Source organism: Bubalus bubalis, chromosome 12 (genome assembly GCF_019923935.1).
Source record: "Bubalus bubalis isolate 160015118507 breed Murrah chromosome 12, NDDB_SH_1, whole genome shotgun sequence".
NCBI classification, from domain to species: Eukaryota; Metazoa; Chordata; class Mammalia; order Artiodactyla; family Bovidae; genus Bubalus; species Bubalus bubalis.
Genome location: NC_059168.1, coordinates 105,401,356 through 105,464,573, shown reverse-complemented (window position 1 = coordinate 105,464,573; position 63,218 = coordinate 105,401,356). Strand labels below are relative to the sequence as shown.

The window sequence follows — 63,218 nt, the reverse complement described above, 5'->3', positions numbered from 1 at the left end:
CCGGGGGACAGAGAGGTTAAGGCCTCCCTTAAGGGTAAAGGCCAGTCACCAGCTGAACCCTGGAGACCCAGGACTGAAGGTTGCCCTGGAGCCCTGGAGTCCGTGGATTCCTGCAGCCCCTGCAGCCTCGTGCTGCTCTGACCTGGGCAGAGGATGGCCACCCACGTGCCCTGGTGGACCACCGACTCCCTCCAGACAGCAGCGCCTAGGCGGGGCGGAGGGAACACCCAGCTGCAGCCAAAGGGGCGTCTTGGGGCCAGAGGGCCAGAGCACACCTGTCTGCCCCCAGGGCTGGGTCAGCCCAGCCAAGTGGGGCCACGGGCTCGGAGCGCCCCCTAGTGGCGGAGCTTGGCTGTGGGCTCCTGCAGAAGGGGCGAGGGCAGCAGGGGGAGCCCGCGCCGCTTTTCTCCAGAAGAGTGGGAGGACAGGGCTTTGGGGAGCCCCTTGGGGAAGAGGGGTGCACAGAGGCTGGCAGTTGGCCAAGGGGGCCCCAGGTCAGGTGCAGCTTTGGGGGCAGCAGTCACAGTGGGCGGCTGCCTTCAGCCTCACTGCGGACCACCTGAGGCCACCAGCCCCTTCAGCCCTCCTGCCCTTCCCACCCGGCCGGGGGTCCTGGCCACATCCCATCCAGGGGGAGCTCCAGGGCCTGCTGAGCCCCCTCCAGGGCCCTGCGCACCACAGCCTGCCCCGGCTCAGCCCCTGGTGCCGCTGGAGCGGCAGAGGTGTGCGTGCAGGACGGGGTCTCCAGACCCGCCCACCGCCGGGCGGTCAGGGGCTTGGTTCGAGCAGTGATTGCAGTTTGGCTGCTCTGCTTGAGCTCGCCGGGGCCAGTGGCAGGAGTGGGCACTGGGCTCCGTGGGGCCAAGTGCCCACTGCGTGGGCTGAGGGGCCCGGTCCCAGCCCCTGGTCCCTCTTCCCTGACAAGCGGCCGGCCCTGGTTTCACTGAAGAGGCCTCTGGAAGGAGGAGCCTCTTCCCTTGGGCCCTGGGGACCAGGTAGGGACCCTCCAGGCAGGTCCCCCCAGTAGGCTGGCCCTGGAGCAGCGCCACACGTGGCTGGGCTGCGGGGGTGACTGCGTGTTCCAGGTCCAAGGTGCTCATGGGCAACTCAGCCAGCCGTGAGTGCCTGCCTGCACCCTGTTGACTCTGGGGCCTGGCACCGAGCTGGCAGGAGGCCCCACTTTCTCTTTGACTCAAGCTCGCCAGTCTCTTGCTTTTTCACTCTGAGAATCTCTCATTCTTACCCATTTTTGGGCCAAATCCTGAGCCCCATTTCCCAGCAAGCAGGTTCTCACGAATGGGGCCCTGGCTGCCCCCCGAGCAGGTAGGCGTGCAACGGGCCCCGGGGAGCATCCCAGGCGAGGGTGGGGCAGCTCCTGTGAGTCCACCCAGGAAGGGAGCGGGCTGCGGGTGTGGCTGGGGCCTCTGGCAGAGCCCCCGCCACCTGGCAGTGCAAACAGGAAGGGCAGAGGCCCTGGCAGCCAGGAGCCAGGTCGCCAGCGGTCTGTGGGGGGGTCGGCTCCTTCCTGCCCTCCCCCGCTGCCCTCGGGGCGCCTGCCACAGGCAGAGGGGGTGGGGTCCTCTGGGGTGCCAGCCACCCTCTGCTCTGGCCGGCCCGATGCCACATCCACCCTGCGGGCCTCCAGACGGTTTCCGACGGTTCCCACGGCCCTCCCCCCACACCCCCTGCCCCCCAGTGTTGCGCAAGAGCCTCGCCACCACCACTCAGAGCCTCTGCTGGGGGTGAGGAGCCTCAGAGGGACCGGAGCGCCCCCTTCTCCCAGACCGGCCTCTGTCTCCCCCATGGGTGTGCTGACGGCTCCTCAGTTCCCGTCCTGGACACAGTCTGGTCCTCACCAGGGGACGAGAGCGGGGACAGGCTGGCAGTCCCGGGAGCCCAAGAGTGGACAGGGTGATGGGCGGCCCCCAGGACATCACAGGTGGCTGGCCTGGTGAAGGTTCCAGGCTGGTGTTCCTTCCACGACACCCAACCTGCAGCCTCCAAGAACCGGACTGGCCTGAGGCCCTCAGGACGCTAGCGCCAGGGCTAGGCCTTGCTGGCCACATCCGGCTGAGGTGAAGGAAGCTGGTGACCGAGAGCAGAGCGGGCTGCAGCCAGGGCAAAAGGGGAAGGAACTGGACCTCCATGCCTGGGCCCCAGGACTGGCGGACAGCAGGGTGGGGAGAGGGCCTCTTGACTGCTGTCTTCCTTTTCCTGGAGCAGGTGCTCACGTCAGGGACACAGTGACTCCTTCCCTTTCCAGCCTGGAAAACCCCCTCTGTACTCCCCCGCCCTGGGCTGTGGGGCCTGGAGGAAGAGACCCGGAGCCCCCAAGGGCAGCGTCCCAGCGCAGGTTCTCACGTCTCTTCCTGGCCTGGCCAGACCCAAGGCCACCCAGGCTGGGGCTCCTGCAGACCGATGCCCTTGGTGGGGAAGGAAGGCGTGGCAGCCCCACAGCCCACTGGAGCCAGGCCCAGCCTGGCGCTGTCCACCAAGGGTGTGTGCTGGGGCCCTGTGTGGACCCTGCGACGGAGCACTTCCCAGGGAATCCAGTGTCCTCGAGGCTGCAGGGATGGACGGCATGGAGAGGCCTGGCGAGAAGCAACGCACAGGAGGAACCTCAGCCTCCTGGGTGGAGCTGAGCGCAGCGTGTCTGCAGCCAGAGGGTCTGGGGGCCCACCGCGGAGCCGAGATGGGGGAGCAGGGGAAGTGGGTGATGACGCGCCAGGGGAGGCGGCGGCCCGCGCCCGGCGGCCGCAGGGAAGCATGCCTGTTCTCCGTGGCACCCCTGGCAGGGCAGTGGGCGGCCACTGAGTCCTCGATGTCAGGGTCGCCCTTTCCGGGTGGGGGCCCCCTCCACTTGCAATGGCCTCCCTGAGGCCAGGCAGGCCCTCTCCTCCCGGACCAGCCGGCGGGTCATCTCCAGGCCCTTCCAGAGGCCAGCGGGGTGGGAGTCACGGTCCTGGACCCCGGCTGTGTACCCTTCCGGGAGCCGCCACCCCCCAGCAGCCAGGGGCCTCTCAGGGAGGCGAGGCGGTGTTTGGATGCTGGTGGTGTCAAAGGTCACTGGGGCGGGACGGGAGCGGGAAGATACTCCGGTGGCCTTCCTCCCGAGCAGACGAAAGGAGAGTGTTTCCAGGCGGTGCCCAGCGCGGGGAGCAGCTGTGGTTTCAGGGCGTTCCCGCGGAGTGGCGGCCGTGATTTGAGGAGCCGTGAATGCAGAATGCTGGTGAGTCTCTGGCCTTGAGGGAGGCCTGGGCTGGGAGCCTGGGGCCCGTGGAGAGCTGGAGGACACAGCCTCTCTTCCTGTGTCCCCTGCAGGGCTCAGCCCCACTCCGAGCCTCCGGGCTCTGGGGGGCCTGGCCGTGGCGGCCCTTATCTCCACTGTCTGGCTCTGGTGGCGGCTTGGGGCAGCCCCCGGGGGAGCCCCGGTCCCACAGCCCACGACCACCATCCTCGTCTGGCACTGGCCATTTGCCAGCCAGCCCCCAGAGCTGCCCGGGGACACCTGCACCAGGTACGGGGTGGCCCGCTGCCGCCTGACCGCCAACCGCAGCCTGCTGGCCGGCGCTGACGCCGTGGTCTTCCACCACCGAGAGCTGCAGACCCAGCAGGCCCGCCTGCCCCTGGCTGAGCGGCCGCGGGGCCAACCCTGGGTGTGGGCCTCCATGGAGTCGCCCAGCCACACCCGTGGCCTCGGCCGCCTCCGAGGGGTCTTCAACTGGGTGCTGAGCTACCGGCGTGACTCGGATATCTTCGTGCCCTACGGCCGCCTGGAGCCCCGTGAGGGGCCCGCGCCTCCGCTGCCGGCCAAGCGCGGGATGGCCGCCTGGGTGGTCAGCAACTTCCAGAAGCGGCAGCGGCGCGTGCAGCTGTACCGGCAGCTGGCACCGCACCTGCGGGTGGACGTGTTCGGCCGCGCGGCCGGGCAGCCCTTGTGCGCCGACTGCCTTCTGCGCGCCATGGCCGGCTACCGCTTCTACCTGTCCTTCGAGAACTCCGAGCACCGGGACTACATCACCGAGAAGTTCTGGCGCAACGCGCTGTTGGCCGGCGCCGTGCCCGTGGTGTTGGGCCCACCGAGGGCCGCCTACGAGGCTGTCGCCCCACCCGATGCCTTTGTGCACGTGGACGACTTCGGCTCGGCCCGCGAGCTGGCCGCCTTCCTCACCAGCATGAACGAGAGCTGCTATCTGCGCTACTTCGCGTGGCGAGACCGGTTCCGCGTGCGGTTGTTCAGCGACTGGCGAGAGCGCTTCTGTGCCATCTGTGCCCGGTTCCCCCAGCTGCCCCGTGGCCAGGTCTACCAGGACCTTGAGGGCTGGTTCCAAGCCTGAGCTCTGCCCGTGGAGGGAGGAAGGGGCGGGTGGCTGGGGAGCTGGACATGTGGGTAGAGGGGTGGGTGTTGAAATCAAACCACGCATCCGACCCTACGGCTGGGCGGATGCAGAGGCTGGGGTGGGGGGCTGGGAAGCAGGGCTCATCTGGGCAGCCTGCCTGGAGGAGGAGGCTGCTGGGCATTGGAGCCGCTCTTTGGAGGCAGAGGCGAGAGCAGGGAGGGAGGGATGGAGTACGGGGTGCTGAGGTCCGTCAGGCCCTCCGTCCCCACCACGATCATATCTCAGATGGGCGGGGGCTGAGAGAGGCTGTAGGCAGGGCCCTCGGGGCCACGGACACGCCCCCTGAGGTCTGTGGGGGCACAAGCCGGGCCCCCGGCCCATAGCTGGGGTCCCTTTGTCCCGGATGTGCAGTCTGGAGCCTGCAGACCCTGTGGCCTGCTGCCCCCTGGGGAGGGGACAGCAACCAATAAAGACACAAGCAGAGCGCGTGCGGACTCTGCCTTCCCTGCGCCCCCGCAACACGGGCCTCCTGTCCTGGCCGTATCCGCCCCCGCCCCCAGGCTCGTCCTCTGGGCCTCCATCTGCAGCACTGAAAGGCTCTGCAGCAGAGAGCCCGCCCTGACGCCCCCCACCCTGAAAGGCCCAGGGGTGTGGAGCAGAGGCCCAGCTCAGAAACGTGGCTGGGGGACATGTGCAAGGCGCCCTGGGACTTCATTCTCAGGCTGTGGGCATCCAGAGTGTGACGAGGCTCGGTTAGATGTGGGCTCTCTGTCACTGGTGGCAGCGTGGGCATGGGGGAGCACCAGGTTCCTGCTGCAGCAGGGGGTCCTGGTGTGCAGGGGAGGGGGGTGGGACTGGCACTGAGCCTCTGGGTGGCGCTGCCAGGGCCCCAGGTGGGTGGGCAGCAGGTGGTAGCAGGAAGCTGCTGCCCTCCCCCTTGGCAGTGGCTTCCTGTCCTGACCTAGCCCCACGTCCTGATAGAGGAGAAGGAAGTGTCCTCAGGCTTCAGGGGGAGGAGGGGGGGGAGGAGGAGGGGGGAGGGGGAAGGAGGGGGGAGGGTCCCCACCCCCTCCTGCCTGGCGCTCAGTTTAGAGCCTTCTCTGTGTAGCACGACACCACTCGGTTTGCCCCTCCCATTCACAAATTGGGAAACTGAGGTTGGGAGGAGCCCAGAGAAGCACAACGCATGATGCTTCTTGCAGCAGGGGCGGGCCTGCCCTCTGCTGGCCTCCCCAGGAATGGGCCTCCCCACGCGGCTCAGACCAGTCCAGGCACTGCCCCAAGCCTGCGGGTGCACTGGCCCCAGACACCCCTGCAGAGGCCACAATCACCCACACCCATAGGGAGAGAAAGCGGCCCCTCACAGAGGGCACAGCCTCAGCCTCCCCAAACACCGTCCTGCCTCGCCTGCACAGGGTGGTTCTCTGGGTCCCTTCTCCCCCTGGCTGAGCCCAGGGAGCTGCAGCCCCCACCGAGCCCAGCCAGGGCCGCCCTGCCACTTGGTCACCAAGTGGCTCATTCACAAGGAGCACAGGAAAGTCTTACAGGGGAAGAACAGCCCACCTGCTGCCCTTCTTGTCAGTATGTCCCCCCACCAAGGTGCAGGTGGGGTTGCCCCCAGTCTGGCAGGAAAGCCAACTCTTTGAGCCTTTAGAGACATGCCAGCTCTGCACAGGTAGGACCTGCATCCGAGGCTGCGCGCCCCCTCCCCAAGTTTGGGCGGCTGTCCCCCTCCAGCCCCCAGGTGCCCCGGGCACTGGGATCTGGCTCTCAGGTTCAGATGAAATTCCTGCCATCATCAGCTCTTCTGCGCGGAGGGCAGACAGAGGTGGGGACCTGGTGGGGAGCGAGCATCCCCCAGCATCCCCCCAGGGGCCACGGGCCGGGGCCAGGGTCGACCTCGGAGCGCCTCTAAGAGAGGACTATTTTAGGGGGCTGGGGTGCTGCGCCTCGGCTCGGCGCCCCTGGGAGACGAGCGCCCTGGGACTGAGTCGGGGATCTTGGTTTACGTCTGGGTTCTTGGGCGCATCACCTCAACGCCTAGAGGGAGGGGGGGCAAACAGAAAGCCTCCCGTGGCGGGTCAGAGCTCCGGGAACCGCCCAAACGCCGGTGGGCAGGCGACCCGGGTCGGGAGACGTGCGGAGGGCACCCGGCGGCCCCTTTAAGCGGGGGCGGCGCGGGCAGAGCGCGGGCGGGGGGCGGTGCGAGCCGCTGCCGCCGCGGCCGCCGAGGCGGAGCCAGCGCCGAGCCGGTCCCGGAGGCTCGAGACCCCGCCCCGCGCGGGCGATGCCGAGCGGCGCGGCTGGCGGCGGGCGGCGGGGCGCGCAGAGGAGCGGGCCGCAGCGCGGAGGCGGCCGGAGCGCGGCCCCGCCATGGGCTTCCTGCACCAGCTGCAGCTGCTGCTCTGGAAGAACGTGACGCTGAAGCGCCGGAGTCCGGTGAGCGACCCCCGGCGCCGCGGGTCGGCGGGAGCCGGAGGCTGCGGGTACCGGGGCCGGCGGCGCGCTCCCCGCGCGCACGTGCGGCGGCCCGGCCGGGCGCGCGTGAACCCCAGGCGGGCGGGGCGGCGGGTGGTCGGCCCTTCCTGCCCTCGCCCCTGCCCGCGCTCTGGCCTCCGGAGAGGGGGCTCGGCTGTACCCGGCCCGCCGCCCGCGTCCGCTGACATTCGTGAGGCTCGGCTGAGTCACGGGGCGGGCGCCCTCCGCAACGCGCTCTCCCGGGCCAGCCTCAGGGCTGGAAGGTGGCCCCGGGCCCCTGGGGGAGCGGGAGGCCCTGCTTCCCCCGGCAGAGGACCGGCTGGGAGTCTGGGTCCGACTCAGAGGCGCTGCGGTCTCTGGGCCCAGCCCTGGCGCCCCTGCAGGGACCCTGCCCCTCCTCCAGGCGCAGCCCTCTGTCCTTGCACAGGCGCCTCTCCTCGCACACATCCACCGGCCCTCGCTCACGGGCTTGCGCCGCGTCCTCGCTGTGCCTGCCTCGGCCCGCCCCGCCCCTGCTGCACCCTTTTGTCCTTCGGGGCCCTCCTCCCTGAAGCGGTCCACTCTCCACTCCCCCAACCCGGCCTCCCCCCGGGACTGGGTCCTCTGACCACCATGCTCCCCAGCTCTCTGCCCTGCGCTTGGGGGTGCAGGGCACAGCAGCTGTCAGGGGCTGAAGCGCCGGTGAGGAGTGGGGCTGGGGCGGTATGGGTGTCATCACACTGACCGCCACTGCTCCAGCCTTGGAAAGGGCAGGGGCATCTGCTGGCCTGCCCAGATGGCACCAGCCACATCGCAGCGAGGCCTGGGCAGCTCGGGTTCCTGACAGGACACTGGGGATTTTCCAGCATGGGGCTCAGGGCAGGTTGGGGTCTGGAGATGGAACCTGAGGTGGAGGCATCCTCCTGCCCCTCTGGAGTTTGGGGGCTCCTGTGCCACCTGGCCCTGGGGCCCCTTGAGCCGACCTGCTTCTGCCTGGGCCCCTCCCTGAGAGGGGTTTCAAAGTGCACAGCGGGAAACCCAGACCTGCAGATGGGCAGGGTAGCCGTCATCACCCTGGCCTGGCAGGATTCCCCTGGGCACCTGGCCCTGGCAGGGAGCCAGGCTTGTGTTCGCTCCCTGCCCACGGCGCCCGGGGCTGGCTGGCACTGGGCTTGTGGATCAGACCTGCAGCCTCTGGTGCTGCCTCCTCTGCTGCAGGTTTTGGGTCACCGGGGCCAGCAGGGCGGGGCCCTGGGGAGGGATTGAGACTGGACGTGGGCATGCGTCAGTGTGGCAGGGAGGATGGGAGCTAGGAGCAGAGGCTCCTGTGAGGGCCCCAGCATCTCCTGGGGACCCCAAAGCTCAGGGAAGTGGGCACCTGACAAGCAGGGGGGAGGTGCCCCCTGACCTACACCCAGGAGTAGCCCCCAAATGTCAGGTTGGGCCTCCCAGAGCCTTCCTTGCCCCGCCCCATGGCGCCCCCAGGGATGGCTGGGCTTGTGGAGGTCCTTGGCCTGTGGCCACAACACAGCAGGAATTCTTCCTCCAGGTGGCTGAGGCCTCGCTGGGCTCACACAGGGGGCTGGGGCAGGCTAGGTGGCGGGCGCCCTCCTCCACTTTTCTGGGAGGGTCTTGGGCGTCACAGTTGGCTCCCTGGACTTGGCTGGCAGAGGGTCTGCCTGCACGCTGTGTGCCTCACCGAGGGTGCATATGTGCCCTGGGGGAAGCCTGGTCGGGGTAGGAACCAAGGATCTCTGTGCCTGGCTTGCTCCACCTTCCCAAGCTCTGCGCCTCGGTTTCTCCATTTGTCGGTGTGGACCTCGGTCTGGATACCGGTCTGTTCTGGGGCTTCTGGCTGCTCCTGATGGGGGGACCAGGTCCCTGCAGTCGGGGGCAGCACCTCCATCCTCAGGCCTCACCTGTTCTCTTCTGGACGCAGCGGGAGGGGCCCGGAGGGGACACACAGGGCGCTGGCCCATCTCCAGGGCCAGGGGTCTGACCACCTTGCAGGCCGCTGGGTGGGGCGCCCAGGTGGGGCTGAACCTGCACTGCCTGCCGTAACTAGATGCCCCTCTGGCCACCCGCCCGCCAAGTAGGCCTCCCTCCTCGCAGCAGCTCATGTGCGGCCGTTGCTATAGCAATGAGGAGGCAGCAGGCCGGTTGCTGCAGTTACTCTGGAGGTGCCCGGAGGCAGGGCGGGGGTGGGTGGGGCCGGCTCAGCGGCCGTGACCCCAGCCACGCTCGGTGTGCAGGCGGCAGGCGCCTGTCCTGGTCCACGATGCCTCCTGGGCTGGCCCCGGGCTGGCTGCTGGCTCAGGGCGGGGGTGGAGGCTGGCACGGGCTGGGGCGGGCGTGGGGCGCAGACACACAGCAGGGTGTTCCACACCACAGAGCCCTATTGTCAACCCAGTAAACACAGCAGCATCTGGCCCCGCCCTGGGGGATCAGGGCTTGGGCCCTGGGCCAGAGAGAGCACCGCTGGGTCAGCGCTCTGAAGTCAGTTTGGGGTGGGGGTGAGGCTAAAGGAACCTTGGTGCCTCCGCAGAAGCCCAGTAGGTGTAGGGGTCAGGACGTGCCCTCGGGTGGGCCAGGGGCCCCCAAAGAGCAGCCAGCCCAAGGTCCGCCTCCCCCTTCCACCGTGCCCTCCCTGAGCCAGGAGGGGTACAGGCAGGAATGGAGGGAAGTCTGGACCCTGGGCACTTCTTTCCCGCTTCAGGCAGGTCCCAGCAGGGCTCACCTTGGTGCTCAGCCTGCAGCCGAGTCTCCCTGGGAACCCTGATCAGAGGCCCCAGGCAGGCAGACCCGCGCCCACTGGGGTCGTGGTGGGCCAGGGCAGGAGGCACCTGCATCTCAGGGTCGGGGGGTGGGGGGTGCTGTCAGACCCCTGACCAGGTCTTCCCGGAGGCTTAGGGCCCAGGGCTACAGCCAGGCCCTCCCCTCACCCAGGCCTCACCTTCCTAGGCCTTTGCCAGCGGGGGAGATTGATGGCACTATAGCTGCAGGGAGGAGGGCTGACCCGGGAGGGGGGCGGGGGTGGGAGTCACAGGCCAGTCCAGACACTCCTGGATCCTCTGAGATCTTGCCCAGGCGGCCCTGCAGGCGGGCAAGGAGCTGGGCGACACGTGGGTCAGCGTGGACCACAAGCCGCCTGATTTGTCCCTGCCGGGCTTCAGCGAGGCACATCTGGACTGGGTGTGGAGACCTGGTTCGCTTGAGCCAGAGAACACTGGCCCTCTCGCTCCTCAAAGAGGTTCTGGAAGGAAGGGGCTCTGATCTCTGTGGGCTTGGGGGACCTGGGTGGACCTGTGGCCCCTGGCGGGGCACGCAGGGTTCAGTGGGGCTGGGCTGGCCCTGGGAGGGGTGGCTGTCTGTCTGTGAGGGAGAGTAGGGTTTGGGTGTGTCCTGTCCGGCCCTGGGCAGGTGGCCTCACTCCGCCCGCCCTTTCCAGTGGGTCTTGGCCTTCGAGATCTTCATCCCGCTCGTCCTGTTTTTCATCCTGCTGGGGCTTCGGCAGAAGAAGCCCACCATCTCTGTGAAGGAAGGTGAGGGGCTTCTGGGGGCCCGGCCGGGAGGGGCGGGCAGGCGGCCCTCATGGCGTCTCGCACACCCCTCGGTGTGCACACGGCTCCTCCGGGCACAGGGGTGCCTGTCCCCCCCGCGGTCCCATGCCCCGCGCCTGGCCGGGCTGGGGTGACCGCGGTGCTGGGTCTCACTGTCTCCTCTGTTCTGTTCTGCCCCCCTCCCCGCCCTGCATGGTCTCTGTCCTCCTCCCGGGCCTGCATGCAGTCTGTAAGTGTGTGGTCACCTCCCGGCTGGCCCGGGCAACCTCAGGAGCCCTGCGGGGCCTCCTGGGGAAGCTTGTGCCCTCCCCTGCCCCTTGCTCGCACTAACGGCGTCTCCTGGCCAGCTGGGTCCTGCAGGGCCCCTGCCTGCTGTCAGGAACAGCTGGCTCGGTAGGGTGGGGGTGGGGGGGTGGGAGGTCAAGGCTGGAGTCCCCTGGACGTCGGTGGCTCCCCGGTCAGGCTCCCCGGTATCACCCAGGGTGGGGTTGCCTGGCCCTGCTGTGCAGGGCTGCAGCACCTAGCCGCTGTCCCCTCAGACCTAGTGGGCTCCTTCGTTCACTCTACTAACCAGCTGGCCAGAGAGGTCAGAGGTCACTGCCCAGTAGGGGCCCCCTGTGCTCCTGAGCCCTGGGGGCAGTGCCGCCTCGTGTTCTTGGGGAAGCAGTCAGAGCGCTGGCCTTGGCTGGTGGAGGGAAGAGGGACGCTCTAGCAGTTGGGGGAAGGGATGGTGAGATGCCCTTTGACCTCTGACCTGCTGGGGTCATCTGCACTAGAACACTCAGCCTTCTGTTTCCTGTCTGCTGCCTGCAGCTGCTTTTCTTCCTGACTTTCTCTAAATCTCTCTTCTCGGCCTCTGTCTCTTCCCACCCCCCGACCCCGCCCCTCCCCGGCCCTGGGCCCTCTCGCCTGCCCCCCAGCCTTCTACACGGCGGCGCCCCTCACCTCCGCCGGCATCCTGCCGGTCATGCAGTCGCTGTGCCCCGACGGCCAGCGGGACGAGTTCGGCTTCCTTCAGTATGCCAACTCCACGTGAGTGCCCCGGCCCCGGCTGCCCCGCCCCGGGCCTGGGCCCCGCCCCCGGCTGCCCCGCCCCGGGCCTGGGCCCCGCCCCCGGCTGCCCCGCCCCCGGCTGCCCCGCCCCGGGCCTGGGCCCCGCCCCCGGCTGCCCCGCCCCGGGCCTGGGCCCCGCCCCCGGCTGCCCCGCCCCGGGCCTGGGCCCCGCCCCCGGCTGCCCCGCCCCGGGCCTGGGCCCCGCCCCCGGCTGCCCCGGCCTGGGCCTGGCGGCCTGCGGGTGACGGCCAGTGGTGCTGCAGGGTCACGCAGCTGCTGGAGCGCCTCAACCGCGTGGTGGAGGAGGGCAACCTGTTTGATCCGGCGAGGCCCAGCCTGGGCTCGGAGCTGGAGGCCCTGCGCCAGCACCTGGAAGCCCTCAGCGCCAGCCCGGACCCCCTGGACGGCCGCGCAGCCCGACCTGCAGGTGCGCCCGGGGGCGGGCGGTGCCGGAGTCCTCTGTCAGCGGTCAGCGGGGTTTGAAGCCGGGCTCGGTGCCTCCTGCTGCGGGTCCCACGCCCACACCCCCGCCCGGTGCTCACCTGGTGGCCGCTGCCCCTCGTGGGAGTTGCTAGGAGCTCAGCTCTGAGGCCCTTTGGGGCTCTCTGGCCCCAGGCAGGGCCGGCCTTCAGCCCTGCCCTTCTGCCTGTCCAGGGTCCTCCTTCTCTCTGGACTCGGTGGCCAGGGACCCGCGGGAGCTGTGGCGCTTCCTGACGCAGAACCTGTCGCTGCCCGACAGCGCGGCCCGGGCTCTGCTGGCCGCCCAGGTGGACCTGCCTGAGGTGAGGGCCAGGAGCCTCAGTGGAGCGCCTGTGTCTGCTCCTGGGAGCTCCCCCGTCCTCGCCCTCCCCTGGCTTCCGTGAGGGTGCAGGGCTCCTGTGTCTGCTCCTGGGGGACCCCCCTGCCCTGGCCCTCCCCTGGCTTCCGTGGGGGTGCAGGGCTCTTGTGTCTGCTCCTGGGGGAGCCCCAGCCTTGGCCCCCCGCCCTGGCCCTCTGCTGGCTCCCGTAGGGGTGCAGGGCTGGAGCCCCAGCAGCTGAGCCACGACCCCCTCGCGCTCAGGTCTATCGCCTGCTTTTTGGCCCTTCGCCTGGCCTGGATGGGGGTTCAGGGCCCCCCAGGAATCAGCAGCCCCTGTTCCGGATGGAGGTGAGGGACACACGCTGCCTTCTTCTGGGTGGGTGAAGAGAGGGCTCCCCTTGAGGGTGAGGGGGTCCTCAGGAGTTGGTGGTTGTCCCCAGGAGGCAGGGTGGGAATGCGTCTCTCTCCCTCCCCCCACCCCCACCTGCTGTTGCAGGACCTGGGTGGTCTCGGACCCGGCCTGCTGGGTGGGGCAGGGTAAAGCCCTGGGCCGTGTGGGCCAGGCCTTTGGTATCCTCTTGGCTGGGGCTCCTTTCAGCCATTCCTCTGCACCCTGCCCCCAGGAGCTGCTGCTGGCCCCTGCCCTCCTGGAGCAGCTCACGTGCATGCCAGGCTCCAGGGAGCTGGGCCGGGTCCTCACTGTGCCCCGGGGTCAGCAGACAGCGCTGCAGGGATACCGGGACGCAGTCTGCAGAGGGCAGGCTGCAGCCCGTGCTCACCGCTTCTCGGGGCTGGCTGCTGAGCTCCGGAACCAACTGGATGCAGCCAAGATTGCCCAGCAGGTGAGGCCTGCCCGCCAGCCAGCCTGCAGATCTGTCACGTGGGCGAGGGGGTGTGCCAGGGCTCCTCGGGAGCGCCTGGGCACGGGGCTCTGCCTAGCTGTTCTTGGGTCCCCTGCCCCGGGCCTTCGATCCAGCCTGTCTTCCCGTCCCTGGTTGGCGCTCCTTGACCCCCAGGCTGCTCCCCTGCTCGCCTCCTGTGTCTCCTGCGGGTGTCCTCCCCATTCCATGCTGACCTCAGCCTCCCCTGCAGACAGCCCCCAGACCCTGTGCCCGCCCCTGGGCCTGAGTCTGCCCACTGCCCTGTTTCCCCTCAGCTGGGCCTGGATGCTCCCAATGGCTCTGCCACCCCACAGCAACCACCACCCCCACCACGGCTGCAGGCACTCTTGGAGGACCTGCTGGACGCCCAGAAGGTCCTGCGGGACGTGGATGTCCTCTCAGCCCTTGCCCTGCTGCTGCCTCAGGGCGCCTGCGCAGGCCGGGCTCCTGGGCCCGCAGCCAGTGGCCCTGGCGGGGCGGCCAACAGCACTGGGGCTGGGGCAGGCCCCGGCTCCAACAGCACGGCTGAGGAGGGGGCCCCGTCCGCTGCAGCCCCGGCCCCCTCGGACGCACTGCAGGGCCAGTGCTCCGCTTTCGTGCAGCTCTGGGCCGGCCTGCAGCCCATCCTGTGTGGCAACAACCGGTAGGTGGGTGGCAGGGGGCGGGGTGAGGAAGCCGGGGGTTGCTGGGCCTGCCCCCAGGCCTGGCTCTGATGCCCCCTCCCTGGTCCTGGTCCATGGTCCCCTACTCCATGCCAATTGTTTGACACCTGCACCCATTCGGAAGCCCCGCGCCCACCCCTCCCTGCCGATGCCCCATCCTACCTCAAGTCTCGCCTGCTTACCCCAGCACCATCGAGCCTGAGGCGCTGCGAAGGGGCAACATGAGCTCCCTGGGCTTCACGAGCAAGGAGCAGCGGAACCTGGGCCTCCTCGTGCACCTCATGACCAGCAACCCCAAGATCCTGTACGCGCCCGCGGGCTCCGAGGCAGACCGTGTCATCCTCAAGGTGTGCGCCTCGGGCTGCCCGTGTCCTCTGGGGCAGGAACTGAGGGAGCCGGGCAGAGGGCTCTGCAGGCTGGGGACGCCAGTGTCGGGGGGTGGCGGTTGGTAGAATTGGCACGAGAGGGGTGCAGCCCTGGCTCTTGAGAACTCCGGGGCTCGGCTCTCTGGGTGAGGGGACCTGTGAGCAAGTCCGAGGTGCAGGGGCACTTTGAAGGCTGCCTTGAGGATGCCCTGCCTGGCTGGTGTGGCGCAGGGTCCTGGCTGGCTGAGCATGGCCAGGGCTGGGCAGCACCGGTGAGGGTAGAGGAGGGGCCGCAGGCAGAGACCGTCCAGAGCGTCGTCTGCTGGGTGAGATTTGGGCAGGGCATCTGCGTGGTTTGGGACCAGCTGAGAGCACAGTGTCTGTGGCCCTCCCAGGTTGCAGTCTGGAAGAAGTAGAAACCGGGGCTGGAGATGGCCCCGGAAGGGGAGGGGCTGTGGAGGGGTTCCTGGGATGAGCATGGGGGGAGATGGGGCCAAGTGTCAGCCACTCGAGACATGCGTGGAGGGGTCCCACAAAGGGCCGGGGAGACGCTGCTGGTGGCAGGGGCTGGGGAGGCTGTGCTTTCCTGCGAGCCCGGCAGAGGGGGCTTCAGGGGAGGCGCCGAGCAAGGCCTGGGAGGGAAGGCCTTGGAGCTTCCAGGGGCCATCTGGCCAGACCTAGATCGGTGGTTGGTGGGGACTGGCCAGTGGGTGGCCTCCAGCCATGGAGGGAGGTAAGGAGTGAGAACCCCGTTGCTGGCCGGGTCCTTCCATGAGCCCCATGCTCTGCCCTCCCCCTCTGCAGGCCAATGAGACCTTCGCCCTTGTAGGCAACGTGACTCACTACGCCCAGGTGTGGCTCAACATCTCCGCGGAGATCCGCAGCTACCTGGAGCAGGGGAGGCTGCGGCAGCACCTGCGCTGGCTGCAGCAGGTGCTGCGTGCTGCGCTGGGGCGGGTGTGGCAGGGACCCGCCTTGGCCAGCCCAGGCCACCCTCTGAACCGGTCTGCCCCTTCCCCAGTATGTGGCCGAGCTGCGGCAGCACCCAGAGGCACTGAGCCTGTCGCCCGAGGAGCTGCCGCCTGCCCTACGCCAGGACAATTTCTCACTGCCCAATGGCTCAGTCCTCCTGCAGCAGCTGGACACCATTGACAATGCAGCCTGCGGCTGGATCCAGTTCATGTCCAAGGTGGGTGGGTGGGCCCCACGGGCCCTGCGGGTGCCCGGGTCGCCTCTCATGACTCTCCTCTCCTAGGTGAGCGTGGACATCTTCAAGGGTTTTCCAGATGAGGAGAGCATTGTCAACTACACCCTTAACCAGGCCTACCAGGATAATGTCACCGTGTTCGCTAGTGAGCCAGCCCCCTGGGCAGGTCCCCAGCCGGGGTCCCCCGCCTCTCCCCTGCCCTAGACCTTCCCATCCCGGTCCCCCTTTACGGTCAGTCACCGGCCCCGCCCCCACCCTCAGCCCCACCCCGCCCCGCCCAACCCTCGGCCCCGCCCCCACTCCTCGGCCCCGCCCTCCCTCTCCCTTCCTCGGCCCCGCCCATCTCCCCTCCCTCCGCCCCGCCCCTCCTCCTGTCCCAGGTGTGATCTTCCAGACCCGCAAGGACGGCTCCTTGCCGCCCCACGTGCACTACAAGATCCGCCAGAATTCAAGCTTCACGGAGAAAACCAACGAGATCCGCCGGGCCTACTGGCGGCCGGGGCCCAACACCGGCGGCCGCTTCTACTTTCTATATGGCTTCGTTTGGATCCAGGGTGAGGGCCGACCCTGGGGCCGCGGGGGGCGGGGCGCAGCCTCCGCTGACCACCATCCTCTTGCTCCTCCCACCCGCAGACATGATGGAGCGCGCCATCATCGACACCTTCGTGGGCCACGACGTGGTGGAGCCCGGCAACTACGTGCAGATGTTCCCCTACCCGTGCTACACGCGCGACGAGTGAGTGCAAACCGAGCGCTGCGCGAGCGCTGGGTGCCCGGTCCGCCGGCCTCCGCCTTACGCCCTCCCTCCCCCCAGCTTTCTGTTTGTCATCGAGCACATGATGCCGCTCTGCATGGTGATCTCCTGGGTCTACTCTGTGGCCATGACCATCCAGCACATTGTGGCTGAGAAGGAGCACCGGCTGAAGGAGGTGGGGGACATGGAGGAGGGGAGAAGAGGGAAGGGGTGGAGCGGAGGAGGGGGGCGATGGAGACAGGTGAGAGGTGGAGAGGCATACAGGTGGGGGGCAGCTGTGGGCAGCCCAGTGCCCTGCTGCCCCACAGGTGATGAAGACCATGGGCCTGAACAACGCGGTGCACTGGGTGGCCTGGTTCATCACGGGCTGCGTGCAGCTCTCCATCTCGGTGACGGCGCTGACCGCCATACTCAAGTACGGCCAGGTCCTCGCGCACAGCCACGTGCTCATCATCTGGCTCTTCCTGGCTGTCTACGCCGTGGCCACCATCATGTTCTGGTGAGTGCTGTGTGGCAGCGGCGGGCTGGAGGGTGGGCTTGCTTCGAGTAAGGACCCAGGACTCGGGTGTGGTTGACAGCCCGTGGCCCTGCCTGCCCCCAGCTTCTTGGTGTCCGTGCTGTACTCCAAGGCCAAGCTGGCCTCGGCCTGCGGCGGAATCATCTACTTCCTGAGCTACGTGCCCTACATGTACGTGGCTATCCGTGAGGAGGTGGCCCACGACAAGATCACCGCCTTCGAGAAGTGCATCGCGGTGAGGGTCCTGGGGGTGGCCCGGGCTCGGGGGTGTCCGGCCTCCTCCCCTGCGCTGACACTGCTGTCTCCTCAGTCCCTGATGTCCACGACCGCTTTTGGCCTGGGTTCCAAGTACTTTGCTCTGTACGAGGTGGCGGGCGTGGGCATCCAGTGGCACACGTTCAGCCAGTCTCCCGTGGAAGGGGATGACTTCAACCTGCTCTTGGCTGTCACCATGCTGATGGTAGATGCGGTCGTCTATGGGGTGCTCACGTGGTACATTGAGGCTGTGCACCCAGGTACCGAGCCCTTTGGAGGGGAGGGGAACAGGAGAAGGGGGCTATCTCTAGGGGGACACATGGCTTGGGGGGGACACTGACCCCAGGCCCTGGGTCAGCCTCCCCTCTCCCCATAGGCATGTACGGGCTGCCCCGGCCCTGGTACTTCCCACTGCAGAAGTCCTACTGGCTGGGCAGCGGGCGGACGGAGGCATGGGAGTGGAACTGGCCATGGGCTCGCACCCCCCGCCTCAGCGTCATGGAGGAGGATCAAGCCTGTGCCATGGAGAGCCGGCGCTTGGGTGAGTGGACACCAGGTGGGGACTGGGGCAGTTGCTGACTTTGACTTTGGGGGGCTGAGGACATCCTTGATGCTGACTCTGGCCCCCATGCAGAGGAGACACGGGGCATGGAAGAGGAACCCACCCACCTGCCGCTGGTAGTCTGCGTGGACAAGCTCACCAAGGTCTATAAGAACGACAAGAAGCTGGCTTTGAACAAGCTGAGCCTCAACCTCTATGAGAACCAGGTCGTGTCCTTCCTGGGCCACAACGGGGCTGGCAAGACCACCACCATGTGCGTGTCGGGGGGTGGGTGGCAGGGAGGGCTCCCTGCAGGAGGTGGGGCCGTGACCTCACCTGTCCGCCCAGGTCTATACTCACCGGCCTGTTCCCACCTACGTCGGGCTCGGCCACCATCTACGGGCATGACATCCGCACGGAGATGGACGAGATCCGCAAGAACCTGGGCATGTGTCCCCAGCACAATGTGCTCTTCGACCGGCTCACGGTGGAGGAGCACCTCTGGTTCTACTCGAGGCTCAAGAGCATGGCCCAGGAGGAGATCCGCAAGGAGATGGACAAGTGGGTGGGGCTCGGGTGGGCGCGAGGCTGCAGGCAGCACCCCAGCCCTGCAGCTTACCTCCCGCCTGCCCTCAGGATGATCGCGGACCTGGAGCTCTCCAACAAACGGCACTCGCTGGTGCAGACGCTGTCCGGCGGCATGAAGCGCAAGCTCTCGGTGGCCATCGCCTTCGTGGGCGGCTCCCGGGCCATCATCCTGGATGAGCCCACGGCCGGTGTGGACCCCTACGCGCGCCGCGCCATCTGGGACCTGATCCTGAAGTACAAGCCGGGTGAGCGGGCGCCGAGGGTGCAGAGAGCGGCCCCCTGCCCGGCCCCACCTGGCCGCCCCCCTGACCCCCATCTCCCCCAGGCCGCACGATCCTCCTGTCCACCCACCACATGGATGAGGCTGACCTGCTCGGGGATCGCATTGCCATCATCTCCCACGGGAAGCTCAAGTGCTGCGGCTCGCCGCTCTTCCTCAAGGGCGCCTACGGGGACGGCTACCGCCTCACGCTGGTCAAGCGGCCTGCAGAGCCTGGGGGTCCCCAAGGTCTGTGCGGAAGCCACCTGCCCCAGACTCTTCCTCAAGACCAGTGAGGTTGAGGGGCTTGGCTCTCACCGTGTTGCCCAGTGGGCCCAGGATGCTAGTTGGGCCTGGCCCACCCTCTCCCCCAGCCCCTGAGTGAAGCTCTTCCTACCCTCCCAGAGCCAGGGCTGACAGCCAGCCCCCCAGGTCCGGCCCAGCTGAGCAGCTGCTCCGAGTCCCAGGTTTCCCAGTTCATCCGCAAACATGTGGCCTCCTGCCTGCTGGTCTCCGACACCAGCACCGAGCTCTCCTACATCCTGCCCAGCGAGGCCGCCAAGAAGGGGGCCTTTGAGCGCCTATTTCAGGTGTGTGAGTCTGCGCTGGGGTGATGGAGGAGGTGGGGCAGAGGTCTGTAGGAAGTGGGGGAGGTGGAGGAGGTGTGTTCAGCAGAAGAGGCGGGCCGGGGCTCAGGGGCGGGGCCAGCAGGGGGCGGGCCTGGTGGAGGAGGCAGGACTGGGGTCGGGGGCGGGGCCAGTGGAGGGGGCGGGCCTGGTGGAGGAGGCAGGACTGGGGTTGGGGGTGGGGCCAGTGGAGGGGGCGGGCCTGGTGGAGGAGGCAGGACTGCGGTTGGGGGCGGGGCCAGTGAAGGGGGCGGGCCTGGTGGAGGAGGCAGGACTGGGGTCGGGGGCGGGGCCAGTGAAGGGGGCGGGCCTGGTGGAGGAAGCAGGACTGGGGTCGGGGGCGGGCCTGGTGGAGGAGGCAGGACTGGGGTCGGGGGCGGGGCCAGTGGAGGGGGCGGGCCTGGTGGAGGAGGCAGGACTGGGGTCGGGGGCGGGCCTGGTGGAGGAGGCAGGACTGGGGTCGGGGGCGGGGCCAGTGGAGGGGGCGGGCCTGGTGGAGGAGGCAGGACTGGTCTCTGGGACTGGGGCAGAACTGGGGCGGGGCCAGTAGAGGAGGCGGGGCTGCCCAAGAGGTGGGCACAACCTGCCCCGTGGCCACCCGCTTTGAGGTGGGCCTCACGCAGCTCTTTCACAGCACCTGGAGCACAGTCTGGATGCACTGCACCTGAGCAGCTTTGGGCTGATGGACACGACACTGGAGGAAGTGTTCCTTAAGGTGTCAGAGGAGGACCAGTCGCTGGAGAACAGTGAGGCAGGTGAGCCTCCAGAGCTGCTGACCCGCTCTGCCCCCATACCCTGGCTCCGCCAGCTCTGAGCGTCACTCTTACCCTGTCTCTGGGGCCAAGGGTTTTAGGTGGGAACAGGGAGCCAGGAGACCCCAGGGTCAGGCTGGGGCTGGTGCCTGGGGTGGGTGGGTGGGTGAGTGTGGAGGCCTGCAGGTGAAGGCCGCCCTGAGCCCCCACGCGTCTCCCCTGGCACCTCTGCAGATGTGAAAGAGTCTAGGAAAGACGTGTTACCGGGGGCTGCGGACCCGGTATCGGGGGAAGGCCCTGCCGGCAACCTGGCGCGGTGCGCGGAGCTGGCCCAGTCACAGGCGTCGCTGCAGTCTGCATCCTCGGTGGGCTCTGCCCGTGGTGACGAGGGGGCCGGCTACACCGATGTCTACGGCGACTACCGCCCTCTCTGTGACAACTTGCAGGACCCTGACAATGTCAGCTTGCAAGGTGGGGGCTGCTGGGCACTGCCGGGAGGGTCCCTGGAGGGTGGAGCGGGGCCCGTGCTCAGCTCCTGCCTCCTGTGCAGAGGCAGAGGCGGAGACCCTCGCGCGGGTTGGCCAGGGCAGCCGCAAGCTGGAGGGCTGGTGGCTGAAGGTGCGCCAGTTCCATGGGCTCCTGGTGAAGCGCTTCCACTGCGCCCGGCGCAACTCCAAGGCGCTGTCCTCTCAGATCCTGCTCCCTGCCTTCTTCGTCTGCGTGGCTATGACCGTGGCACTCTCCGTCCCAGAGATCGGTAAGGCTGCCTAGCCAGATATCCGGACATCCGCCTGCTTGGGAGCCACATGGGGGAGCCCTGGGCACAGTAGCTGAGGCTGGTGGGCACACTCTGGGGTTCCTTTGGGGTGCAGACTCCAAGCTTGGGTCCCCTGTGGGTACTAGGAAGAGGGACCTGGGCCCGTGAGGTGCTGGCAGGCTGTAGGAACTTGCTCAGGCTTCCCCATGTTTCCCACCAGGCGACCTGCCCCCGCTGGTCCTGTCCCCCTCCCAGTACCACAACTACACGCAGCCCCGTGGCAACTTTATCCCCTATGCCAATGAGGAGCGCCGGGAATACCGGTGAGCCGGCAACAGGGCCACCGTGGGGGGCGGGGGCTAGTGCGGGGGCTGGGGGGGCTGGCCTGACCCCCACCTGGGCTCGCTCTGTGCTTTCCCAGCTTGCGACTGTCCCCCGACGCTGGGCCCCAGCAGCTGGTGGGCACCTTCAGGCTGCCGTCGGGTGTAGGAGCCACCTGTGTGCTCAAGTCTCCGGCCAATGGCTCATTGGGGCCCACGCTGAACCTGAGCAGCGGTGAGTCGCGTCTGCTGGCTGCGCGGTTCTTCGACAGCATGTGCCTGGAGTCCTTCACGCAGGGGCTGCCGCTGTCCAACTTTGTGCCGCCCCCACCCTCGCCCGCCCCGTCTGACTCCCCTGTGACCCTGGATGAGGACCTGCTGCCCACCTCCGGGCCAGGTACTGGCTAGTGGGGCTGCCTGGGGCTCGGGAAAGCGGGGGCCGGGCTGACTGTGCGATCTGCCTGCAGAGAACTGGACATCGGCGCCCTCCCTTCCACACCTGGTGCGGGAGCCCGTCCGCTGTACCTGCTCTGGGCAGGGCACCGGCTTCTCCTGCCCAGGCGGTGTAGGCGGGCACCCGCCCCAGATGCGGGTGGTCACGGGTGACATTCTGACCGACATCACGGGCCACAATGTCTCCGAGTACCTGCTCTTCACCTCTGACCGCTTCCGGCTGCACCGGTGAGCAGAGGGGAGGAGCGTTCCGGCCTTGGATGGGGAGCAGACCCCCATTGCCCGCCTGGCCTCACAGGTGGTCGGCTTGCCACCCAGGTACGGGGCCATCACCTTTGGCAACGTCCAGAAGTCCATCCCAGCCTCATTTGGGGCCCGGGCCCCGGCCATGGTGCGGAGGATTGCAGTACGCAGGGCTGCCCAGGTGAGCCCCGCTCGGCCCCGGGCCCTGCCGCGTCCCGCCCTCGCCCAAAGTCTGCAGCGATGACAGGCTCTGGGGGGTCTTTCTGTGTGCCCCCGCAGGTTTTCTACAACAACAAGGGCTACCACAGCATGCCCACCTACCTCAACAGCCTCAACAACGCCATCTTGCGTGCCAACCTGCCCAAGAGCAAGGGCAGCCCTGCGGCCTACGGTGGGTGAGCGGGGCAGGCTGGGGCGGGCGTGCGGGCACAGAGCAGGTCCTGAGGCTGCCCTGTGCTGCAGGCATCAGCGTCACCAACCACCCGATGAACAAGACGAGTGCCAGCCTCTCTCTGGATTACCTGTAGGTGCGGGTGGGGCGGGGTGGGCGCCGCCGGGACCGCGTGCCGGGCAGGGCTGAGGGCCTCGTCGCCCCCAGGCTGCAGGGCACCGACGTGGTCATCGCCATCTTCATCATCGTGGCCATGTCCTTCGTGCCGGCCAGCTTCGTGGTCTTCCTGGTGGCCGAGAAGTCCACCAAGGCCAAGCACCTACAGTTCGTCAGTGGCTGCAACCCTGTCATCTACTGGCTGGCCAACTACGCGTGGGACATGGTACGCCCCCGACCCCCGGCCGTGCCTGCCCCCGCCCCCGCTGGGCCCCCCCGTCCTGCTCTGGGGACCCTCGCCCCTGTCCCCAGGCCTCTCCGGCTCTGGCCCCTCACCTGCCACCCCTGCTTCGGTAGCTCAACTACCTGGTCCCGGCCACCTGCTGCGTCCTCATCCTGTTCGTGTTCGACCTGCCGGCCTACACGTCCCCCACCAACTTCCCGGCCGTGCTCTCCCTGTTCCTGCTCTACGGGTAAGGGGGCGATGGCGGGGTTGGGGCAGGGCGCAGGGGGCTGACGGCCCAGTGACGCCGCCTGGCTGCCGCCCGCAGGTGGTCCATCACACCCATCATGTATCCGGCCTCCTTCTGGTTCGAGGTCCCCAGCTCGGCCTACGTGTTTCTCATCGTCATCAACCTCTTCATCGGCATCACCGCCACCGTGGCCACCTTCCTCCTGCAGCTCTTTGAACATGACAAGGTGGGCCGGGGTGGTGAGGTGGGGGGTGGCAGGGCTGACGCTGTGCCCTGACATGCCCCTCCCCCCCGCCGTGACCCTCCAGGACCTGAAGGTTGTCAACAGTTACCTGAAGAGCTGCTTCCTCATCTTCCCCAACTACAACCTGGGCCACGGGCTGATGGAGATGGCATACAACGAGTATATCAACGAGTACTACGCCAAGATCGGTGAGACCGCGGGGCTGACGGTGCTGCCCCTGGCTGGGGGGCCTAGGCGGGCTCCAGACCTGGGGGCGAGCGGGCGCTCCTGAGACCCCGGCCCTGAGCCAGCTGCCCCGCAGGCCAGGTTGACAAGATGAAGTCTCCCTTCGAGTGGGACATCGTCACCAGGGGCTTGGTGGCCATGACCGTTGAGGGCTTCGTGGGCTTCCTCCTGACCATCATGTGTCAGTACAACTTCCTGCGGCAGCCGCAGTGAGTGCGCGGGCCCTGCGGGTGGGGCGGGGCTGGGCGCTGCCCTCCGGCCTGGCCCAGGTGCACGGGCACCAGGTGGCATCAGCCACACGCTGCCCCCCCTCGCCCCCCAGGCGCATGCCCGTGTCCACGAAGCCCGTGGAGGACGACGTGGACGTGGCCAGCGAGCGGCAGCGAGTGCTCAGGGGAGATGCAGACAACGACATGGTCAAAATCGAGAACCTGACCAAGGTGGGCCCTGGGCGGCTGGGGGCGGGGCCCGGGGTACGCTGGGGGCGGCTGGGGGCGGGGCCCGGGGCAGGCGAGGGAGGGGGCGACGGGGCAGAGCCCGGGGTAGGCTGGGGGTGGCTGGGGGCGGGGCCCGGGGCGTGGGGGAGGGGGGGACGGGGCGGAGCCCGGGGTAGGCTGGGGGCGGCTGGGGGCGGGGCCCGGGGCAGGCGGAGGAGGGGCGACGGGGCAGAGCCCGGGGTAGGCTGGGGGTGGCTGGGGGCGGGGCCCGGGGCACGCGGGGGAGGGGGGGACGGGGCGGGGCCCGGGGCAGGCTAGGGCCCAGTGGGAGCTCGCGGGGCCTGCTGAGCAGCTGCCCTCTCACCTCCGCCAGGTGTACAAGTCGCGGAAGATCGGCCGCATCCTGGCCGTGGACCGCCTATGCCTGGGCGTGCGTCCTGGCGAGTGCTTCGGCCTCCTGGGAGTCAACGGCGCGGGCAAGACCAGCACCTTCAAGATGCTGACGGGGGACGAGAGCACGACGGGGGGCGAGGCCTTCGTCAACGGGCACAGGTGCGGGCAGGCGGGCTGGCGCCTGGGCGGGCGGGCCGGCGGCAGCCCTGGTGCTGACGGCGCTGTGTCCCCAGCGTGCTCAAGGAGCTGCTCCAGGTGCAGCAGAGCCTGGGCTACTGCCCGCAGTTCGACGCCCTGTTCGACGAGCTCACGGCCCGGGAGCATCTGCAGCTGTACACAAGGCTCCGAGGCATCCCCTGGAAGGACGAGGCGCGGGTGAGGGTTGCCCGGCGGGGCAGGCGGCCGGCGTGGGGGGTGTGGAGGGGGGCCCCTGACGTTCCCGTCACTCCCAGGTCGTGAAGTGGGCCCTGGAGAAGCTGGAGCTGACCAAGTATGCCGACAAGCCCGCCGGCACCTACAGCGGAGGGAACAAGCGGAAGCTGTCAACAGCCATCGCCCTCATCGGGTACCCAGCCTTCATCTTCCTGGTGAGCCCAGGGGTGGCACTGGGGGCAGGATGGGGGATGGGGTGGGTTGGGGGGGATGGGGGAGGATAGGGGATGGGGTGGGTTGGGGATCAGGTACCCCAACCTTCATCTTCCTGGTGACCGACCCTAAGGGTGGGATGAGAATCAGTACCCCATCTTTGTGTTCTTGGTGAGCCGGGTGGGAAGCAGCTGGTGGGGCCAGCCGGGGTAGACAGGGTACAGCGGCTGAGCCTGGCACTACCCCCAGGATGAGCCTACCACAGGCATGGACCCCAAGGCTCGGCGCTTCCTCTGGAACCTTATCTTGGACCTCATCAAGACAGGGCGCTCGGTGGTGCTGACTTCACACAGGTCCGCCCGTGCCCCGCCCCGCCCCCCCCCCCCACAGGGCCCTCCACTCCGTGCCAGCCTGTGGGTCTCACCCGCAGCATGGAGGAGTGTGAGGCGCTGTGCACGCGGCTGGCCATCATGGTGAACGGGCGCCTGCGCTGCCTGGGCAGCATCCAGCATCTGAAGAACCGGTGAGCCCCGGCGGCGGGGGGCCTGGGGGGGAGGGGCACGGAGGGCGAGGGAGGGGGCGGGGGGCCTGGGGGGGAGGGGCACAGGGGGCGAGGGAGGCAGCGGGGGGGCCTGGGGGAGGGGCACAGGGGGCGAGGGAGGGGGCGGGGCCTGGGGGGGAGGGGCACAGGGGGGCGAGGGGCCTGGGGGGGCACAGGGGGGCAAGGGAGGGGGTGGGGGGCCGGGGGGGAGGGGCACAGGGGGCGAGGGAGGCGGCGGGGGGCCTGGGGGAGGGGCACAGGGGGCGAGGGAGGGGGCGGGGCCTGGGGGGAGGGGCACAGGGGGGCGAGGGGCCTGGGGGGGCACAGGGGGGCAAGGGAGGGGGTGGGGGCCTGGGGGGGAGGGACATGGGCGAGGGATGGGGGCGGGGGCCTGGGGGGAAGGGGCACAGGGTGGCGAGGGAGGGGGGTTGGGGGCTGGGGGGAGGGGCACGGGGTGCAAGGGAGGGTGCGGGGGCCGGGGGGAGGGGCACAGGGGGGCGTGGTCCGGGGGGGCGGCCTAGGTCACAGGGGGCGGGGGGTCCACGGGGACAGGCCGAGACTGGGCCCCTCTCCTGGCTGGGGTGTGGCCACGAGCCTGTCCCGCAGGTTCGGGGATGGTTACATGATCACGGTGAGGACCAAGAGCAGCCAGAACGTGAAAGACGTGGTGCGGTTCTTCAACAGGAACTTCCCGGAGGCCATCCTCAAGGTGGGCAAGGCCTGGGGGGCGGGGGGAAGGGGGCACCGCCCGAGCGGCCTCTGACCTCTGTGCCCACCAGGAGCGGCACCACACGAAGGTGCAGTACCAGCTCAAGTCCGAGCACATCTCGCTGGCGCAGGTGTTCAGCAAAATGGAACAGGTGGTGGGTGTGCTGGGCGTCGAGGACTACTCGGTCAGCCAGACCACCCTGGACAACGTGAGTGCCCTGGGCTGGGGCCGCCCTCCCCGCTGGGCCGGCCCCCCGCCCACCCCCTGCCCCCTCCCCCGCCCACCAGGTGTTCGTGAACTTCGCCAAGAAGCAGAGCGACAACCTGGAGCAGCAGGAGACGGAGCCGCCCTCGGGCCTACAGTCCCCGCTGGGCCGCCTGCTCAGCCTGTTCCGGCCGCGGCCTCCCCCCACTGAGCTGCGGGCGCTGGTGGCCGACGAGCCCGAGGACCTGGACACGGAGGATGAGGGCCTTATAAGCTTCGAGGAGGAGCGGGTGAGCCAGGGGCTCGGGTCAGGGCCGCGGGCTGGCCGGGGGGCGGGCTCGGTTGGGAGTGGGGGTCGGGCTCCGCAGGGGGAGGGGCCAGGCTCAGGTTGGGACGGGGGCCGGGCTCGGGAGGGGGCGGGGCCGGGCTGGGGCGGGGCGAGGCGGGACCTTGGACCCCCGCTGTTCTGAGCTGGGGCGAGGGCAGAGGGACCCACGATACTCGTGGATCTGGGAGGCCCGGGCGCAGTCAGGGGAGACAGACCACGCCGACCTCCTAGCACCTTGGAAACGGAGGGCGTTTTGGAGCCAGGCAGAACCGAGGTGGGCGGAGCAGAGCCTGGGACCAGCAGCCACCGGCTTGGCAGGGGCAGACCACCGGGAAGCCCGGCACTGAGAGGGAGCTCGGGGCGGACAGAGGCGGGAGGGCCGGCGAAAGGGCCGGCCTGGGCCGGGAGCGGGCTCACACACCCCAGCCAGCCTGTCGCTGTCCACCAGGCCCAGCTCTCCTTCAACACGGACACTCTCTGCTGACCGCCGGAGTTGGGTCGAGGTTACGCGGTGGGAACAGAAGTCAGGCGGTGGCCGAGGTCCCACGTGTGCCCTCCCCCCCGCGCCCACCTGCCAGGCCCTGGAGTGGGCGGTCCAGGACCAAGGGCTTCAGCCCCCTCCAGCCCTGCCCCCTCGGCCGCCGCGCCGCCCTCCCCTCGTTGTGCCAAAGGCTGGCCCGGCCCCGGGCTGCGCACACCCTCACCCTGCTCTGCCTTAAAGCCTTGCGGTCTGGCCGGCCCCTGGCCTCTGCCCTTGCCCAGCTCTGCCCACCACTCCCAGGGCCGCGGGGTGCCCGGGCTGCCAGGACCGCTCGACCTCTCCTGGCGGGACCTGGCCTCCCCATGGGCTGAGCTCTTACACGCACTTTGGATGGTGGCTGCTGCCGGCCTTGGGCTGAGGGGAGGGGTGGGTTCGGCCCCACCCGAGGCGCCTATTTATTTTGCTTTAGGATAAGGCTCCCTCACCCTGGCTTCCCGCAGGGAGGCTGCCAGGGGCGGCGTGCCGGGGGCGGGGGGCAGGAATGGAGATGCTGGCCCCGCCGGCCAGGCGAGGGGCCTGACCCCCCTCCCCATCCCTCCTGCTGCCGTTGCCCTCCCCCCAGCTCGGCCCCCTGCCCTCCCACCTGGGAGCCAGACCTGTACATAGCGCACAGATGTTTGTTTTAAATAAAGTCCATGCAAGCCTGTGTGTGGCGGGTGGTGTGTGGGGTGAAGGGGACCCACTGGATACCAGGACACAGTGCCTGCCTGCAGGCACTGGGCTCTAGTTGGGGGACGGAGACGGGGTCAACCTGGAGGAGGGGCTGGGCTCCTCTCCCCTCACTGGCCCTTCTAACAGAGCTGTTAAGGTGCTGCTGGAAAGGGCCCGCAGGCAGGAGCTCAGGAGAGAAGAGTTTTCACCAGAGATGAGGCCCCGCGCGGGCCCTGAAGGGGCAGGGCGGGCAGCTCCACGGGCCCCTCCGGCAGCTGCTCTGCGGATGTGGCAGGGGCGGCGGGGAGGCTGTGGTCCTGTTAAGGCTGGCACACAACGTGGTAAGCGGTTCAGACGACGCAGGCGGAGAAAGCACGGGCAGCGCGTCTATGCTTCCCGTGTCCGAGGCCACTGCAGGCGCACGCGCATGCTCAGAGCCACAGGCGCGAGCGCGCGGTGCTTTCCGTTTGCTGGGTTTCTCTCTCCCACTTGGCCTGCTTTGCTAGGGCCACCCTAACAGAGAACCACGACCAGGCAGCTTACACACCAGACACCTACTCTCTCACCCTCGGGGGCCAGAAGTTCAAGGTCGAGGTGCTGGCAGGTTGGATCCTCCAGAGCTCCCTGCTCTCCCAGCTGCTGGGGGTCTTCTGGCCGTCTCCGGTGTCCTTGGCTTGTAGGAGCATCGCCTGGCTCTCTGCCTCCAGCTCCACACAGGGTCCTCCGTCTGAGTGTGTGAAGGTGTCCATATCTGCCCTTTTTATGGGGACACAGTCATGGGGCTAGCGCCCATTGCCATGACCTCAACTTTGATCACCCCCATTTCCAAATACAGTCACATTCTGAGGGTGGGGGTTGGGGGGAGGGCCGGAACATGTGAATTCAGAGGGGGCAGCCATAACACCAGGAAACCTCAGGCTAGTGGGACCCGCCCTCCATCCTCCGTGGATGCACCAGGCTCCCACCCCTGGGGGACTGCAGACTGTTGATTCATCCTTCGTGTACTTACTGGGACATCCCAGAGGCACTGCCGTTTATCAGGGGCATCCCCAGGAGTGCGTTTCCCCACATCCTTGCCAAGAACATGGTTGCCACATTTCTGTCCGTTGAGCCACAAACCATTATCTATCTTGTTCTGTTTTGCTCTTGAAATAAGTGTGCGATGAAACCTCGTGTGTGCTGTTGGGTGTTTTATTTCCTTTATTCTGAGCCACCTGTTCATTGCACCATTTTCCTAACGGACGTGTGAGGGTGTTTTTACACACAGGCCATCCGGTGAGCAGGTCCAGGTGTGGAGGGCCCGGGCCCTCCTCCAGGATGGGCTGTGTGACAGGAAGCAGGAAACCAGCTGGTGACCCCCTACCAGCGGTTGCAGAGCCGCCCATGGTGGTGTCAGATGGTCGGAGGCCCAGGCCCCGAGGCCACAGTACGTCCAGGTCAGCCCGGCTCGTGGCGGAGCCTGTGCCCAGGGCCCTGACCAGTGCTGGGTCTGGGGAGGGGTTGTCAGGCTGGGCCCGGGCGGGGCGGGGGCGGGGCCCTGGGCCTGGAGAAAGGCGCGTGCAGACCCCACGGTGGCCACCAGGCGGCGCGGCGCCTCCACAGCCCGCCCCCGAAGCCCCGCCCCGAGGCCCGGCCCCGAGGCGCCGGCCCGGGCAGGAGACGCTGCGAGCGGCCTGTACGGGGCAGGTGCGCGCGCACCTGGGAGGCTGCCAACCCCCAGCCTCTTCTGGCCCTTCCTTCCAGTCCGAGGGGAGGGCGGTTCCCATGGGTCAGAAACTTGTGGCTTCTAACACCAAGAGCTCTTCTTTTCAAAGGTTAAGAACCGGGAGAAACACACCTCGACCGCACAGGGGAGGGGCAGGGGCGTGGGGTGGGCGCGCCCCGGGGAAAGCTCACAGGTGGAAAAGGGGCGTCCCTTCCAAGTGGCTTCCCACTCTTGTGGCGCCCTGGTTGGCAGGTGGGGAAACTGAGGCTGTGGCCAGACTATTCCCACCTCCGCTGCTCCCTGGCCTTCGGGGCGTCCACTGGAGGGAGGGCGGCGGGGTTCCCGGTGGGGGCGACCCTGACCCAGAGCTGCCCCCGCCCAGTCCCTTGCCTCCTCCTCCATCACTCTGTCCCCTTCCTTCCCCGGGGACCCCTGGGGGCTTCGGTCCGGTCTGAGCTCCCTCTTGCCCGCCCCGCAAGAGCCTGGCAGCCTTCCCGGCCGAGGTGACTCCACAGGGCGGGCCGGGGCTGGAGAGGGCGGGGCGCTCGGAGAACCTTAAAGAACGCTCCCGGCCCGCCCAGGCCCTGCTGCCGCGGCTCCCACCATGGCTGAGGCCGGCAAGCTCCAGCTCTTCGTCAAGGTGCCAGGCTGCCTGGGCTGGGGGAGGTCCCGGGGACTGGTGCTCTGTGGGGCTCTACTTTCTGGGGCAGGCTGAGGGGGGGTCTGCGGCAGTGTCCCCTGAGGTGGTGGGCTCAGGCTGTTTCGTGGAGGCTGTGTAACTGGGGGCGGGGGCGGGGGTGCATTAGAAGGGAGAAAGCGCCATCCCCAAAAGGGCTGCGGTGGCCCCATTCTCCTGGAAAAAAAGCCCCTTCGGGGCTGTGCCAGGCAGGTAGCCCGAGGCCAGGGCTCAGGGGCTGTTCCAGGTAGCCCCCTCAGTGCCCAGATCTGTGATCCCTGTGAAGGGACTGCCAGGTCCTGGCCTCCTCCCACCCTTGGAGCCCGGGGCAGCAAGGTGCCCAGTTGGACAGGATGAATCACTCAGAAAACAGCTCCATAGGCCCGACCCACCCTTATGACCAGCCTGCAGGGCCTGGTGCTCAGGGTCCTGGCCTCTGTCCAGGCTCTGAAGATAAGGGTCAAGGGGCCAGGCCCCAGAGCCAGGGTCCCACCCCTGAACCCCTCATCCTGGCACCTTGCCCAGCCTCCAGGCCCTTGGCAGCTCCGCAGACCCCTCCTCCCAGGGACCAAGTCAAGGGCTTTCACGGGCCATTTGTCGAGGTTGTGCCTGAGAGAGTGGGAGCCCTGGCCTTGCTCTGGCCTCTGGGCAGCAAGAGCCCACAGGGGTCCTGGGTGTGCCCCCTGCCCTGGCAGTCCCATGTCCCCCACTCCAGGCCAGCGAGGATGGCGAGAGTGTGGGCCACTGTCCCTCCTGCCAGAGGCTCTTCATGATCCTGCTTCTCAAGGGCGTGCCCTTCACACTCACCACCGTGGACACCCGCAGGTGAGCCCTGCCCCAGGACCCTGGCCTCGCGCTCCTCTGCCAGCCACCTCCCGCCCTGCCTCACGCCCACAGGTCCCCGGAGGTGCTGAAGGACTTCGCCCCAGGATCCCAGCTGCCCATCCTGCTCTGCGACGGCGACGCCAAAACCGACACGCTGCAGATTGAGGAGTTTCTGGAGGAGACGCTGGGGCCCCCAGAGTGAGGGCCGGGCACAGAGGGGCCCGCAGACAGGCCACCCCCGGGGCAGAGCCCAGTAAGGGCAGAGCGGGCCAGGAAGGGGCAGCGGGCTCTGACTCGAACGCCCTCCCCCTCCAGATTCCCCAGCTTGGCGCCCAGATACAGGGAGTCTGCCGCAGCGGGCAACGACGTCTTTCACAAGTTCTCCGCCTTCATCAAGAACCCGGTGCCCGCACAGGACGACGGTGAGAGTCTGGAGGCGCGGCGAGGGTGTGGGGAGAGGTGCCCTGGCCGGTCCTCACCGGACCCCTGGCCCTCAGCTCTGTACCAGCAGCTGCTGCGCGCCCTCGCCAAGCTGGACAGCTACCTGCGCGCGCCCCTAGAGCACGAGCTGGGCCGCGAGCCGCAGCTGCGCGAGTCCAGCCGCCGCTTTCTGGACGGCGATCAGCTCACGCTGGCCGACTGCGGCCTGCTGCCCAAGCTGCACGTCGTGAACGTGAGCGCCGGGGCGGGGCGGGGCGGGGCGGAGCGGAGCGGGCAGACCCGCCGGGAGACCCTGACGGCGCCCCTCGTCCGCAGACGGTGTGCGCGCACTTCCGCCAAGCTCCCATCCCCGCTGAGCTGCGCGGCATCCGCCGCTACTTGGACTGCGCCCTGCAGGAGAAGGAGTTCAAGTACACGTGTCCCCACAGCGCCGAGATCCTGGCGGCGTACCGGCCCGTCGTGCGCCCCCGCTAGCGCCCCCCGCCACCTGCCCACTCGTTTGCAGCCCCATAAAGGCACCTCTGCCCCAGTGAGCACGAAGGGGCATCGGAGGGACCAGAGGCCCTCAGTTTCTGCCACTACCAAACGCCCACCGTGGGCCGCTCAACTCCAGACAACAGCCCACGAGGATAGGCAGAGAAGCCGGTGGGCGGGGTGCGGTCCATCTCCCTACTCCTCGGGGATGGCCGGACTGGATTGGGCTCCCAAACCAGTCAGGCCAGGGTGGGGCGGCAGGATGGCTGGGGAGGGTGGGGAGCGAAGCCCCGTCTGGGCAACTCCGGGCCAGAGGGCGGGCCCCACATTCTTCAGCTCTGCCCAGGCGCAGGCAGACCACCCCCCACCTCCCTGGCCATCGTGTGGGGTCTGCATCACTGAAGCATGTGCCCGCTGGGGCGGGAACAAGGTTTCTAGCCTCTCAGAGCCCCACCCTTGCACAGCCGGCTGGGCTCCTGGGTGTGCCTAGCAGGGACAAGTGGGCAGGGCAAGAGAGGTGGGCAGTCTCACCAGGAAGCGCAGAGCCTGACACGGCCCCACGCCCAGCCCACGGGCCCAGGAGCCAGCGTCTGGCCATGACCTCATGACTTTTGCCAGATGAAGCTGTTTATTTGACGGGGAAGGGGCTAGAGGAGTGGCCTTGTTCGGCCTGGCAGCAGGCTGGGCAGGTGCCCGCGGGAGGTCCTGGGGGCCGCCCCTGCCCTCTCCTCGCAGGCACAGTCCTAACGTCCCTCTTTCCGTGGTGCCTTCAGGGGTCATCAAAGTCTACACCACTTGCCGGCTTCTTACTGGGAGAGAAGAGGGGATGATGCTGTGGGGTGTGGAGGGGTGGGCAGGGTCCACGCTGGACCCTGGGCACAGGAGGGATGGGGGGCGGGGAGGCACCTCTTGAAGCCTGGGTTGATGAGAGACTCCCCTGGACACCGCCTCTTGACCCCAGGTCCAGGGCCACCTCTCTGAGGATCTGGGTCTGGGGAAACAGGAGGGGGGGGGGGCTCCTGAGTCCAGCAAGACCCCGGGCCCACGACCCCCTCCCACAAGGATAGAGCCTCTCTCTGGACTTTGAGGCTTGTTCTTGAGTCCCAGAACAGTCAGCACGGCCCCAGCCCGAGTCACAAGTGACAGGCCTTACCTGGGAAGAAGAGATGAGGCCCCGCCTGCCGGGCGCTCTTCCTGGGGCTGGTGGCCGTCTCCTCCGCTGCAGCAGCTGGGGGGTGGAAAGCAGGAATGCAGGCCCGGCCTGGGGGACCTTAGTGAGCCCAGGTTGGGGGTTCCCACCCCCACCTACCTGCCAGCCGCCGCTCCAAGCTGCACACACGCTCTGCCAAGCCCAGTGTCAGTGTCTGCAACCTGGAGGCTGCCTCTGGGCCCGGCACCTTGGACAGGTCAAGTTCCAGCGCCGAGGGGCCCCCTGAAAGGGTCAGGGACGCTCTGTCTTCCTGCAGGGTGAGAGTCACAGCTTGCTGCTCGCAGGCTGCCCTGGGGAAGGAGGGGAGCTGAGTACTGTGGCCACATCCACTGCTCCCCACCCACCCTGCCTCTCTACTCAGAGGCTCACCTGAATCGGAGGGCGATGTCTTCAGCCGCACTGAGGCCAAAACGGGCTTTCTACAGGGCACAAGGGCTGGTCATCAGGGGCCTGAGACCCTACGGCCTCTGGGGACACCCTCAATCCGCAAGACCAGAGCCTCCTGGGGCAGCTGCAAGGCCGTGGGAAGGGTGCCCAGGTACTTCCGGGAAATTCCAGGCCGCCCCCTGCGAGCCCACAGGCGGTCCGCGCTGCAGGTGTGTGGTGCGGGGGGCCTCCCGGCCACCCAGGAGCCCCGTTACCCACCAGGGCCGCCAAGCGGTCCGGCGTGAAGCAGGTGCTCCAGAGCTCCGCGGCGTCCGTCACACTGCGGGGCAGGGGCAGTCAGGCCGAGCCGCCCGCGCCCCCTCGCAGCCCCGCGGGACCCGCTACTCACCAGAGGTTGAAGCCGCCGCGTTCCCCGGGCCCGCCGCCCTCCCCCTCGCAGTAGCACACGAAGCGCGGGGGTCCGGGGCCCGGCGGCAGCGTGCAGAGAGGCGGCGGCACCATGGCGCCTCGGCGGGCGGAGGGATCCGGCGGGCAGGGCTTCGGCACTGGGACGCCTGCGGGCCCGGGGCGCCTGCGGATCTGGGGCACCTCGGGACCTGGGGCGCCTGCGCGGGCAAAAGGCTTCCGGAGCGGGGCGGGGCGGGGTGGGGCGGGGCTTAGCCCGGGGCGGAGCCTGCGCTGTGGGGCGGGGCTTGGTCCGGGGCGGAGCCTGCGCCGCGGGGCAGGGCGGCGTGCAAGGCTCGGGCTACCCGGCTCCTCTCACCAAACCTGGTCACCGTCTGGGGCTTGGCCTCTTTGGACCTTCCCTTCTGCGCGCCCCCTGTCCCCGCTGAGTCCGGGGTTCCCCCCTTGGCGCAAGCCCTGAGGGGGCGCAGGCCTCTCCAGCCACCACTTTGGGCTCAGATCTCTTTGACCCCCCACCTCTGGTCCCTGCGGCCTACCCCTAGCCTCCGCACCCCTCTTCCTGTGTCAACTGGAACAAGTCAAATACAAAACAGAATAAAGTATGGTAACCCGCGCCAGCCTTACGCCCCTCGTTCATTCGCTCCGCCATGTTTAGCCAGCCCCCCTTCCTTGCCGGTGTTGTCCCGGCCCGGAGCTCCCCTTGATCAGTAGCCGGGTCTCTGATCTCCTAGAGCTGGGGAGCGCTCACGGGATGGACAATGAAGCATGAAGTCCTCAGGTCGTGCCCAGTGCCCTTTGAGCTGTGACCTGGAAGAAGAGAGGAATGGAGCACTCCAGGAAAGGGGGCACCAGGCAGAGGGGGCGGCCTCTGCAGAAACCCTGCTGTGGACACAGAACAGCTCTGCTCCGGGCTTTGCGAGGCCAGAGTGACAGGACTGAGGCATACGGAGGGTGGCTGGCAGGTGGGTTTGTAAGCTGTGCTGATGGATTTCAAACATGCCTGCAGCCCAGCCTGCCCCGCTGGCTGCATCCTGTTTCACAACCCCCCCCCCCACCACCACCCCCCCCACCCCCGCCAGGCTCCTGCCTTGGGACCTCTGCTCTGCCTGGCACCCCCTCCCCAGACCCTCCTTCAGATCTTTACACAAAGGTCCCTTTCCGGTGAGGCCTTGTCTTGTTTTATACCTGATTTCAGCACGCTGCCACACACCTCGTGTCCTCTCTCCTCTGTGCTTACTTGTTCCCGGCTTGTCACTATGCAGGGCGCCTTCTGATGCGCGTGCTGACAGCAGCCTCTACGGTGCCGCAAGCAAGCGCCTCCTGCTTCGGAGCCTGCGGGTGCCCTCCCCTGAGCCTGCGCCGGATGCAGTCCCTCGCAGACAGCCAATAGAATGTGCCAGAAGCGATGGACTGTCACCTCTGTCTTCCTCTGGAATTGCTCACACGGCACAAGGAGCCCGGTGGCAAAGGACCAAGGCCCAGCTTGGGGAAGCCTGGACACCGACTATCTCCCGGCGGAGCCTTCTGCTGGGAACACAGCCCCCACCAGAGGGCACACAGCCAGCTCCTGGCCCCTCAGAAACAGGCAGACAATGCACGCTGTTTTCAGCCGCTGAGTGCGGGGGGTAGTCTTTCAGCAGTGGTTACTAATACGGTTATTTATTCTCTTTCTTGCCCATTTTCACCATGAGGTTTACAAAGGCAGGACTTTCTGTCTGTGTCATTCGCCATTGTATTCTCGAGTGTAAAGATGGGCTCGATAAAGGACAGAAATGGTATGGACCTAACAGAAGCAGAAGATATTAAGAAGAGGTGGCAACAATACACAGAAGAACTGTACAAAAAAGATCTTCACGACCCAGGTAATCACGATGGTGTGATCACTGACCTAGAGCCAGACATCCTGAAATGTGAAGTCAAGCGGGCCTTAGAAAGCATCACTACGAACAAATCCAGTGGAGGTGATGGAATTCCAGTTGAGCTATTTCAAATCCTGCAAGATGATGCTGTGAAAGTGCTGCACTCAATATGCCAGCACATTTGGAAAACTCAGCAGTGGCCACAGGACTGGAAAAGGTCAGTTTTCATTCCAACCCCAAAGAAAGGCAATGCCAAAGAATGCTCAAACTACCGCACAATTGCACTCATCTTGCACACTAGCAAAGTAATGCTCAAAATTCTCCAAGCCAGGCTTCAGCAATATGTGAACCATGAACTTCCTGAGGTTCAAGCTGGTCTTAGAAAAGGCAGAAGAACCAGAGATCAAATTGCCAACATCCACTGGATCATGGAAAAAGCAAGAGAGTTCCAGAAAAACATCTATTTCTGCTTTATTGACTATGCCAAAGCCTTTGACTGTGTGGATCACAATAAACTGTGGAAAATTCCGAAAGAGATGGGAATACCAGACCACCTGACCTACCTCTTGAGAAATCTGTATGAAGGTCAAGAAGCAACAGTTAGAACTGGACATGGAACAACAGACTGTTTCCAAATAGGAAAAGGAGTACGTCAAGGCTGTATATTGTCACCCTGCTTATTTAACTTATATGCAGAATCAAGGCTGTATATTGTCACCCTGCTTATTTAACTTATATGCAGAGTACATCATGAAAACGCTGGACTGGAAGAAACACAAGCTGGAATCAAGATTGCCGGGAGAAATATCAATAACCTCAGATATGCAGATGATACCACCCTTATAGCAGAAAGTGAAGAGGAACTAAAAAGCCTCTTGATGAAAGTGAAAGAGGAGAGTGAAAAAGTTGGCTTAAAGCTCAACATTCAGAAAACGAAGATCATGGCATCCGGTCCCATCACTTCATGGGAAATAGATGGGGAAACAGTGGAAACAGTGTCAGACTTTATTTTTGGGGGCTCCAAAATCAGTGCAGATGGTGACTGCAGCCATGAAATTAAAAGACACTCCTTGGAAGGAAAGTTATGACCAACCTAGATAGCATATTCAAAAGCAGAGACATTCCTTTGCCAACAAAGGTCCGTCTAGTCAAGGCTATGGTTTTTCCTGTGGTCATGTATGGATGTGAGTTGGACTGTAAAGAAGGCTAACCACCAAAGAATTGATGCTTTTGAACTGTGGTGTTGGAGAAGACTCTTGAGAGTCCCTTGGACTGCAAGGAGATCCAACCAGTCCATTCTGAAGGAGATCAGCCCTGGGATTTCTTTGGAAGGAATGATGCTAAAGCTGAAACTCCAGTACTTTGGCCACCTCATGCGAAGAGTTGACTCATTGGAAAAGACTCTGATGCTGGGAGGGATTGGGGGCAGGAGGAGAAGGGAAAGACAGAGGATGAGATGGCTGGATGGCATCACTGACTCAATGGACGTGAGTCTGAGTGAACTCTGGGAGTTGGTGATGGACAGGGAGGCCTGGCATGCTGCGATTCATGGGGTCGCAAAGAGTTGGACACGATGGAGCGACTGAACTGGACTGAACTGAAGTGGCACGTTTTTGTTGTTCTGTTGCTAAGTCACGTCGGACTCTTTGCTACCCCATGGAGCGCAGCACACCAGGCCTCCCTGTCCATCACCAACTCCCGGAGTTTACTCAAATTCATGTCCAACGAGTTAGTGATGCCATCCAACCATCTCATCCTGTCGTCCCCTTCTCTGCCTGCCCTGAGTTTTTCCCAGCATCAGGGTCTTTTCTAATGGCTGGAACATAGAGATATTTAATAAATATACAAATGAATGAATGCAGAATGGGAAGCTGTTGGCAGGTTTAAGCTGGAGTGGGATGGAGGTGGCCATTCTGATTTTTGTGTATAAAGCCCATGTTGAATGTCATGAGGCGGGGGGATCAAGGGTTTCAGGGGTGAAGGCAAGGGGGGGCAGGGAGAATAGTAGAGGGCTGCTGAGTTCCTAGGGCAGAGCTGATGCAGGTGGGGCCGGGGCTCAGAGTGGAGTTGGAAAGAGGTAGCAGGGAGGAGGAGATGGATCGTGGATGACCCCTGCATTTCAGGAGGGTCGAAAAGCCCTTCCCAAGATGATTGATTGGGGCAGGGTAGGATTGGAGGAGACCTGGGGCCTCTCCTTTTTCATGGAGTTCCTGACATGACTGTGCGTCTGATGGAGGTGAGCGAGAGCTGCTGTGCCTGTGAGCCTCGAGTCTGGACGATCAGGCAGGAGGTGTGAGTGTGGCCTCACCAGCCCCTTGTCGTCCAGTCGCTAAGTCGAGTCCACCTCTTTGCAACCCCATGGACTGCGGCACATCAGGCTCCTCTGTCCTCGTCTATCTCCTGGAGTTTGTTCAGACTCCTGTCCGTTGAATAGAGTCAGTGATGTTATCTAAGCATTCACTCCTCTGCTGCCCCTTTCTCCTTTTGCCCTCAATTTTTCCTAGCATCAGGCTCTTTTCCAATGAGTTGGCTCTTCACATCAGGTGACCAACATACTGAAGCTTCAGCTTCAGTAGGACTTCCAATGAATATTCAGGGTTAATTTCCCTCAGGATTGACTGGTTTGGTCTTGCAGTCCAAGGGACCCTCAACAGTCTTCTCCAACAGCGCAGTTCAGAAGCGTCAATTCTTTGGCACTCGGCCTTCTTTATTGCTCAGCTCTCACATCCATTCATGACCACTGGAAACCCCAGCTGTGACTAGATGGACCTTTGTTGGTGAAGTTGCATCTCTGCTTTTTAATGTGCGGTCTAGGTTTGTCCTACTGTTTCTTCCAAGGAGCAAGCTGTTGTAATTTCAGGGCTGCGGTCACCGTCCGCAGTGATTTTGGAGACCAAGAAAAGAAAATCTGGCACTATTTTCTATTTTTCCCCCAAGTATTTGCTATGAAATGATGGGACCATGATCAATGCAAAGAAATAGAGGAAAAAAATAGAACGGAAAGACTAAAGATCTGTTCAAGAAAATTAGAGATACCAAGGGAACATTTCATGCCAAGACAGATGGGCACAATAAAGGACAGAAATGGTGTGGATCTAACAGAAGCAGAAGATATTACAAAGAGGTGGGAAGAATATACAGAAGAACTATACAAAAAGGATCTTCATGACCCAGATAACCACGATGGTGTGATCACTCACCTAGAGCCAGACATCCTGGAGTGCAAAGTCAAGTGGGCCTTAGGAAGCACCACCACAAACAAAGCTAGTGGAGGTGATGGAATTTCAGTTGAGCTATTTCAAATCCTAAAAGATGATGCTGTGAAAGTGCTACAATCAATATGGCAGCAAATTTGTAAAGCTGAGCAGTGGCCACAGGACTGGAAAAGGGCAGTTTTAATTCCAATCCTAAAGAACGGCAGTGCCAAAGAATCTTCAAAGTGAAAATGAAGTGAAGTTGCTCAGTCGTGTCCGACTGTTTGTGACCCCATGGACTGTAGCCTACCAGTCTCCTCCGTCCATGGGATTTTCCAGGCAAGAATACTAGAATGGGTTGCCATTTCCTTCTCCAGGAGATCTTACCAACCCAGGGATTGAACCCAGGTCTCTCACATTGTAGGCAGACACTTTACCGTCTGAGCCACCAGGGAAGTCCAAAGAATGTTCAAAGTACCACACAGTTGCACTCATCTCACACACTAGCAAAGTAATGCTCAAAATTCTCCAAGCCAGGCTTCAGCAGTATGTGAACTGAGAACTTCCAGATGTTCAAGCTGGATTTAGAAAGGCAGAGGAACCAGAGATCAAATTGCCAACGTCCACTGGATCATAGAAAAATCAAGAGAATTCCAGAAAACTATCTACTTCTGCTTTATTGATCACATCAAAAGCTTTGACTGTGTGGATCGCAGCAGAATGTGACAGTTCTGAAAGAGACGGGAGAGACGGGCACAGCACACACCTGACCTGCCTCCTGAGAAGCCCGTGTGCACGTCAGGAAGCCACAAAGACATGGGAGACGCGGGCACAGCACACACCTGACCTGCCTCCTGAGAAGCCCGTGTGCACGTCAGGAAGCCACAAAGACATGGGAGACACGGGCACACCACAGCTCCTGACCTGCCTCCTGAGAAGCCTGTTTGCAGGTCAGGAAGCCACAGTTACAACCGGACATGGAACAAGAGACTGGTTCCAAATTGGGAAAGGAGTACGTCAAGGCTGTATATTGTTACCCTGCTTAACTTATATGCAGAGTACTTCATGTGAAATACCAGGCTGGATGAAGCACAAGCTGGAGTCAAGATTGCCGGGAGAAATATCAATAACCTCTGATATGCAGATGACACCACCCTTATGGCAGAAAGAGAAGAACTAAAGAGCCTCTTGATGAAAGTGAAAGAGGAGAGTGACAAAGTTGGCTTAAAGCTCAACATTAAAAAAATGAAGATCATGGCATCTGGTCCCATCACTCCATAGCAAATAGATGGGGAAACAGTGGAAACAGTGACAGACTTTATTTTCTTGGGCTTCAAAATCACTGCAGATGGTGACTGCAGCCAAGAAATTAAAAGACGCTTGCTCCTTGGAAGAAAAACTATGACTAACCTAGACAGCATATTAAAAAGCAGAGACATGACTTTGCCGACAAAGTTCCATCTTGTCAAAGCTATGGTTTTTCCAGTGGTCATGTATGGATGTGAGAGTTGAGCAATAAAGAAGGCTGAGTGCCAAAGAATTGATGCTTTTGAACTGTGGTATTGGAGAAGACTCTTGAGAGTCCCTTGGACTGCAAGGAGATCCAATCAGTCCATCCTAAAGTAAATCAGTCCTGAATATTCATTGGAAGGACAGATGCTAAAGCTGAAGCTCCAATACTCTGGCCACCTGATGCGAAGAACTGACTCATTGGAAAAGACCCTGATGCTGGGCAAGATTGAAGGCAAGAGGAGAAGGGGACGACAGAGGATGAGATGGTTGGATGGCATCACCGACTCGATGGACGTGAGTTTGAGCAAGCTGAAGGAGTTGGTGATGGACAGGGAAGCCTGGTATGCTGCAGTCCGTGGGGTCACAAAGAGTTAAACATGACTGAGCAACTAAACTTAACTGATGGGACCGGATGCCATGATTATAGTTTTTTGAATGTTGAGTTTTAAGCCAGCTTTTCCACTCTCCTCTTTCACCTTCATCAAGAGGGTCTCTAATTCCTCTTTGCTTTTTACCACTAAGAAGGTGTCATCTGCATATCTGATGTTATTGATGTTTCTCCTAGCAATCTTGATTCCAGCTTGAGTTTCATTTAGCTTGGCATTTCTCATGATGTACTCTCAATATAAGTTAAATAAGACAATATACACCTTTGATGTACTCCTTTTCTAATTTTGAATCAGCCCATTCTAACTGTTGCTTCTTGACCTACATACTGGTTTCTCAGGAGGCAGGGAAGGTGGTTTGGTATTCCCATCTCTTTAAGAATTTTCCAGTGTGTTGTGATCCACACAGTCAAAAGCTTTAGGATAGTCAATGAAGCAATAGTAGATGTTTTTCTGGAATTCTCTTGCCTTTTCTATGATCCAAAGGATTTTGGCAATCTGATCTCTGGTTCCTCTGCCTTTTCTAAATCCAGCTTGTACATCTGGAAGTTCTTGGTTCACATACGTTTGAAGTCTAGCTTGAAGGATTTTGAGCGTTACCCTGCTAGCGTGTGAAATGAGTGCAATTGTGAGGTAGCTTAAACATTTTTTGGCATTGCATTTCTTTGGGATTGGAATGAAAACTGACCTTTTCCAGTCCTGTGGCCACTGCTGAGTTTTCCAAATTTGCTGGCATATTGAGTGCAGCACTTTCACAGCATCATCTTTTAGGATTTGAAATAGCTCAGCTGGAATTCCATCACCTCCACTAGCTTTGTTTGTAGTGATGCCCACTTGACTTCACACTTCAAATGTCTGACTCTAGGTGAGTGATCACACTTTGTGGTTATCTGGGTCACTCAGACCTTTTTTTGTACAGTTCTTCTGTGTATTCTTGCCACTTCTTAATATGGAACCTCCTGACTCCATTTTGAATATGGTTTATATTTATTAATCTTTACGTTTCCTCCTTTGGAGATGTTTCTCTGAAAGCATTGCTGATCAAGCGGCCGTTTTTTTTTTTTTTTTTTTTTTTTTCCACATTCAGCAACTTTTCCCCTTGATGCCAGGGAGGACCCTTCCTGGATATCGTGTCTCTCGGGACAGGGAGCGTGCACATACGGAGATCTCTTAAGGTCAGAGTCAAGTAACAGAACGGGTTGGAGGGGGCGCTCAGAAATCTCCCATCTGAAGTCTGTGTCTTAGAACAGTGGATGCAGAAGAGCACACTCGAGCCGGAGAGAATTAAACACGCACTCTGGGGAGACATGGTTGATGCAAGAATTAAGGCATGGGGGAGTGATTCTGGATTATACAGAATTTGACTTAAACTTTATGCTAATTAGAGCAGCCTGTCTTACGGCCTGTCGAACATTAACTGTGTATCTGCTTTAACACACTGAGGAGGGAGGGGGAAATGCATTACCTGATTGTTTAGAATGTCCACTCTGAATACAGGGATAAATGCCACCTCCTGCCCCTTCCTCCCCAGTGACAGTGCTATATTCCTTTGAAGATGAGATTCCCTCCCCAGACACCAAGGTCGCGCTGACTTGCTGTGCGCCTGCTGATCTGTCTTCGGACCTTGAGAAAATGTAACCCTGTCATGTTTGGTGTTTGTTGTTCTGACAAGATGTAAAGCTGTGGTGCAGGCGTCCACACGAACCGGGTGGCCACTGTGGATGTGGTTTCAGACAGCTCCTGCCTCCCTGGGAACTTGAATTTTTTAAACTGTATCAGACTCAAGGTCATCCCCAACTGTACTTTGCTAGTCACTACCACCTGCGACCTTATGGTCTCAAGATCTCTCCTTGTAACTTTGTATTTTGGACCCCACTGATTCTTGCTCTACAAACAGCCTTCCTCCTTGTCAGCTTCAACCCTAATTCCTGAAAGTTTCTGTATCTTTGCAGTTTTTGCCTGTATAAATGTCCCTCCGCATTTTGCAGCCTGGGGAGCACAATTCAAGTGCTTCTTAAATCTGGGCCTTCTGCCCTACAGTCCTCGGTTTAGCTCAGATAAAACTTTTCTATTCCTATGGTCAATGTAAATCACCAGTAACCAATCTAAGCTGATTAACAAGGAGAGCTTGAAAGAAAGAAAAGACACAGTTTAAGAAAAAATATATAGAGAGAGGGTTGGGGGACTCCGCTGGCAGTCCAGTGGTTAGAACTCCGTGCTTCCAATGCAGGGGGCATGGGTTTGGTCCCTGGTGGGGGAACATGCCATGTGGTGTGGCCAAAAACACAGAGGAGGTTTAGGAGGAGGCTTGGGAGGAGCCCCTGTGATTCCTCGGAGCCCCGTGCTGGGGGTTGGGAGGATGTTGGAAAGGCTGGTTAGAGGCTGAAACTGAAGGCTCCTGAGTGCTTAGGCGTGGAACAATCTTTTTCCCAATGACCTGACTCTTTGCAATAACACCCGTGGGGTCAGCGGAGGGGGCCCTTGTTGGCCACCTCAGGTCTTTGGCCGTTACTCTCTTGAGAGGGGATCCACGGGCCGGTTGTGGGCTGAGGAGTGGCGCGCTGACCGTGACCCGTGCAGCCTTGGCACCGGGTGGGCAGCTGGCTAAGGGCTGCCCCCTTGTGGCCAGAGAGGGGCGTGCAGGACTGGGCCCTCGGCAGGCGCCAGGGCCGTGGCCCTTCCCGGGTCCAGAGGGTGAGCGCAGGCTGCATCTCCTCACGCCACACCCCTCCCGGGGACCCTGGAGGGGGCAGTGAGCGGGGAGGGCAGGGGTCGAGAGCCTGCTGGAGAGGCGGCCCCCCAGCCCGCCCCACAGTGAGTCCCCGCTCGTAGGCAATTTCCAGGCCGTCTTCTCGGTCTGTGTGGAAGCCGAATGCCAACCAACGATCCAGTCGATCAACTGGGAATTCCCTGGCGGCCCAGCGGTTAGGACTTGGCGCTTTCACCGCCGGGGCCCTGGGTGTGCTCCCTGGCTGGAGAGCTAAGTTCCCACAAGCTGTGTGTCTCGACCAAGGGAGCTGGCGGAGGGCACGCTGAATAGAAACTGGATCATCGCCAGTCCCTCTGTAGATGCCTGTCTCGTGAGCAGCTGGCATCTCAGGTGGGAGGGGCTGGCTCTCTGCGCCTTCCCACCTACTGCCTGTCTCTGCGGGATAGGTGTCAGGCTGGGGCAGGGGCAGACGGGACAGGTCCCGCCCCTGTGGTGCCCACAGTGGGCCAGAGCCTGGCAGGCCGGCCAGGCAGCAGCAGCACTGTGGGAGTCCAGGTGTGCAGGGGTGAGGGGCCCCTGGACGTGGGGGCTCGCCCTCCCAGTGACCACGCTGGCCGGAAGGGCCCAGGTGGAGAACACTAGTCTGGAAGGACAGGGCTGTGTTTCTACTGAAAAACATCTAGTCAGCTGAAGAGCAGAAAAAGTAGCATAGCAAGCTGTCACCCGGGGACCACGCTCAACCTTTGACACGTGTACATCTTGCGCGATTGTTTTCTGAATGAGTTACATTACAGATGTCATGCCATTTTACCCTGAAATGATTCAGGGCCAGCCGTGAAAGGACAGCTCTATTTCCCTCATAAACATAACGGCAGGACAGAGATCTGTGGGCAGGTGTCAGGGAGAAGCGGTGCTGGAGGGCAGGCTAGGATGGATGCGGTGCAGGCACCCCCCGGGCTGTGGTGTGGGGGACCCCCCGAGCCGTGGTGTGGGGGACCCCCCGGGCTGTGGTGTGAGGGACCCCCCGGGCTGTGGTGTGGGGGACCCCCCGAGCCGTGGTGTGGGGGACCCCGCAGCTGTGGTGTGAGGGACCCCCCGGGCTGTGCTGTGGGGAACCCCCGGGCCGTGGTGTGGGGGACCCCCCGAGCCGTGGTGTGGGGGACCCGGTGGGGGGACCCGGGGCCCGAGGAGCCCAGGTGCCTACCGGGCGTGGGTCGGGGGTCTCGTTCTCGGGCAGCTGCAGGTCTGCACCCCTGGCCTGGCGCCTGGGGTCCGAGGGGGACTCAAGGAAGCCACTGCGACGCCTTGTCCGGCCACCAAAGGAGCCGCCTCTCTCGGGCCTAACTTCTGCCCAGGCGGTGGGCTGGTTGCCGGGCAAGTGTCCTGCCCTGTCCCTCCAGGCCCCCGGAACCAGCTGCGGAGCGCGCCCCGGTGGGGATGGAGCCCGAGCCGCACACTGTTTCTCTCAGGCGGCCCCTCTCCCGGGGCGCCCCCGCCGCTGCCCACCCGGCCCCTCTGCCGCTACGTCCAAGAAAGGCGCGGCGCCGGCTTGTGGAGACTCTTTATTGTGCTGGGGGTGGGGTGGAGAGGCAGCCGCTCCTCGAGGGCTGGGCCGCGGGCACCGCCAACACCGCCGGCTCCAGCTCCTGCGCTGGGTCCCCGCTGGGGTGGGGCTCGCGCCCCTCCCGCCCCGCGGGCGGGGCCTCCAGGATGGGCGGGGCCTCCAGGATGTGTGGGCGGGGCCTCCCGGGTCTGCGGGGCGCTGGGCGGCTGTGGTCCAGGCCGGCCCGCGCTCACCTAGGCCAGGACCTCCGCGCACTGCTCTGTGGAAGAGAGCGGATCCTGAGGAAACGCCCGGCGCCCCCTCCCCACCTCCCCGGGGCAGAGGTCCCGGACCCTCCCCCGAGGGGCCAAGCCCCGCCCCTGCCTGTGACCCCCTCCTCCCTCCCTGGCCCTCCTGTTGTGCATCCAGCGCCCGAGGAGTGAGCCTTGGGGCCTCCCGCACCCCCCAAACCCCAGTCTGGGTCGGAGGTCCTTCTGCCCCTGCAGCGCTGGGCGGCCTAGGGATGGTGCTCACCTGACTTGGGCAGCAGGACGCCCTGGCTGGGGTTCAGGCCCACTTTGGATGCCAGCTGCTGCATCCTCTGGGCTCCTTCAGGAAACAGCTCTGGGGCCCGGGCTGAGGGCAGGGGCGCCGTGAGCAGAGGGGCAGGGCTGGGAGGGGGAGGGGGAGGTGGGGCGGGGCTGGGGAGGGGCCCAGGGAGACACTGGGAGATGCTGGTTTCACCTGCCTCCCAGTCAGGGCTCGCTGGGGAGGCACATGGGGACACCGCAGAGCAGACCTCCCATGTGACCCCAGACGAAGGCCGTGATGGGGCCGTGGTGGTGTGAGTGCGGCCCTTTAGGTGGGTGGGTCTCCCACCACGTGTCACCCACCGTAGAGCTGCAGCCAGACATTCTTTACACCCCCCTTCTGAGTCTCGAAGTACATGACGGCGAAGTGCTTGTAGTCCGTGAAAGCCACCCTGATGTCGGTCTGGGCCATAGCTGGGGGGGCGTGGGAGCCTGCTGAGCTGGGCGCCGGCCTGGACGCCCCCTGCCCATCCCCATGGTCCCCGCGAGCTGGCCCTGCCGCTGCCCCCACCCAACCGGCACCGCCCGCGACACGCAGGCCTCACCCGCGTTGCTGAACTGCCCGTCCACGGCCCCCTTGGTGAAGGTGCTGTCCGTCTCCTGGCACCTGCCATCAGGCCTGGGAAGGGGACCCCAGCGGCCTGAGTTGCACCCCCTGCCCACCGCCCAGCCCTGCTGGGTATCCTGAAGACGCTGCCCGACCGCGACAAAAAGCTGCCACTTAGCTGCTGCCAACTGCCCCAGGGCCACCTGTCTCCCATCAGATCAACGTTTGATCACACGGGTGCTTTATGATTCACTTACAGGAGAGGAGACACCCTGGGGCAGAGGGACACAGCCAGGGGACGGGGGGCCTGCGGGGTCTCCCCGTCTCCCCTCGAGACACCGGCACACGTGCATACGCGCGCACACACACGGACATGGCTCCCCCACGCCCTCAGGTGGGGCCCTTCTGAGGAGCAGATGAGCGGGGCTACTGTTTCGATAGCCCTGAAGCCTAGCATGGGCGGGGCCTGGCTCTGGGGTCGGGCGTACCCCTGCTTCCTCCTGGCTCCCACCTGACCCCACGCTGGCCGGGCCTAAGGCCAGTCCAAGGTGGGACTCCTGGGATCACTTACGTGGGGAACCCAAACTTGATGCCCAGGTTGCCGTTGGCCAAGGAGGTCACCAAGACCACGGGCATCTTCATGTTGTCCTTGGCATCCAGGAAGCTCTGGTCGTCCGACACCGCCCCAACCACATACCAGGGGCCCTGGAACTGCAGGGGGACGGGGCGAGCTGGGGGCAGCCCTGGCTGCCATGTCAAACCTGACCCAAACTTGGGGGGCAGCTGCAACTCATCTGGCTGGCGGCCCAGCAAGAGGTGGGGACAGAAGTCAGACTTGGGGCTGAGGGGCCCACTGTCCTCTGCAGCCCCCCACCCCAAGTCAGCTGGGCAGACGGATGCGGGCTTGGTCCCCTTGAGCTGAGCTTGAACCAGAGTGGGGGCTGGGTTGGGTTCCCCCAGCCCTCTGGCCTGTCTGGTAGAACGCAGTCAGACAGAGGCTGCCAGCCCGGGCATGTCTGTGCGCACCTGGCTGGCATCAAAGTCAGCCTGGATGGGGACCTGGGCCTGGCCTGGGGCTGCAGCGAGTAGGGCGAGGGTCCCGCTGATCAGCAGCGTCTGCAGCATCCTGGAAGGTGTTGTCAATGGCACGGGGCTCGGGAGCAGGACAGGAGGGTTGGGGTGGCCTCTCCCACTGTGCCTTTATGCCCCTGAGATGCCCTGGGGCGCTGGCCTGCCCGCCTGGGACATGCCCCCTCTGATGATAGGCTCCGATCAGGTTGCTCCCTGGAGCACTGGCCTGGCCGCCTGGGACAGACCCCACTGTGATAGGCTCCGATCAGGTTGCTCCCTGGAGCACTAGCCTGCCCGCCTGGAGCACCCTGGCCCAGTGGCCCCCACCAGGCCCCGCCCATCCTTCCTGGGGAGGGGGCCGGATGCCCCGGAGCAAGGGGAGGCAAAGGCCTGGCAGGCCCTGTGGGATGTGGCCTCCAGCCCTGGGCTCAGGCAGAGCCTTGGGAAGCCATTCCAAAATCTCACGCGAACCTCTGACCCTCACAACCTGGTGGCCTGGACAGGGCCTGGTGGGCAGGTTGCTGTGGGCACTATGCCTTGTGAGCCAGGGGGCCCAGGACAGGGGCCTGAGAATGGTTACACTGGCTGAGAAGCTGGGGGCAGCAGGAGGCGAAGGGCGGGCTGGGAGAGAGACCTTGCGCAAGGCTCAGGTTAGCTCAGGTACCAGGGGCTGGCGAGTGGGCAGGGCTGTGCCCTTGAGGCCCAGGCCAGAGGCCGGGGGTCTGGGGGCTCTCAGGTGGCCCCAGGAGATGGGGGGTGGCCGTCTCCAGCCCCCTCGGCCAGTCTGTCCTGTCTGGGGTGCATGGACACTCCAGCCTCCTTCCCCTCTGCGCCCTCAAACCCTTCTCTCTGTCCCGCCTGAGGGCACAAATCCCACTCCTTCAGAGCTGCCCTGGGCCTGGCCGGGGTTGGGGCAGGCTGTGGGCACCTGCCCAGAACCGGCTGGCTGTAGCTGCACCTTGGGGGGGGGGGCGGGAGGGGCTGCAGTGGGTGGGATCTGGCCGTGTAGAGTGGGTGGGGACACAGCTTCCTTGGGCTGTCCAGGCTTCCGGCCAGCCGCCTCTCCCACGCCATCAGGGGCTGAGCTAGTGCACCCCTACCTGTCCCTCGGGGCGTCCCGCAGAGCCAGCCACTGAGATTTCACAGAGGGTGAAGGGACACCCAGGCCCAAAGCGAAGGGGGACGGTCAGGTCTCCAGAGAGCTGGCCAGAGCCAGGCCCAAGTGCAAGACAGACAGTCAGGAGGCAGGCGCTGACTTGCTTCAGAGTTTATTTTCAGAGCGGGAATAAAGGCTGAGGGGGGCACGGATGGCGAGGGGCCAGGGCTGGGGTCTCGGGCTGGGGTCTTGGGTGTTGCAGGAAATGGCTGAGCAGGACAGAAGGGCCAGGTCCTGAGAGGCGGACTCACCTGGGCAGGAAAGTGGGACCTGTAGGTGGGGCTGGCCACACGCCCCCCACCCCAGGACCCCAGCCCCCTCCGGTCTCAGGTTGCGAGGGCCCGTCCACTGAGGCCTCTCAACAAAGGGCACCGGCCTCCCCTGCCGTCCCCTGGTCTTCCCACCCCAGTCCTGTCCCGGCCGCCCGCTCCGCCCACTCCCAGTGACCTTGCTGAACCCCAGTGGAGGCCCCTCCGTGAAGCAGCCCTTGTCGGCCGGAGGCCAGCCCTCATGGCAGAAGGGAGGCTGTTGGTGAGCATGTGTTGAATGAACGAGTGAGGGGGCTGCTGGGTGAAGGTGGCCCCCAGCCCCCACTCACCTATGGGTGCTCCTCCATGCACTTGTCTGCCAAGAAAGAAGCCCAGGCCTGTGGTCAGTGCCCCAGGCCCACCCTTGCCCACCCCCTGCTGCGGGCGTGGAGAGCATCTCGTCGACCCCTAACTGCTGACTGTCACCTCACCCCCATCACTCCTGCCCCTCCCCCAGGCTCTGTCTACCCCTCCGGAAGGAAGATTCGGTACCCCCCCCGCCCCCCTCCGGGCCCAGAGCAGGCTGCCTTGGCAAGGAGGCCATGCGCGCTTCAGGGAGCCTGTGCTGAGCCCCGTGTGGTTGTCCCTGTGTCCCGACGCGGACACCCGTCCTCAGGCCCCATTTCTAGGGCCCCCCCTGCACCCCACCCAGGCTGGGACCTTTGCATCCCCGGGGCCGACCCGGGGCCTGGCACACAGTGGGAGCGTGGTGAATCCAGGGAGGGGGTGTTTCCCGAGGAGCGTCTTGCTGGGCCTGGCCCAGGGGCTGCAGACCAAGGTCTCCGTGTGAGGCCAGACCGCCCCCGCTCCGGAGGCCGTGCACCGGTCAGTGGGCAGTCTGGCCGGACGGACTCCAGCCCTCGGCCTCCCCCAGATCAGGAGACAGTCTGTCTGCCTCTAATCTGACCTTAATCCCCTCCCGTCAGATTAGCGTGCTCACCAGTCTTCGGCAGGAACATAATGCCTTCCTCTGTGAAGCCCAGGCTCTTGGCAAAGGTGGTGAACTTTTCCTTGACCTCGGCTCTGGGGGTCTGGGTGCGGCCTGGGGCAGCGGGGAGAAGTCTTTGGCCTCCGTTTGTCTGGAGGATCCCCGTTCTGCCCCTGCTGCCAAGCCCGGGGTGCCCCCAGACACCCCCACGGGTGGAGCCCAAGGCCCGGTGGAGGGCGTGGCGTGGGGACACGTACTGTAGAGCGTGGCCATGCGGAAGTCCTGCCCGGGGCCTCGGACACCCTCTGTGTAGAGCAGGGCGTAGGTCTCGTAGTCCGTCTCTGCCACTGACACCTCGTGGGTGCTGCTCCAGTCTGGAAACCCAGGAGACAGCCCCGCAGGGCCCAGTGTCCCCAAACCAGAAGGGCTCAGAAAATCAGGGGTGCACGGGACAGCCACAAACCCCGCAGCCACAGCCCCCTGGGGAGGAGGAGAGACGGCCAGGGGAGGTCATCCCAGGCAGGGGCAAGGAGGGCAGGAGTCCTGGGGTGCAGAGCTGCCAGAGGAGCGAGGGGAGCGTGGGGCAGAGACAGCTGGAGAGAGCCCTTCATGGGGGGCTGCTGGGCAGGCCCAGGCCGACCCTGGTGGGGCAGCCGCCCCCTCAGCCTCCCCTGTACTGCCGGGCAGGGTGCTGCCCCGAGTCCCGGCCAGCAAGCGTGGCTCGCGGCCGCACTCACGAGCGCTGGTGTAGCTGTAGCAGCCTGGGGGGCCGGCGGGGCGCAGCAGTAAGGTCCGGGTCTCACATTGGTCTTTCCTGTGGGCAGGTCATCCTGGGGTCAGGGGTCAGGTGCTGGGGGTGTCCCCAGACTGCCGCCCTGCGCCGGGAGCTCTGGGCCCCAGATGCCCGCCCCGCTGCCCACCTGAGGAAGGTAGAGGTGAGGTTGAGCCCGCCGTCCGCCGCGGGGGCCACCGCAGACTTGCACATGGACAGCACCTTCTTCTTCTCCAGGAACCAGCTCGAGTTGGAGGCAAGGCCGGAGGTGAACCAGCGCCCCAGAAACTGCGGCGACAGGACCCCAAGCCGGTCGGCCGGGACCCTCCGGACCCGCCGAGGGTGGGCGGCCCGTCCGGCTGCACCCACCCCGGCCCGCACCCCACCCGGCACCCCTGCTCCGGCGCGGCCCCGCCCGCTCACCCGGGCCCCGCCCCCACCGCGGGGTCCCGCTCCCGCCGGCCTGGGGAGGGGGGGAGGGGGGCGGGCGGCAGAGGGCGCAGGGCCGTCCCTAGCGGAGTCGGATGCGGGCGTGGGGCGCGGAGCCGGAAGACCCGCTCCGACGTGCTCCAGCAAACCCCCGCAGGCCTCTGCGCGCGTGTTCATGGGGGAGGGGGCGCGCACCGGGGCGCACTCGGTCCGTCGCCGTTCCTGGCGCCACCCGGGCTCCTCCGACATCTGCGCGCTCGCGCGCGGAGGTGCGTCCCCGGCCCAGGTGTGGAAAGTGTGCCTGTTTGCCCTGGGCGTCGTGAGCTTGTTGGGCTAATCGTGTTGGGTTAGGGGTGGCGGGCGCGCAGGTGACCCGCGGGTAGGATGAGCGCGCGCTCCCGCTCACAGGCGCGTCCCTGCCCGTCGGGCTCCTCTCTGTAGGGCTATTCTCTGTCGGTGAATCGCCTGGGGAGGCCTCTCCCGGTCACCCTCCTCCGGCCGGTCCAGCCCTCCTCTTCTGCTTCCCCCTTACCGGGGAGAGCACCCCACTCCCCACGGGCACCGTCCTGTCTCTGCACCAGGCAGGGAGCCCTCCCTCACCTTGTCCTCTTCGAAGTTGGGCTGCAGGGCGGCCTGGGCGGGGGCTGGGGTCTGCAGGACCCCCAGGACCCCCAGCAGGAGCAGCCCCATCCACAGCCTGTTCGGAGTGGCCATTCTCCCAGGACCGGGCCGTCGGCACAGGCAGAGAGGCGGGCGGGAGGCAGGGAGGCCGCCCGGAGACCCCTATTTATGGGCCTGGCTTGGCCTCCGCCCAGGCCCAAGGACAGCCCACTGCAGGCTCGTGACGCGGGGGGGTGACAGGACAGCGGAGTCCAGCGGCGGCCTCGCCCCCCACAGGGCTGCTTATGTAAGAGGCGCTGACTGGGACAGCCTGGGCCTGCCCCCCGGGCCGAGCTGGGGGGGCAGAGGCCCCCACGTGGCGGGTCCCTCCTCCACCCTCGGAAGGTCCACTCCAGCAGCCTGGTTGGGGCCGGGGGCATGTGCCTTGGTGCTGCCCTGCCTCTGGGGTCTCTGGTCACTTGACTCCCCTCACAAGCCCTGCCATTGTTCTATGTCCAAGCCTGGCAACCCTGGGAGGCGACACAAGGCCCTGTTTGCACTGCCTGAGTTTCGTCCCGGAAGGCCCAGCAGGCCAGGGGATGATGGGAAACTTGGGCCAAAGGAGAGAAGCCAAAGCTCCCCCCAGAGTGGAGCCCGAGGGCCTGGTGTGCAACACAGCGTTCCCGGAGCCAGCTGGCGGGGTCTGGCTGTGGGACTCTGGGGCATGCTTCCCAGCCTCGGGCCCACAGCCTTGGGCAGAGGTCCATTCCTCGCACTTGTACACCTGCACAGCTCCACACCTGCACACCTGCACAGCTCCACACCTACACAGCTCCACACCTGCACAGCTCCACACCTCCACACCTGCATACCTCCACACCTGCACAGCTCCACACCTGCACACCTCCACACCTGCAATGGCCCCACCTGGCCTGTCCTATTACCTGGGGTGCCATGCTGGTGCCTCCCCCGGGGCCAGAGGATGTGAAGTTCCCCCACACTGCAGAGAGGGCCGCCTCCCCCAGAGGCCTCCCTGGGTTGACGGGCTGTCTCTGAGCTCATCAGGTCCTGGGCCCTGTTCAAATCTGGCAAGTGTCCCCTGTCCCTCTGGTCCTGACCAAGGCCACCCCGACTAGCCAGGGCCTGAGCACAGGACTGAGTGGGGTCGGCAGCTCTGAGCAGCGGTGAGTGGGTGGGTGCACGCACCTGGGGTGGGGGCTGGGGAGGTGAGGCTGGGGAAGGAGGTCCTGAGCGTGGTACAGACACAGGGGACACGGCTGTGGCTGGGGGGCACAGGAGCTGGCGCACCCCCTAGGCCCAGCCCACCACGGGATGCAGCCCCTGTCCGGTGCTTGGCACCTTCCGCCCGGAAGCTGGATACTTGGCAGCCCGGCCTCTGGCTTTGGACCAGACCCAGGGCTGTCCGGAAACCACGCGGAAGGGGAGGCGTGGGCCAGGTCAGCTCCCTGAATGGAGCCAGCGCGGGCCCTGCCACCCACCTCGCAGGGGCAGGACGGTGGGCCCCAGGCCCACAGGGTCCTAGTGAAGGCAGGGTGCCCGGCCAGACCCCTGCTGTGGGGGCCCCACCCCTGGCGGATGGTCCAGGATCCCAGAGCACAGAGTCGGGGTTTTGGGGCAGCACCACAAAGAGGGCCTCCTGCCTCCGCACTGGTGCCAGGGCTGGCGGGGGCCGTCCCCGGAAGAGACCAGTGTTGGGGGGGCCAGCACAGGAGGCTGGAGGTGGGGGTGAGGGGAGATGGGCCCAGGCAGGCCCGAGACCCCCACCGCTCTGCCCTGGCCTCCCATGCACCCTGCCCCTCCGTATGCTCAAGGCTGTGGGGGGACGGTCTGTCAGAAGCAGACAGGAGTTGGGGGGCAGGTCCCGGGCCCTGCACCGCCCTGGGGCTGCCCCAGGATGCAGCCTGGCCCAGGGGCAGAGCGGGGGCTCCTTTCAGGATGGCAGAGGGCCGGGAAGAGGCGGGTGGGAGGGAGGCCCGGGACGTCCGTGTGGGCCCCGGCTTCCTGCTGTTCATCACTGAGCCCGGCGGCTCTTTGGCCGTGGGGAAGCTCATGGGTCCGCGGGGCTGAGCTGGGTGCCTGCCGAGCCCTGGTCACACCAAGACCAGAGCATCTCCGCCAGCGGTAAACATATCGTAGAGCAAGGCAGGGGATTGACGCAGGTAGAGGGCAGAGAGCGTGCCGGAGGAGGCGGCCCAGGACTCGAGGACCACGGACCTGGGCCCGCAGGTCCCTGGTGGGCAGGCCCCGCCCCCCACAGGAGGGGCCCTCGGGCAGGGTCCCCAAGGTGCCCCTCTAGGGAGCAGGGAGGCTCTGGGGACCCTGGGCGCCCACCTCCAGGCCCAGGGTTAGGGAGTACATCTGCCTCCCTCTTCTGGCCATGGACACCACGTCCCCTCCTCTCCTGCTCCCAGACTGGCCACTGCCGCTGACTGTGGCCTGGATGAGGCCTGGGGGTCTGGAGGAGCAGGAACTGCATCGGCCCCTCGGCCTCCCTGTGGCCCAGACGGAGGTGGGCGGGTGGGCTGGTTCGTCCACACTGTGGAGTGAGGAACTGGGCGTCAGACCCCTTCTGCATGGGCCACGTTCAGCAAGACCCCCAGGCCTCCAGGGGTCTGGGCGGGGGTGGCCGCCCTTCCCCAGGCCTGCAGGGGGTGGGCTGAGGCCTCCTGAGGCCCCTAGAGGGGAGTCTCTGAGTGTTGCCAGTGGAACAGCTCGGAAAGCGGGCTGTCGGTGGCCACCGTGCCCATTGCACACTGCCCTCCAGGGCCCCGCGGGGCGAGCGGCCAGGGCTCAGCCCTTCCTGGCCGGGAGGCTGGGCTCCCCATCTGCCTGTGCAGGCTTCTCCCTGAGAACCACGCCCGACAGAGGCCAGGGGTGCAGCTGGGGGGGCCCCCCGCCCAGCCCCCGCCCAGCCCACGACACAGGAGGCGCCCCTCTGCTCAGATGGGCCCGGTCTTCCCTTGGGGCCTGGCCGGCACCACCCTGAGTACTGGATCCTGCTCAGACCTCCACCTCGGGCTGCTCCCCGGAGCGGTGGGGGGCTTCCCTACCTTCCCCCGGCCCCTCATTTCAATGCTTTCCTGTCGCGCCTGCTCCCGAGTGGCTGACCCTCTGAGCCCTGGTCTGCTCCGCGCTACTGACCCCTCCCCAAACCCGAATAGCCACACCTTCCCTGTCTCCCAGTCCACACCCCACCCTCCCGCCCCCACCAGCCCTTCGGAGCCCCCAGTGTGGCCTCCCCCTCCAGGCCGCTCAGCGACTGCTGTGGGGCAGCCGCCCTGATGGCCGATGGCTGCAGGAGCAGCTCTTCTGACTAGGAGTCTCTGTCTGTCTTCCCAACACATTTCCCACCAGAGGCCAGGCTGCAGAGGTGCTGGGGTGGGCGGAGCCCCCAGTACACCCCCAACCCTGCCCCTACCAGCACCTCTGGGCAGCCTGGCTTGGGGCTGGGGAGGCGGGGACAAGGTGAGCTTGGGCTGGAGGGATGGGGCTGGTCTCCCCGCAGCTCCCTGGGAGAGCAGCGTGCTCTACCTGTGGAGCCTCGTGGGCATCAGAGTGTGGACCTGGACAGCTCTGTTCCGGGAGCCTCTTTGCAGCGCTGGGGGCTTCTGCGGGCAGGGCTGGGTGGAGGTTGGGGGGCCCTTCCCCAATCCTCCCAGAAGTCAGGCTGCCGGGACCCTGAGCAGAGTGCAGTTGGGTGGGGGCTTGGGCCTGGCCGTGCTCCGGAGGATCCAGGGCGCGATTTCAGGGCCCAGGAAGCGGGTGCCAGGGGAGCTGCTGGGCCCCGCAGCAGGAAGAGGCAGCCCCCTTAGGGAGCTGTTGATGGGGGGCACACGCACCAGCCCTCCCAGGGGCAACAACTTGATTCTGCCAGGTCCAGGTGAGGTGGGGCCCTAGCTGGTGACTTCCACAGAGACGCCTGCATGGTCTCTCCCCTCCCTTGCCGCCCACGGGCCATGTGAGACTGCGGCTGGGGAGGGGCGGCTGGGGGCATCTCGGGCACCAGGGCTCCCCCCGCACGGTCCCACTCCCGTGGCTCTGCTCTGAGCTTGGCCTGCCTGTGGTCAGCCCTGCAGGCTGGGTCTCCTCTGCCCTCCAAGTGGGGGGTGCGCGCGGGACGTAGGGAGGCAAGGCCCCTCCTGGCACCAGCTGAAAGTCCAGCCACCAGCCCTGGGAGCCCAGGCACTCTCGCTGGCTCTCTGAGGGTCAGGCAGGTGGGGCGGCTGAGAGGACACGGCCCTGACCTGGGAAGGCGGGGTGGCTGCTCTGAGCCCGGGAGGCCGGAGCTGGCCTCTCAGGAGCCCACATCCAGCCCTGGCATCAGAAGGGGTCCTCCAGAGGCTGACCCGGGTCTCCCCTCAGGCTCCTCCCCTCCTCTGGGCCCATCGCAGTATCCAGTAGCTCTGGATGTGACTGGACCCGGACTGACTGTGGGCCCCGCGGGCACGTGAGCCGCAGGTCAGCAATAAGCAGAGCTGAGGCTGCTGTTTCCGTGGAGCCCAGGGTCTGGGCATGAGGGGGGATGGGCGTCTGCCTGGGGGGTGGGCGCTGGCCACAGGCGTGCCAGGGGTTGGCTTGGACATGGGGAGGTCACGGGTGCCTTGCTCCTTCTGGCTGGGTGGGTCGGAGACAAGCCTAGACTTGATCTCCTAGGGGCAGTGACGGGCCCCAGTCTCCATGCAGTGCCCCCCCGACATGGCTGGCCCTTCAGAGCCCAGGCTGTCTCCACACCCGGTGGCCCCTTGCTGACCCACCTCACAGGGACTCACAGGGCCCTGGTGGACCACACCTGCTTGCTGCTCGGCCATCAGCAGTGCCCCCCCACCCCACTCGGCCTGCGGGAAGGGGCTCAGAGGGAGCTGGAGGGCAGGGGGCATACCGCCCAGACCCCACCTCACCCGTCAGGCCAGCCCCCCACCCTCCAGGTGGCTTACAGCCCTCGGGGCTCCCCACTTCTGAGATGCTCCTAACACGAGGGGGTCCCCTGCACGGAGATTTTAAGTGGAAGAGGAGCAGAACCCTGGGTCACCCAGAAACTGCTAGAAAGATCATTCCAGAAAATGCCTGAAGGCCTCCTCCCCTTTCCCTGAGCCTTCGCCCAGCTCCCGGATGGGTCCCTGTCCAAGGCTGCCCTGGGAGAGATCTGGGGTAGCCAGGTAGAGAGAGGCGCAGAGTGGCCATATTCAAGGAGGGAGTGGGGGCCCTAAGTCTGCAGCCGGGCACCGCCAGGGCTGGCGAGCTAAGGGGCTCAGGACTCCTCCGCGCCCACCCAGGCCCCAGAGGACAGCTGCTGTGCGACTTAAGGAGGCAAGTTCAGACTCGGGGTGCCCCCAGGCGAGGCCATCTCTGAGTTTCTGCCCAGACCACGTGGGTCCACTCGCCCCTGGGCGGGCTCCATCTGTGTCTCTGTCCGCTCCGTGCCCTGGGCTGGCCTTCGCTGACCCCGGTGATGACCACATGTCCGCTCCGCATCTTCTTTCCCAGCCCGGGAGGTAAGGCTGGTCCGGGGGCCCGAGGACGATCCAGGCCAGCAGGGCCCAGGGCTGCTCCGCCATCCCCAGGGAGCCCGAGGCGCTGCAGCGCTCTGCCCCAGGGAGGGGTGGGCAGGGCTCCGGGAGAGTGGCCTGCCCTTCACACCCCCGCCTGTCCTGGCCTCCCTGAGCCATGACATTCAGTGTTCGGGCTTCCAGAAGCATCCAACCTGGTGGAGAGTGGTCAGAGCTAAACTTGTCTCCTCCCCTTCGGAAGGCCACGTGGGTGGTCTTTGGGAAGGCAGGGCCTGTGGGCACCACGTTCCCTGGGGCATGCGCTGCACCCCTGAAAGGGCCCTGAAGCCGAGACTGCTCGTGGGGCCTTGCGCCTCCAGGGCCTCAGGGAAGTCTCTGGATTCTGGCGTTTTTCTCTCATCTGTAACTTGACCGTGTCAGGCCGGCCTGAGGGTTCACAGGGTCCCCTGGTGCCCGCAGAGGCCACGAGGCCGCCACTCGGGTCTGGGCCCGGGGCCCTGGGCTGGGCACGCTCCTGTGGTGTGTGCTCCTGCCGCTCAGGGCCCCAGGGGTGGGAGCCCAGCGCCCAAGCAGGGCCTGCAGCAGGGGGGCCCCTGGGGGGGGCTGGGCTCTGTCTGGGTCGCCCCCGGCTCCCCGTTCCCCAGGCCCCTTTTGGGTGCTGGTGATGGTGGCCTGTGTGTGAGGAGGGGCCCAGCTCTGCTGGTCCCGAGAGCCCAGGACGGCCGGGAATGTGCCCAGCCGTGGGGTGAGGGTCAGAGAAGGAAGCCAGGACAACAGCAGAGAGGACACTCGGGCTCCAGGTGCCCCTGCAGTTTGCTCTGCGGCCAGGGCCACGCCAGCATCGGCCGTCGGGCGGTCCTGCCCGCTCCTCCCCACACCAAGCGCTCACTCCTGGTGAGGGCGGGTGTGGGCACCAATGGCTTCGAAGGACACGGCACGGGCAGGGCCTCAACCAGTGACCAGCGGTGAGAGCAGGGCAGCCCAGCGCAGGGCCGGCTCAGAGTCGGGGTGCAGCGTCTCAGGAGAGGGGCGGGCCTGGGCCATCTGGGAGCAGATGCCCCGCAGAAACAGAGGCAGGAAAGAGATGGGGTGGGGAGACAGACCCTGGAGGGAAGGGGAAGCCTGGGGGGCAGAGGCCTCCGTGGGGAGGGGGACCCAGGGCAGGGGGACCTGAGTGGGGATGGGGCTCTGGGGGGGGGTCTCGTCTGGGTCTGGGGGCAGAGTGGGGCAGGCGTCCTGGGGCTCCTCGCCCCGCCCCACATCCCTGATGCATTCAGTGAGGCCCGGTCGGGCCCTCTCTCACTTGCTGGGTTTCTTCTGAGGCCCTGAAGATAATCTTGCATTTGTAGCTTTAACCTTTCATCTTGAGAATGCCCCCTGCCCAGCCCCCCAGCACACATCCCCTGGGCCTCCCCCAGACCCCTCCCCCAGATCCCTCCCCAGTCCCCTCCCCCAGCCCCTTGCCCCAGTCCCCTCCCCAGCCCCCTCCCCCAGCCCCCTCCCCCAGTCCCCTCCCCCAGTCTCCTCCCCCAGCCCCCTCCCCCAGACCCCTCCCCCAGACCCCTCCCCCAGACCCCTGCCCCAGTCTCCTCCACTCCCCCAGCCCCCTCCCCCAGTCCCCTGCCCCAGTCCCCTCCCCAGCCCCCTGCCCCAGTCTCCTCCACTCCCCCAGCCCCCTCCCCCAGTCCCCTCCCCCAGACCCCTCCCCCAGACCCCTGCCCCAGTCTCCTCCACTCCCCCAGCCCCCTCCCCCAGTCCCCTCCCCAGCCCCCTGCCCCAGTCTCCTCCACTCCCCCAGCCCCCTCCCCCAGTCCCCTCCCCCAGTCCCCTCCCCCAGCCCCTTGCCCCAGTCTCCTCCCCCAGCCCCCTCCCCCAGCCCCCTGCCCCAGTCCCCTCCACTCCCCCAGCCCCCTGCTCCTGTCCCCTCCCCCAGCCCCACCCCTCCCCCAGCCCCCTCCCCCAGCCCCCTGCCCCAGCCCCCTCCCCCAGTCCCCTGCCCCAGGCCGCCCCCGGGGTGCCCTTTCCTGGCTGCTGTTCAGGACCTTCTGTGCTCGACTCTGGGGCCTCCAGGGGCCCCAATCCTGCCCTGGACCCTTTGCTGGAGCCGCTGCACCCAGTCTAGCTGCCTGGGTCCTGATGACCTCCTTACCAGGGGGTCTGGGCCAGGACACAGGGGCCTGGGGTCCAGTGTCGTTCCCTCCCCAAAGCACCCCACCCCACCCGAGCGCCTCGGCCCCTCGGGGCTCCTGGGCCCCCACCCCGCCCACCTCGGCATCCTGGGGCAGGGTTTGGGCAGGAAGGCAACGTGGTCACAGGTGATGCCCAGGCTCTGGACAAACCTGATGAATTTCCCCCTCAAGTTTGTTCAGCTCTTCCTTCCGCCCTGTGAGCAGGAGAGGTGAGCCCTGGGAGGACCCTCCCTCCAGAGCCCGCCTTCTGCTCTCGGGGACCTGCCTGGACCTCCACACAGAGCGCCTGGCTAATGCTGACTGACCATGTCTCCCATCTGCCTCCTCCTGCCAGTGAGGCTGCTCACCACGGCCCACCTCTGGGTGCCCCCCAGGCCTCCCCTGGCTGCCCTGTGACCTGGGGAGCAGCTCTGGGTCCTTCCTGGGTGGGGGACCCACCTTCCAGGCCCCCAGGGACAGGGTGTGGACTCAGTGCTTGCAGGGTGGGGCTGGGTGGGGAGAGGTGGGCGGAGGGAAGGGGGTGAGTCTCCTGGCTGGAGGGGCTTTGGGGACTGCGTGAGGCTGGGTGAGTGGGGCGCCTCAGGAAGGATCCTGCGCCCACGTTTCCCAAGGGGCTGCACCCCTCGGGGGGGCCTGGTGGGTGCTGAAGTCGGGGTGTCCTGGGTGAAGTCAGGGTGCCCTGGGTGAAGTCGGGGTGTCCTTGGTGAAGTCAGGGTTTGGAAGCCTGGTGGGTGCTGAAGTCGGGGTGTCCTGGATGAAATTGGGGTGCCATGGATGAAGTCGGGGTGTCCTGGGTGAAGTCAGGCTGTCCTGAAGTTGGGGTATCGTGGGTGAAGTCAGGGTGCCCTGGGTAAAGTCAGGGTGTCCTGGGTGAAGTCGGGGTGTCCTTGGTGAAGTCTGGGTGTCCTGAGTGAAGTTGGGGTGTCCCGGGTGAAGTCGGGGTGTCCTGAGTGAAGTCAGGGTGTCCTAGGTGAAGTAGGGGTGCCCTGGGTGAAGTCCCCGTGTCACTGGACCCACCCCTCTACCACCAGCCCCCGCCTGGGCGCCTCCTTCCCCCGCCGAGCTCCGGCTGCACCTGCCTGGCTCCTCCCCACCGGGAGCTGTGGGCATTCCCACCTGTCTGTACGGGGGTCACCCTAGGCTGCCCTGCCTCCTGGCAGGGGCACTTGACATCCAGCCTCCCCCAAGTAGAGAGCAGTGATGGGAAAGTGATGGTCATCCTTGAGCTTGAAGATGGTCGAGGTCATCCTGAATCAGGCATGGTCCTCCCTAAAGGAGCTGCCCGCTGGGCCAAGGTGGGGAACATCACCTTTGAAACCGTGGGGGCTGGGGCTGGGCCGGGTCCCGGGAGCCCCGATCACCCCGCCCGGGCGTCCCAGAGCCAGGGACGCTCTCAGCCAACAGAGCCCGTGCTGGGGCTGCCCTGAGGCACCGACCAGGGCCAGAGGCTCCCCGGGGTTGACAGGACAGGCCGACCCTGGCCTCCCCGAGCCGCGGTCTCTCCCTACGTAAGGAGGCGTGGAGATGTTCCCGCCTCCCCAGGGCTCCACGGGTCCCACCTGCCTGCCCTCACCCTCTTCCCTCCATCCTGGCAGCGCCAGGACTCTCAGGCCGGGTGCCCTCTCGCCCCATCCTCCTCAGCTTGTGCCCGGGACAGATTTGGAGAGGCCCACTGGGGCCCCGGGGAGACGGAAGCCCTGGAGCTGGCCGGGGCCCGGGGCCTGGCTCTGCACGCCCCGGCAGAATGATGCCACCCACTGGGGCCCCAGGCTCCTTTCCCGAGAGGCCTGGGCAGCGGCTGCCCTGGTGGGGGGCCGTGGGTCCCTCTGCCCAGCCTGCCCCGTTCTGGGTTCTGATCCCAGATGGGGTGGGGCGGGGCCCCTGCTGAGACCACCAGTTCGTGCTAGGGTCCCTGGCCTGGCTTCTTGGCACTCTGCTGCCCCTGCCCCTGACCCCACAGTCTGAGCAGTCAGCACGCCATCCTAGACATCCGGGTCTTGTGGGCCAGGACAGCAGCAGGGAGCTCCCAGCCGGGCCTGGGGGCATCACATCCAGCACCGGAGCTAAGGACACCCTGTGCCCAGCTGGACGGCCACCCTGGAACACGCGCCCGCCCGTCCTGGTCTGGCGGGCACAGCCGTGGCCCAGCCACCCACGCTGGGAGATGGCCCAGCCGTGCTCTGGTCCTGGGGGGCAGGTGGGTGGTGGAGACGGACTGTGCCGGGCTGGCCGGGCACTGACCCACTCTGCACCGAGGTCAGGTCTCGGCCAGAGCTGCCTGTGGCCACCGCCCTGTTCTCCAGCCCCACCCCCCAGGCCCAGCGGAGTGGCAAGGGCCGCTGCCCCCATCCCACCCCCTGCCCCGTGGTGGCTGCCGGCTGGCCATGGAGGCCCCCTTCCTTTCCCCTAGTCCTGAAACGGGTGCCCCTGGTGAGGTAGACCCAGCCGGGGCCCCTGAGGGACCACAGGCTGCTCTCTTGGCAGAGCACTGCTGGGGGCTGGGAGGAACCTGGGAGTTTCTGGGCTCAGGGCTCGATGCCTGGACTCTGGGGGGCACCCTCACCCACAGAGCTTGTCCCTGCGCCCCCAGGCGCAGCACCAGCTCTCAGCCGGGCTGAGCTGTCCTGACCGTTCCTGAGTCCCGGCTGGCCTCTGCTCACACGCCCGAGGGCCCTGCCCTCAGCTGCCCACTCCCTGGCCTGCTCCAGAAACCTGGGGTCCCCTCAGGAGCGGGGGCCCTGGGCAGCCTGGCCTGTGAGGGGAGCTGCAGCCCCTCGGCTGGGGGCTGGGGGCTCGGCCGTGCCCCAGGCTGGCCATTTGCCTGAGCTCAGGGCACCCAGAAAGCCAGAAGAACCTCGTTCCTGGTGTGTCTGGGGGGCATTTGAGAGAGAGCAGCAGCGAGGGCCCATATAGAGCACCAGGTGGGGGGGGTCACTCGGCCGGCCTGAGCCATGTCCCCCTTCCCCTGCCCACAGACACCCGTGCCCCCAGGTCTCGCGCAGCCCCGGGTTCCCAGGCCTTCGAACTCAGGCTGAGTCACATCCCCACTCCCCCGGGCCCAACGAGCAGACTGGGGGAGCTTGTCCCTAGAATAGATCTCCCTGCAGGCATCTAGACCATATCCTGTGGGTCCTGTTTCTCTGCAGAACACACCGGGGCTTGTAGACAACCCAGAGTGGAGCGGGTGGTGGCTGACTTCTGACCCTGGGGCTCTGGGCCAGCACAGAGGAGGAGCTGCTGCGCGGAGGGGTGGGCCTGGGGGTGCGGGCAGCCGGGGTGCTCTGCGGGGCCATGAGGACCAAGGATTAGTTAGACAGCAGAATATGAGAGCCAAATGCTGAGATTCAGGAAAGACTAAGAACAAGGAGGAAGCCCGGGCTGATTGCTCAAGACACTGAGGAAGCGCAAATCAACAGGGCAGGAAGGGGGAAAAGCCCACAGAGACTCAAACGCGGAACTTCCCAGCAGACCCACCAAGGGAGTCAAGAAGAACAGCGAGCAGAGGCAGCCTCCGTCCACAACGCTTCTCGCCTGTGGGCCCGGGGGCTCGCTGATTCGCGCCTCCTGAGCCTGTTTGCAGGGTTTGAACGGTAAGAGTTTAAAAAGTAAAAACTTTAGAATCGTTTTAGATTTACAGAAGACTGGTGAAGATGATACAGAGGGGTCCCGTAAAGCCCCCAGTTCAGTTCAGTTCAGTTGCTCGGTCATGTCCGACTCTGAGACGCCGTGGACTGCAGCACGCCAGGCCGCCCTGTCCATCACTCCCAGAGTTCACCCATACTCCTGCCCATAGAGCCCCCAGCCCGTTATTAATGTGTCACGTCAGTGCAGAGCACTGGTCACAGGTATTGAACGAACGTTAACACACTGTTAACCGAAGTCTGTGCTTTATCCCACGGCTTCCCTGACGGCTGAGCAGTGAAGAATCCACCTGCTGTGCAAGAGACACAGGAGACTCAGCTCGGCCCCCGGGCAGGACGGTCCCCTGGAGGAGGGCTCGACCCCCGGGCAGGATGGTCCCCTGGAGGAGGGCACGACCCCTGGGCAGGACGGTCCCCTGGAGGAGGGCACGGCAGCCTGTGGATCAGAACAGTCCTCTGGGCGGGGGCACGGCAGCCCGTGGGTCATGACGGTCCCCTGGAGGGTGAAATGGCAACCCATGGGTCAGGACGGTCCCCTGGAGGGGGAAATGGCAACCTGCTCCAGTGTTCTTGCCTGGAGAATCCCACGGACAGAAGATCCTGTGGGCTACAGTCTGTGGGGTCGCAAAGGGTTGGACGCAGCTGAGCACGGATGTGGATATCCTACTTTCTCAGTTTCCCCGATCTTCCTTTCCTGTCCCATGTGACGGCTGACGATCACAGCTCCTCGGACGCTCTGGGCTGTGACTATTTACACACTCGCCCCTGGCCTTCCCTGAGCTTGATGGTTGCAGGCTTGGGGAGGGGTCTCATGGGCTGCCCCTCTGCTGGGATTGGGCAGAGAACCCAGCACGACTGTGGCTTA

At 65.4% G+C, this 63,218-nt stretch overlaps 6 protein-coding genes across 10 annotated transcripts; 3 read left to right on the top strand and 3 right to left on the bottom strand.

The window, feature by feature from the left end:
• Positions 1–3,088: 3,088 nt before the first annotated feature.
• On the top strand, positions 3,089–4,512 carry FUT7 (fucosyltransferase 7). The gene is made up of 2 exons (XM_006062537.3): positions 3,089–3,229; positions 3,322–4,512. The coding sequence occupies exons 1-2, from the start codon at positions 3,217–3,219 to the stop codon at positions 4,335–4,337; spliced, it is 1,029 nt and encodes a 342-aa protein (XP_006062599.1). The 5' UTR covers positions 3,089–3,216; the 3' UTR covers positions 4,338–4,512.
• A 2,109-nt stretch (positions 4,513–6,621) lies between these two features.
• ABCA2 (ATP binding cassette subfamily A member 2) lies at positions 6,622–27,262 on the top strand. 3 transcript variants are annotated; one of them, XM_044926563.1, is made up of 49 exons: positions 6,622–6,779; positions 10,246–10,339; positions 10,584–10,586; positions 11,278–11,389; positions 11,674–11,837; positions 12,065–12,192; positions 12,471–12,557; positions 12,833–13,051; positions 13,366–13,733; positions 13,940–14,099; positions 14,922–14,969; positions 15,139–15,306; positions 15,373–15,469; positions 15,705–15,878; positions 15,958–16,060; positions 16,139–16,253; positions 16,387–16,577; positions 16,680–16,830; positions 16,906–17,110; positions 17,227–17,391; positions 17,485–17,665; positions 17,740–17,952; positions 18,028–18,224; positions 18,305–18,487; positions 18,644–18,828; positions 19,499–19,619; positions 19,851–20,087; positions 20,167–20,373; positions 20,594–20,696; positions 20,795–21,090; positions 21,161–21,374; positions 21,465–21,570; positions 21,669–21,780; positions 21,852–21,912; positions 21,988–22,162; positions 22,294–22,409; positions 22,488–22,635; positions 22,718–22,841; positions 22,955–23,087; positions 23,201–23,318; positions 23,689–23,867; positions 23,942–24,083; positions 24,161–24,295; positions 24,543–24,646; positions 24,724–24,816; positions 25,441–25,543; positions 25,614–25,751; positions 25,831–26,037; positions 26,524–27,262. In XM_044926563.1, the coding sequence occupies exons 1-49, from the start codon at positions 6,714–6,716 to the stop codon at positions 26,557–26,559; spliced, it is 7,185 nt and encodes a 2,394-aa protein (XP_044782498.1). In that variant the 5' UTR covers positions 6,622–6,713; the 3' UTR covers positions 26,560–27,262. The 3 variants fall into 3 exon arrangements, with proteins under 3 accessions (XP_044782498.1, XP_044782496.1, XP_044782497.1); XM_044926561.1 differs by having other exon boundaries at positions 14,922–15,050; XM_044926562.1 differs by lacking the exon at positions 10,584–10,586 and having other exon boundaries at positions 14,922–15,050.
• Positions 27,263–29,489: 2,227 nt separating this feature from the next.
• CLIC3 (chloride intracellular channel 3) lies at positions 29,490–31,501 on the top strand. The gene is made up of 6 exons (XM_006062534.3): positions 29,490–29,612; positions 30,364–30,473; positions 30,546–30,671; positions 30,789–30,895; positions 30,971–31,146; positions 31,230–31,501. Exons 1-6 carry the CDS (start codon positions 29,577–29,579, stop codon positions 31,386–31,388), a joined length of 714 nt encoding a protein of 237 aa, XP_006062596.3. The 5' UTR covers positions 29,490–29,576; the 3' UTR covers positions 31,389–31,501.
• A 496-nt stretch (positions 31,502–31,997) lies between these two features.
• PAXX (PAXX non-homologous end joining factor) lies at positions 31,998–34,002 on the bottom strand. 3 transcript variants are annotated; one of them, XM_006062535.3, is made up of 7 exons: positions 33,374–33,996; positions 33,244–33,304; positions 32,968–33,017; positions 32,698–32,888; positions 32,542–32,616; positions 32,295–32,379; positions 31,998–32,197 (listed from the first exon to the last, which is right to left on the bottom strand). In XM_006062535.3, exons 1-7 carry the CDS (start codon positions 33,484–33,486, stop codon positions 32,158–32,160), a joined length of 615 nt encoding a protein of 204 aa, XP_006062597.2. In that variant the 5' UTR covers positions 33,487–33,996; the 3' UTR covers positions 31,998–32,157. The 3 variants fall into 3 exon arrangements, with proteins under 3 accessions (XP_006062597.2, XP_044782500.1, XP_006062598.2); XM_044926565.1 differs by lacking the exon at positions 32,295–32,379 and having other exon boundaries at positions 33,374–34,002; XM_006062536.3 differs by lacking the exon at positions 32,968–33,017 and having other exon boundaries at positions 32,698–32,848; positions 33,374–34,000.
• Positions 34,003–44,595: 10,593 nt separating this feature from the next.
• On the bottom strand, positions 44,596–47,742 carry LCNL1 (lipocalin like 1). Its single transcript, XM_025262188.2, has 6 exons — positions 46,758–47,742; positions 46,303–46,442; positions 45,730–45,803; positions 45,488–45,598; positions 45,129–45,230; positions 44,596–44,874 (listed from the first exon to the last, which is right to left on the bottom strand). The coding sequence occupies exons 1-6, from the start codon at positions 46,854–46,856 to the stop codon at positions 44,849–44,851; spliced, it is 552 nt and encodes a 183-aa protein (XP_025117973.2). The 5' UTR covers positions 46,857–47,742; the 3' UTR covers positions 44,596–44,848.
• Positions 47,743–48,054: 312 nt separating this feature from the next.
• Positions 48,055–51,174, bottom strand: PTGDS (prostaglandin D2 synthase). Its single transcript, XM_006062533.3, has 7 exons — positions 50,996–51,174; positions 50,115–50,254; positions 49,932–50,008; positions 49,452–49,568; positions 49,207–49,308; positions 48,557–48,582; positions 48,055–48,209 (listed from the first exon to the last, which is right to left on the bottom strand). The coding sequence occupies exons 1-6, from the start codon at positions 51,107–51,109 to the stop codon at positions 48,557–48,559; spliced, it is 576 nt and encodes a 191-aa protein (XP_006062595.1). The 5' UTR covers positions 51,110–51,174; the 3' UTR covers positions 48,055–48,209.
• Between the last annotated feature and the right edge of the window lie 12,044 nt (positions 51,175–63,218).

Excerpts from the sequence above, each read along its gene's own strand:
- CLIC3 (XM_006062534.3), top strand. The coding sequence starts at position 29,577 with ATGGCTGAGGCCGGCAAGCTCCAGCTCTTCGTCAAG. Across the intron at positions 29,613-30,363 it reads AGCTCCAGCTCTTCGTCAAG|GCCAGCGAGGATGGCGAGAG; the intron begins GTGCCAGGCTGC and ends CCCCCACTCCAG. Across the intron at positions 30,672-30,788 it reads GAGACGCTGGGGCCCCCAGA|ATTCCCCAGCTTGGCGCCCA; the intron begins GTGAGGGCCGGG and ends CTCCCCCTCCAG.
- PTGDS (XM_006062533.3), bottom strand. The coding sequence starts at position 51,109 with ATGGCCACTCCGAACAGGCTGTGGATGGGGCTGCTCCTGCTGGGGGTC. Across the intron at positions 49,569-49,931 it reads CTACAGCTACACCAGCGCTC|ACTGGAGCAGCACCCACGAG; the intron begins GTGAGTGCGGCC and ends CTGGGTTTCCAG. Across the intron at positions 48,583-49,206 it reads TATGTTCCTGCCGAAGACTG|ACAAGTGCATGGAGGAGCAC; the intron begins GTGAGCACGCTA and ends CTTTCTTGGCAG.
- ABCA2 (XM_044926561.1), top strand. The coding sequence starts at position 6,714 with ATGGGCTTCCTGCACCAGCTGCAGCTGCTGCTCTGGAAGAACGTGACG. Across the intron at positions 12,193-12,470 it reads CCCAGGTGGACCTGCCTGAG|GTCTATCGCCTGCTTTTTGG; the intron begins GTGAGGGCCAGG and ends CCTCGCGCTCAG. Across the intron at positions 21,375-21,464 it reads GACCGCTTCCGGCTGCACCG|GTACGGGGCCATCACCTTTG; the intron begins GTGAGCAGAGGG and ends CTTGCCACCCAG.
- LCNL1 (XM_025262188.2), bottom strand. The coding sequence starts at position 46,856 with ATGCTGCAGACGCTGCTGATCAGCGGGACCCTCGCCCTACTCGCTGCA. Across the intron at positions 45,599-45,729 it reads CGGGCAGTTCAGCAACGCGG|CTATGGCCCAGACCGACATC; the intron begins GTGAGGCCTGCG and ends ACGCCCCCCCAG. Across the intron at positions 44,875-45,128 it reads CGTCCTGCTGCCCAAGTCAG|AGCAGTGCGCGGAGGTCCTG; the intron begins GTGAGCACCATC and ends TCTCTTCCACAG.
- PAXX (XM_006062535.3), bottom strand. The coding sequence starts at position 33,486 with ATGGTGCCGCCGCCTCTCTGCACGCTGCCGCCGGGCCCCGGACCCCCG. Across the intron at positions 33,018-33,243 it reads CGGACCGCTTGGCGGCCCTG|AAAGCCCGTTTTGGCCTCAG; the intron begins GTGGGTAACGGG and ends TGTGCCCTGTAG. Across the intron at positions 32,617-32,697 it reads CTTGGAGCGGCGGCTGGCAG|CTGCTGCAGCGGAGGAGACG; the intron begins GTAGGTGGGGGT and ends TCCACCCCCCAG.